Source organism: Phyllostomus discolor, chromosome 3 (genome assembly GCF_004126475.2).
Source record: "Phyllostomus discolor isolate MPI-MPIP mPhyDis1 chromosome 3, mPhyDis1.pri.v3, whole genome shotgun sequence".
Lineage (NCBI taxonomy): Eukaryota > Metazoa > Chordata > Mammalia > Chiroptera > Phyllostomidae > Phyllostomus > Phyllostomus discolor.
The window spans coordinates 58547308-58619396 of NC_040905.2; the positions used below are offsets into that span (position 1 = coordinate 58547308).

A 72089-nucleotide genomic window follows, 5' to 3' on the forward strand; every position below is an offset into this window, starting at 1 on the left:
GAGAACAAAATTCTATTTGTTTCAAGCTTTCCCTTCAATTATAGCAATTTCCACATGTTTTTAAACTATTCTCAGAAAAAGAAAAATCAACATTTTCATTTTTGATACATAGGCTAATCTGGTTGACATAAGTTTAAAGGCATCATGGCTCTGATAAGAAATTTGGAAGATTTTTCTGTATTTGCTTTTGGCTACTACCCATGCTGTATATGAACTCAGAAGCAGGACAAACTGAACATCTTCTTTTATCCTCACCTAAGGGCATGCTTATTGATTTTAGAGATAGGGCGAGGGAGAGAAGGAATGAGAGAGGGAGGGAAACATCGATGTGAGAGAGAAGTATAGATCCATTGCCTTTCATATATGCTCCAACCAGGACCAAACCCGCAACCTAGGCATGTGCCCTGACCAGGAATTGAACCCATGACCTTTTGGCCTGTGGAACAATATACCAACCAAGTGAGCCACACTGGCCAAGGTTGAACATATTTTTTTTGAGTGCAGTTAAATGGTGCACATAAAGTGGACCTTGAAATGCACTATTAAACAGCTTGATGTCTTCTCAAGAATAAAATAGCATCCATTTTGCTGAAGTTTTCCCTGCATATTTTTTTATATTTCATAGACTTTGGTTAGGAACAGTAAGGAAACATCCACTGCAATCAACCAGCTGTGGCCTGCCAATTCCAGTTCCTGACAGGTAGCAAGCTGGATTCTTGGCTGTAAAGAATCTTAGTTTTGATATACTCGAGGGAGGGCAACTGTTTAGCCTAAGCAATTCAAAGAAGCATAATTGCACTTCACACTACACAGAAAGTCACCACATCTGTTTCATATTTTTGGCTTTTAGAACTGAAGTAGAACAGAGAAATAAACATACAGCTTTGAATATGGAGTAAAAACAAGTTCATGGTGCACAGATGAGCATATTGTATGTAACTCAGTGAAAATTTCCTTAATGAGGGTTTCTTTTGGTAAAGTGAGTAATATTTCTGGTGTTAATCAAGGTTTTTAAAAAAAGATTTAATAGAAAATATTATCTATTTAAATGTCAAGACAGCCTATCATTCCCCCTTAAATCTATTATAGTCAATTGTTGAGATGCTGCAGCAGTGTTCACGTGACCTATTGCAAATATTTGGGGAGTCATCTGCACTGCATTAGCCTTTCTAGTGGTAGTTATTTAAAAAATAATTTGGATGTAGTAGGCTAAAAACATTCAAGGCAATGAATTAGAACTTCATTAACCACTTTCATCTTTTATTTTGGTTCAAATGTAAATGCAGTCATTTGTTATCTAAGTGTATATAATATGTGATGACTGTCTTTTAAAAATGTAATCTAGCAGAAAATACATCTTAATTTGAATGTAACACTGTCTTAAATATAATTTTAATATTCTTCAGCATCTGGCGTCTCAAAGAATGAGGTCATTTGAGGTTGAGAAACTTTCCCTGAAAAAATATTATTAATAATCTTCAAACAGTTAAAAAGGCTTATCTAAATGATCAGATACCATGGCAAAAAGGGAAGAAAGAAACTAATGTACAGCAAAGTATTTTTACTAGGGGCTTTACATTATGACACTTATATCTTTCCTGCAATAACCATTATATAGATAACATTTTTGAGATCTTTTAGATGAAGGCCCTAGCATGAAATAATTAGCTCAAATATCAAGAGATTTGCCTTAATCATACTGAGATCCAATCTTATTTCCTTTATTTCCATTTGTGATTATGTTTTGTGGTTAATTTTTAATGTTGTCTTCCCAGAAGTCTGTAAACTCAATGAGATCAAGAACAATGTCTGTGCTCTACTGTTTATATACATATAGCAACCAATTAACATGTATTGATAGTGACAGATGCCTAGCTTTATTCTAAGCTGAATAAATATATTAACCCATTTATTTTTCTAAACAAAACTCTGAATGGATTACTACTATCCCTACTTTGTAGGCGAGTAAAGAGAAGCACAGAGGAGTTAAATAACTTGTCAAAGTCACAGACTTCCTAGGTGGATGAAGCAGGATTTCAGCCTCCATACTCTGACTCTATCTGGGTCATGCTTACAACTGTTAAATAAACTCTTGGCAAAATAAGAGATAGTCTGAAGTTAATCAAGATTGAAAAAGACCTCACAGACAAAGTTACCTAGATGTTACAGCAGCCTATCCTTACCCCTTGTCTTAGTATTTATTCATTTAACAAAAAGCATTGAGTGTTTCCTATATGACCTTGTGCTAAGCTCCTTCTTAGATTACCTTACTCAGACCTTACAGGAACCCTGTGTGTGAGAGAGAGAGGGGGTTGGGGGTTGGGGGTTGGGGAAGGGAGGAAGGGAGAGAGAGAAAGAGAGAATCTTATTCTCTCCAATTTATAGATCACAGAACTGAGGCTCCAAAAGACTAAGTCATTTGGCCTGGGAAACATGTTCCATAAATAGCACATGTTTGGAAGCAGGGCTTGTCCAACTCCAAACTCAGTGCTGTGTCATTATGCAGTGCTCAAATCTCTTTTCTTTCTGTGATTATTAATGCAGTAGAGGTAGTCTTATTAGCCAAAGTGTGATGATACCTTAGAAAAGATATTAATCTCATTGATCTCTGCCTTCCTTTTTTTCTTATTTAATGATTGGGGCTTTGTGAGTAACATGGGTCTGTTTTTTCCTGCCTTGAAGGAAAAGCAAGGTGGGGCAGATGCTTGCCTTTGTAACTGAGTTAGGCTGATGGGAGGTTAGTGTAGCCCTTAAGTTATGGACCAAGAGCCTTCATGATTCTGTGCTGTGAGCCAGAAAGAATACATTATTTTGTTCTCCTTCTTCTGTCATTTTAAATCTGTAAAGGAACTGAGTGCTATAAAAACTTGAAACCTGCTTCTCTATTGTTAACATCTGATTTTTTTTATAGGCTTTCAGAGATTAGAAGGGGAAACTGCACAGTTTAAATGATATTTTCTATCAGATAGCCATCACACATGCTATATCAGAAAGCCAATGAGTATTTGTTAATCACAGCAATCATATAATCTTTCAAATGCAAATAGACTGACTCAGATTTCAGTATGTTTGGTACCAAGTGATGATGAAAGAACAGTATGGCCGGATCGTTGTTTTACTCCCATCTGTGTGCACCAGGCAGTCACCACTTACAGATGGTTGTGATTCAGAGACAGGTTGCCACATGAGAGAAAAGTATGTTTCAGTTATTTTAATAAGATTTATTGCAGTATTCACAGTTAAATGCTTGAACCTTAATGATAATTGCTGCTAATCTTTCAAGAAAACGATTTGAGTTTAATAAACCTAAAGAAGGATATTTTGCTATAAACTTCAGCAAAATTATAAAGGTAAATTTTATGTTTACTACCTTATCTTATAAAGTAGAATGCTGTGTGTACCTTTTTCCATTTTCTGAAACTGTATTTTATATAGGCAGAAACACACATATTTTTATCATATGTATTGGGGACAAATTAAGACCCCTGGTTGCTATGAAAAACATATGTGGGAGTTGGGGGAAGGGGAAGGGGAGACCAATGGGGAAAAAGGCAGGACAATTGTAAATGAACAACAGTAAAAAAAAAGATTCCTGTTAACCATTTTTAGTATACCATTCGGTGATGTTAAGTATACTCACAATGTTGTGCACCCACTCTCCCTATCCATTTCAAGAACCCTTTTATCTGTCTAATCATAAACCTTGTACACATTAAATAATAACTCTCCATTCACTATTAGCCCAGCCCCTCAAACCTGTATTCTGGTTTTAGTCTCTATGATGAAGACATCTAGGACATCATGTAAGGGGAACCATACAATTTTGTCCTTTTGTGTCTGACTTATTTCATTTAGCATAATGTTTTCAGAGTTTATCCATATATCAGAATTTCATTCCCTTTTATGGCTAAATAATATTTCACTGCCTGTATATACCACATTTTGTTTGTTCACCTGTTGATAGGTACTGGACAGCACATTGGAGACCTTTTGGCTCTGGGGAAAAATGCTGCTATGAACATTGTTATACAGGTATCTATTTGATTCCCTGCTTTTCCTGTTTTTCCTAGTGGCTATGCTATTTTATATTCCACCAGCAGTGCATGGTGAGGATTCCAATTTCTCCACATCCTTGCAAATAACATGGTATTTCCCATTTTTTAATGATAACCACCCTAATGAATCCTATCCTTGAAATTTTTAAGTTAAATTAGAATTTTTAATTTACTATTTTATGCAAATTGCCACAAAGTTGCTAATTTAGAATGATCTTAATTTGAATCACTTCATTTTTTTTTTTGTAGGTTAACCTTTTTTACTCTGAATAGGGAAGTTCCTTTACTTAAAAGTGATGTCAAAAAAGTACATATAAATGCTGTTTAACTCTTTGTGAAAGCCTAAATAGAAAAATACTTTTATCTCAGTGTATAAAATAAACAGTGATAAATTCACAACTACACGAAAGAGATAAGACAATATAGCTTATAGTGCAATACATTTCTGTTGTTCAGATAGGAAGCAGTATGTTTGCTAAGTTAGTTGAAGTAGGATACATGCGCGTGCACACACACACACACACACGAATCTCTAATCGGGAGGCTATTGCAGAGAAGATGTGCGTAGATTAAATGGGACCCTGCTGGGTACCAAAACCTGGGATACCCTAGTTGACCTGGGTTTCAAGACTTGTCTTTACTGAGGATGCACTGGCATTCTGGGATGGGCTAACAGAAAGGTTTAATCCCTTCAGCATATTTTAATTATGGCTATTTCCTATTCATGCCAGTAAATAAATTTGCCTCTTGATTTCAATGGAATTCATGCCTTTAAAAGTCTTGTGCTGTGGTAAATGTATCCTTCTGGCTGGGGAAAATATGGAGACTGGGTGTTGGAGGAAGAGTTCTACATTAGAGAGGGCACTCAGAGGGGAACTGGGGCTCCTGCTTGGGGAAAAAAATCAATGAGTATTGAGTTGTGATTGAAGATGGCCACAAACCATCCGTCAGACACATTTTAAGGTTTAGTATTTCATTTCTTGTGCTAAGCACCAACATTTTATCACCATATAATTCTAGGTTTATATGGCTTTGGAGCTTCAACTTTGGGTTCATGTGTGAAATAAAAGGACTTAAGTTATTTATTTGTAGTTTTAAGATGAAATAACTTGTTTTTTTTCCAGAATCAAGTCAACATGTTTTATAGAACTATTATGTAGAAACTCATTTAAGAAAGTAGGTACAAAAAGGGAAAAGGACTTGTGGACATGGACAACAGTGTGGTGACTCCTGGGAGGAGGGGCATATCAGGGGACTAAGATGGTAATGGGAAAAATACAATAAAGATTAAATTTAAAAAATTAAAAAAAGGAATGGGGAACAAATAAAAGAATTCAGCTAGGTATTAATCAGTGACAATACTGTCTTTATACAGACTTTTAAATCAGTTGTTTTGAATAAAATATTCCCAAACTTATCCCTGGCTGGCATAGCTCAATGGATTGAGCATGGGCTGCGAACCAAAGTGTCACAGGTTTGATTCCCAGTCAGGGTACATGCCTGGGTTGCAGGCCATGACCCCCAGCAACCGCACATTGATGTTTCTCTCTCTCTTTCTCTCTCCCTTCCCTTTCTGAAAATAAATAAATAAAATCTTAAAAAAATTCCCAAACTTAAAAAAAAATACTCATGAATTTATATATAAAAAGAAAGTAGGTACAAATGAAATAATTCTTTGAGATGTACAATGTTGATAGCACTTTAATTAAAAAGGAAATGTGATATAACATTTATTTATAAGTAAACTATACCAACATTTAATATGGTATTAGTGCTTAAGCAGATGTTTGCAGTTCTGGTCAGGGGACTGTAAAATGTAAATCAAATAAATTGTCATTTTTTCAGACAAATTATACATCAAATTGCACAGGAATATGCTGCAAGTTAGGATATTGTATTCACATTTAAAATACAGCCATAAATGAGAAACCACATTGTCAGGAATAGCCAGTATTCTTGTTGTACTGGAAATGCATGTTAGCTTGAGCAGTTGTGGAAAGAAATGAATCATAGCCCCTTTTCCAATGAATGAGTCATGGCTGGCTGAATGGAGGTGGGATTTTCAAGCACTCTCTGAGTGATGGAAAGAATTTTTCATCATTTTATATATTATTCAATATCTCTGTCACTATTGCTGTTGATAAATGATATGAAAAATGATCATTTATCATTTAAAATCAATTGAGATATTTACAATGAATACTTTCCTTTCATAGATCTGAAAGTGCTTTCCAAAAATCAATTAATTTGCACACTATATGACTGCAAGGTAAGTCTTATCACCATATTATGGACAAATTCAAAGCAAGAAAGGTTAATTAACCCATCACAGAGTCCAAGGACTGGAGTGGTAAAGCAAAATGGACTGATCACCAACTTGAAGGCCAGGAACTCTGCTTTTAGCATGGATTTTAATTGATCTAGATCAGTTTCTCTAGCCTAAAAAGACATGCAATAATTCTGAATTATCTTACAGCAATGTATTGTGGATTAAATAATTAATATTCTAAAGTCCTTTATAAATGTGAATTATTTTTTCATTCTGGCCTTAGACCTCTAAGTCAGCTGAGCTTCCATCCAGCACTGGTGACTGAAGTGTAAATTAAATGGCTAAGTGAGAAATTCACCTCACACATTTCCTGCTGAGATATAAGAGAGACTCCTCTGTTCTGATTGGAAATCTATATATACAGTGCTGTATTTTATTCTGCTTCCCTTAATGTATGTGTTTCCATCCAATTCCCTAATAAACCAGGAATTTATCTTATACACAGAGATCCATGTTCAAAATATCAGTATAAAATGTTCATGCATCTATTAGAAAGGCATATCTTTTCTTGTCTAGAAATGTACTTTTAGGACTATCATCACATGGCTACACAGACAGTAGTTTGCTTTACTACTCTTTCACTCATGTTTGAAAAAGACTACTGAAAAAATGATATTTTCTCCAAGACATGCTACCCTGGGTTATAAGCTTTGTGCTTATGTTTGGTGTTTTTGCAATAAATATACTTAGAAAAGATTATCATATTAGAATCCAGAAATTGCTTTATTGATAGTTTTGTCAGCAAATAGCAAGTGTTGCATTTGATCAGCAACATTTTTGTTAGAGAGGCAAAACTCCAAACACCATATTTAAAGGAAGGGAATGCTGGGGTTTGAAAGATCTGACAACTAAAATTAAATACTAGTTTTAAGCCTTTTCAGAGAAGAATATTAAGAATTCTATAAGGGAGGAATATTATCTATAGATTTCTTAATATATTAATGGATAGGTGATAAAAATAGTTTTCAAGATTGTGTTAAGACAGCTTTTCATTTATTCATTCAACAAACATCTTTTGCACATCTATCATATGCCAGGCACAGTTGTAGATGCTGATAATAAGCATGAGGACTTTGCCCTCTATCACTGACAATAAGCAAAAGAATAAAAATATGTATGTATGTATTCTGAATCTGTTAGATCAGGGCTAGGAAGATAAAATGAAACTGATAAGGGACAGAATATAATAGGAATGCTATTTTTAATGTGATGGTCAAGAAAGGAGATTGACAGTTGAACAGGAAGTTTGAATGAAGTGAGGACACAGCCTTACAAATATTTTGGGGAAGTACATTCCAGATAGAGGCAATTGTTCATTTAAGAGCCCTGAGAGGTAGAATGTGGCAGGAACAGATGTATTGTTTTTGACAGTAATCACAGGGCATAGATATTTAAAAGTAAACTTAATTCTCAGAAAACAGCTGAGAGGCCATTAGAGAAGGGAATTGTGTGTGTGTATATGCAGGGAGATAAACTAGAAACACTTGAACACCGGCATAAACTATCAAGAGCTAGCAGACACCTAGTTTATAAAGAACCAGCAAAAGCTTCACTTATCAATTTCAAGGACATTTAAGGAATAATTTTTGAATTTTCAAAATGTATTCAAATAACTGATTTATTTTTATTTTTAAATTTTATTATTCAAAATACAGTTATACAAAGTTACATTAGTTGCAGTTTTGTGTATTCTCTGTATTGTTTTGGCTATTTTGGGTCTTTTTTGGTTCTGTAAATTTTAGGATTATTTGTTATAGTTCTGTGAAAAATGCCATTGGTATTCTGATAGTATTTGCATTGATTCTGTTTTTTGCTTTGGGGAATACGGACATTTTAACGATGTACTTTCTATCTACAAACACAATGTATCCTTCCATTTGTTATGTTCTTTAGTTTTTTTCTTCAGTCTTTTATAGTTTCTGAGTACAGGTCTTTCACCTGTATGGTTACATTTATTCCTAGGTATTTTATTTTCTTATGGAATTGTAAATAGAAGTGTTTCCTTAATTTATCTTTCTGATCATTCATTTTAGTATATAAAAATGCAACCAAGTTCTGAATATTAATTATATATTTTTATACATTACTGAATTAATTTATTAGTTCTAAAAATTTTTTGGTAGATTCTTTTGGATTCTCTCAATATAGTATTGGATCATCTACAAGTAATGACAGTTTTACTTTTTTCTTTCCAATTTTTTTCTTGTCTGATTGCTGTGGCTAGGACTTCCAATAATATGTTGAATAAAAGTGATGAATGTGAACATTCTTGTATTGTACTTGATCTGAAGCAATATACTTTTAGCTTTACACCATTCAACATAATGTTAACTGTGGGTTTTTCATATAGGGCCTTTATTATGTTGAGGCATATTTACTTTATTTCCACTTTTGAGAGTTTTTATCAATAAGTGAGGGATTTTTGTCACATGCTTCTTCTCCATCTATTAACACGATTATATGATTTTATCCTGTGTTTTGTTTATGTGGTGTATCATAATAATTGATGTATGGATATTGAACAAAACTTAAATCCCAGGAATAAATCTCACTTGATTATGATATATGACCTTTTTAATGTATTACTGAATTTAGTTTGCTTATATTTTTTTAAGGATTTTTGCATCTATATTCATCAGGGAGATTGATCTACAATTTCATTTTATGGTAATATCTTTGTCTGGTTTTGCAATCAGAGGAATACTGGCCTCATAAAATGAGTTTGGGAGCATTCCATCCTCTTTAATTTTGGGGGATAGTTTACCTGGTCCAGAACTTTGTTTTTTGGGAGTTTTTTGATGACTGATTTTATTTTATTCATAGTTATTGGTCTGTTCAGATTTCCTGTTTCTTACAGGTTGAGTCTTGGAAGATTATATGTTCAATAATTCTTCATAATATTTTTTATAATCCTTGTATTTCTGTAGTGTCAGTTGTCATTCCAATTTTTCTTTTTTGATTTTATTTATCTGGGCCCTCTTCTTTTTTTTCATGATGAGTCTGACTAAAGGTTTATCAATTTTTTTTTTGTTGTAAATAACCAGCTTGGTTTCAGTGACCTTATTTATTGTTTTTTAAGATCCTATTTTGTTTATTTTGTTCTGAACTTTATATTTCTTTCTTTTATGTTTAGTGCTTTGTTTATTCCTTTTGTAGTTTCTTTAGGTGTAAGGTTATATTATTTATTTGGGATTTTTCTTTTTCTGGTGCTACGACTGTGTTGCTATAAATTTCCCAATTAGAACTACTTTGGCTGTGTCCCATATATTTTTGGGTCATTGTATTTTCTTTTTCATTTGTCTCAAGGCATCTTCTGATTTCCTCCTTGATATCATTGTTAAACCAATTACTATTCAGTAGTATGTTTTTTAACCTTCAGTTTTCTTCTTGTAATTGATTTATAGTTTCATACCATTGTTGGTGGAGAAGATGCTTGATGGAAAATGTGTTTTTTTTTTAATTTATTAAGACTTGTTTTGTGGCATAATATTTGGTTTATCCTAGAAAATGTTCTATGTGCACTTAGAAGGAATGTATATTTTGCTGCTTTTGGGTGAAATGTCCTAAAAATATCAATAAAGTTCATCTGGTCTAATGTGCCATTTAAGTCCACTGTTTTCCTGTTGGGTTTCTGTGTGGATGACCTATCCATTGATGTCAATGGGGTGTTAAAGTTTACTTCTATTACTGTGTTACTATTGACCTCTCTATTTGCTCAATATATTTAGGTGGTCCTACGTTGTGTGCATAGAGATTTACAAAAGTTATATCCTCTTGTTAGTTGTATCCCTTTATCATTATGAAATGTTCTTTGTCTCTTAATTTAGCCCTTATTTTAAATTCTATGTTTTGTAATACAAATGTTGTTGCCTAATTTTTTTGTTTCCATATGAATGAAATTTCTTTTTCCATCCCTTTACTTTTAGTCTTTTACTTTTTGTGTGTTTTTGATCCTAAGTTGACCTCTTGTTGGCAACATATATATTGGTCTTTTTTATTTTTATTTTTTTCCCTCTCAGCCACCCTATGTCTCTTGATTGGAGCTTTTAGTCCATTTACATTTGAATTAATTATTGATAGCTATGTAGTTATTGCTATTGCAATATATTATTTTCTGATTGTTTTTGTAGTTCTCTATTCCTTCCTTATTGTTATTCTTTTGTATGTTGATGACTTTCTATAGTGTTTCATTTGGATTTCTTTCTCTTTATTTCTTGTTTTTCTCTTACAGATTTTTGGTCTGTGGTCACCATGTACTTAAAGTATACAAAGTTATGGTTATAGCAGTCTATTTAAGTTCATGGTTGCTTAAGTTTGAATACATTCTAAAATTACTAAAATGTTTACTCTCTTCATATTTATGCTTTGTCTATTTTTGTGTGTGTATCCCTTGATTTATTATTGCAATTATGCATGATTTTGTTACTTTTGTCTTTTAATATTTGTACTAACTTTATTGTTATATGATCCACTGCTTTTACTGTTTCCTTTGTTAGTGAGAATTTTTTCTTTCCTATATGTTCATATTCATATTTTTTATCTTTTCTACTTAAAGGAATCCCTTTAAAATTTCTTGTAATACTGACTTAGGGGTGAGAAACTCCTTTAGCTTTTCTGGTCTGCAAAGCTCCATATCTCTCCTTCATTTGTAAATGGTAGTCTTGCTGTTCAGAGTAATCTTGGTTGTAGGTCCTTGCTTTTCTTTCTTTTTTAAAATTTTATTGTGCAAGTACAGTTGTCTGCATTCCCCGCCTCCACTTGCCCCCAACCCTAGCCATCCCCACCTCCCTCCCCTGATTCCATTCCTCAGAGGTCCTTGCTTTTCATCACTTTGAATATTTCATGCAAATTCCTTCTGGCCTGCAATGTTTCTGTTGAGAAATCAGCCAACAGTCTTATGGCAGCTCTGTTTTATGTAACTTATTGTTTTTTTCTTGCCATTTTGAAGATTCTTTCTTTGTCTTTTACTTTTGACATTTAATTATGATGTGTCTTGATGTGGACCTCTTTGGGTTCATGTTGTTTGGGACTCCTTACACTTCTTGGACTTGCATGTCTATTTCCTTCAATAGGTTGGAGAAGTTTTTAGTAATTATTTCTTCAAATACGTTCTCAGTCCTTCTCCACCCTGACCCTCCCTTTTTGGTACCTGTATGATGTGAATGTTGGTATTCTTGATGTTATCCCAGAGGTCCCTTAAACTGTCCTCATTTTTTAAAATTCTTTTTTCTTTTTGTTGTTTTGATTGGATGTTTTCTGCTACCTTGTCTTTCCAGATCACTGATTCAGATCTTTCTTTTATTTACTTGGTTTTTGATTTCCTCTGATATAGTCTTTGAATTTTTAAAAAATGTGGTCTATGTCCTTTTTCATGTATTCTATCTATTCATCAACAGTTTCATTGTTGAAATTCTGAGTTCATCTATTCTTCCCTTAAGTTAATTAAGCATCCTTATAATCAGTGTTTGAACTCTGTATCTGGTAGATTTCTTGTTCCCATTCCATTTAGTTCTTTTTACAACGTTTTTCCTGTTCTTTCATTTGGGATGTTTTTCTGTCTCCTCATTTTGGCTGCCTCCCTGTGTTTCTTTCTATAATTAGGTAGACCTGCTACATCTCTCTGTCTTGAAAGGTTGACCTTATGTAGAAGGTATCTTGTGGGGTCCAGTGGCATAGTCTCTGTGGTCATGTGAGCTGGGTGCTCCAGGATGCCACCTGTGTGGGTTGTATGTGTCCTCCTGTTGTAGTTGAGCCTTGATTGTTGTTGGCACATTGGTGGTGGGTTGACTGGCTGTGAAGGTTGGCTGTGACTACAGAGTAAAATTCTTGTGTAGCACCTGACCCAATTGGTTGAGAGTTGCTTTAGTGGTGCTCTGATGCCAGGCAGCCTACCCTTTGGGTGTGTTTTTATGGAGCAGTTTGGATGGTGCCCTGGTGTGGTGTGAAGCTACCCTATGGATGTTTTGTGTCTGGAGCCTCCTGGGAGGAGCTCCAGTGCAGGACAAGGTCAAATGATGCTTGTGGCAGCTTGGGGCCACTTAGTAGAAGTTAGAATATGATCCATTGTTGTTTGCCACTTGTGCTAGGCTTAGAGGTGCTTGGGAGAGGCTACATTGTGAACCAAGGCTAGCTACCACTTGTGCCAGTGTTGAGACCATTTGCTGTGTACCATGATGTGAACTGAGGCCAGTTGCCACTTGCACCAGGTTTATGGTATCTTAAATGAAACTAGGAGTTCAACCTTGAATTCAAGGCTAAGCCTGGCTGCTCCTTATGCCAATCTTACAGCCATCTAAGGGGAGTTACAGAGCAAAGTAAGACAGGTTGCTGCTTATACAATGATTAGGGCCACTTAGCAAGATATAAAAGGCACACCGAAGGCTGGCTGTTGCTTGTTTGGGGTCTGTGGACCTTTGAAAGGTTTTGGGAAAGTCTGTAGCACAAGCTAAGGCAGGCTGCTGGTGTGGAGAAGCCACTGGAAGAAGCTTGGGTTTGTTGAGTGGGTTGGGTGGGATGGGATCTCAGAAAATCAGCAGAGAATGGAAAATGCCAAGTTAGTGGAAAGCACAGATTTGGTGCCTGCCTGTGTGGGGCTGGCTGAGTGAAAGGAGAACTCACCAAAGGAAAAATGGCACCTGCTAGTGCTTCCATCCTTGGAGAGAAGTGTCCTAGCCCCTTTTCTTTCAGCCCTCACCTCGATGTTAGTCAATTTAGCTCCTCCATGTATGTCCCTGTCACTTTTGGAGCTGAAGCCCTGTGCTGGAGCTTAGTGTGATTGAGTTTTGATTGAGTGAGTTTGTGCCCTGGACCTTTAATAGCATTGTGCCTTGGTCTCTCATAGCTCTTTGTCTTTCTCACGTGCAATGCTTGCTGGTTTTTCACAGAGAGATGTTATAGGAACTCCTCTTCCTAATACTATATCCTTGGCTGGTGAGCCTGATGTGGGGTTGGAACTCTTGCTCCTTAGGGTGGACCTCTTCAATTGAGCTATCCTTTTTAATTCTTAATCACCACACTGTAGGTTTGGGACCTGCCCATTTTGTCTCTGCTCCTCCTGTCACTGCCCGTATGGCTTCATCTTTGTATTATTAGTTATAGGAATTTTGTTTAACTAATCTTCAGGTGGTTTTCAATGGTGGTTGTTCTATAACTTAGTTGCAATTTTGATGTGGTAGTGGGAGGAGATGAGTGTTGACCTGCTCTGCTATTTTGATCAGAAGTCTTCTCTGGAACTTTTTGTTTTGATATTTTGATGAGATTTTGGATTCAGTGCTAAAATGGTTTAACACATTTGAGGGTTTTGAGATAGGGTGAATGTATTTTGCATGTAGGATGGACATAAATTTTGGGTAGGGGCAGAGAACTGCATTAGTTTAAATAGTATTCTTCCAAAATTTATGTTCATCCAGAACATTAGCATGTGATCTTTGTTGGAAATAAGGTTTTTGAAGATATAATTAGTTAATATGAGGTCATACTGAATTAGGATAGACCCTAAATGCAGTGATTGGTGTCCTTATAAGAAGGCCATGTTTAGACATAGATACACACACAGGGAGAAGCTCCTATGAAGATTCAGTCAGAGATCAGAGGGAGGAATCTGTAAGGCAAAGAATATCAAAGATTGCTAGCACCCATCAGAAGCTAGTAGAGGCAAAAGAATTCCTTCCTTTAATTTTAATTTCAGACTTCTAGCCTCCATCACCTTGCTAGAACACATTTCTCTTATTTTAAGCCACCCGGTTTATGGTATTTTGTCAGAGCAGCATTGGGAATTAATGCAGTTTTATGTGCAGACATATCAAAAGTGACCAGGTAAATGGAAGTTTGAGCTTCTAGTCCTTTTAGAACACAATTGTATAGGCAGACATTTATATGCCAAAAGAAGCATTAATGACCAAATTCATACTGTGGTATTGCTAGCAAGTTGCCAGGTTCATAGGTAAGGACCATGTGCTTTCATCTACTTAAGGAATTTTATTATTATAATATAGTACTTTTTAGGGACCCAGGACCCAATTCAAAAAATTTTCCCAAGGATCCCTAGCAAATGTATAGTCATCAGGTATCCTCTAAATGTACTGTCACACAACTTCTCCAAGTATGCTCAAATGTATCCACTCAGTTTGTCATTGCTAAGTTCACTAGTACTAATAATTTTTTGTTATGTTTTCATATAGCCTTTGCATAGTTTATTATCATCTGTACTTTATCCATAAAGCAAATGCACCTAACTGTAAAACCTAAGAATAGAAAAAGGAATATATACATAGTGAGACAAAAGTAGATTTACAGTTGTGAGTTTACAAAACAGTTTATTTCTAGTATTTTTTTATCAATGTATTATTTTCCATACAAACAACTGTAAAGCTACTTTTGCCCACTGCTGTATATGTGTAAAAAAGGACATGTGTCATTTAACACGCTTATGAGAACATAAGCAGAAATTATAGTGGAGAAGATGTGATTATAATTTTTTTTATAAGAAAGAATTTTATTTATTTATTTATTTTTAGGGAGGGAAGGAGGGGGAGAGAGAGAGAGAGAGAGAGAGAGAGAGAGAGAGAGAGAGAGAAACATCAATGTGCGGTTGCTGGGGGTTATGGCCTGCAACCCAGGAATGTACCCTGGCTGGGAATTGAACCTGGGACACTTTGGTTCCCAGCCCATGCTCAATCCACTGAGCTACACCAGCCAGGGCTGTGATTATAATTTTTTTAATAATACTACAAAGCTAACTGACCAACAAAAGCTAATTTTAGAGTGCTCATCCTTTCTCTTTTCTGCTCAGTGTTTTATCTTCACTGTTATCTCACTTTAAAACATGAGAGGCATCATTTCTTCCAGAAAGCTGTCTTTGAACTAAAGTTCTAGATAATTACCCGTCAGATAGTGACTGGTTCCTTAGTGCTCTTTCAGATCTCTTATTTCTGTGGAATTACTTGTTTGTGTGATCAGCTCCTCCACTTGACTGTCAGCCCCTAAGGAATTTATTGGACTAGATGAGGTGGTATGTGTGTGTGTGTTTTTTTTTTTTTTGGCCTGAAAATTATTTTTTATAACAGCTTTAACAGTACAATTAACACACAGTAAAGTACATATATATAAAGCATACAATCTTATCTCTTGACACATGTGTACGCTCATTGAACAATCACCACTGTAAGAGAGTGAATATTTCCATCACTCCCCAAAATTTCCTCATGTAGGTGGGAAGGATTTAAAGAAAGCTTTTGCAGAAAAGTTGATCTTAGAGAACTTAAAGAATTCTGGCCTAAACATTGGTTGGTTGGTAGGCAGAAGCTTATGTAACTTGTAGCAGCTAGATCAGAAGCACCAGGTAGGACATTCATCTAGCTTACTAAAATTATTTTTGAATGATTTTTAAAAGATTTTATTTATTTTTAGAGAGAGGGGAAGGAGGAAGAGAGGGAGGGAAACATCAATGTATGGTTTCCTCTCATGTATCTGCTACTGGGGACTTGGACTGCAACCCAGGCGTGTGCCCTGACTGGGAATTGAACCAGTGACACTTTGGTTTGCAGGCCCATGCTCAACCCACTGAGCTACACCAGTCAGGGCTATTTTTTAATGATGTTTTTATTGTTTATCCTATTATAGTTGTCTCAATTTTTTTTACCTTTTGCCCCCCTCCACCCAGCCCACCCCTGTAGTCCACAGTCAGTCTCCTCTCTGTTGTCCATGTGCGTGCATCATTCCTACATGTTCTTTGACTAGTCCCTTCCCCTTCATTCTACCATTCCTTCCTCCCCGCCCTCTCCTCCCAACTAGATTTTAGGACTCATTTAGGCCTGTTGACATTCTCTCCCTGAACTATATCTATTCAAGAAATACTACCTTGGATTTGATGTCAACCTTAGTGAGACTAGAGCAGCAAAATCCAGGCACGTAGTTCATTCATTCTAAGTTGTACATTTTTCGTTCACCTTTTAACTCCTTGAAATGAGAATGCATTTTATAATCAATAACATATCATAGTTTAACTAGAATTTTTTATTAGTGTGTAAACTAATAGTAAATATTAATATTAATTTATCTTGTATTCTACAAAATCTTCTTCTCTGTGCTTAAGAGATCAGAGTTAGAATGGCCATTATATATTTTTGTGAGTTTACAGTTTTCCTTTAAGCCATTCTTGACTCTGTATTCTTGGACAGTTTCTTGAGGTTCGGATTGTGGGTCTGTTGCCATTGGGTGCAATGACAGTTGCTTGGAAAGACAGAAGAAAATCACACAACTATTTAATGCTAAGATGACCTGATACACCTATGAGATGTTACTCTCTCCAAAAATAAATTAAAACCGTATTTGAAGTTCTTCATATCATTGTGTACAAAAGACTACTTTCAGGGCCCCACCAAAAGTAGGCAAATAAATGGGACCATAGTGAGGGACTAATTAAAGAGCAGCAATGGGAACATGAAAAATATCTTTTATTACAAGTTTAGTCTGGGGCCACTCCACCAAACTTGAGGTATAGATCAGAAATTTTATACTGTTATTATTGTGGAGTATGTGTTTGGGGATGCATCTCATTTGGGTATACCAGTTTGTTGCTTGGCAAGTCTCATACTCTTGTAATTTGAGTGGAAAGCCACTAGTAAAGAAGAGATACTGATCACATGACTGGCAGGCCATCCTGACAATGACACAATGGAATTTACTGTGTTTTGTTTTTCATAGTCTAGGGTCTTCAGACTTGATCTTTAGGATAAGATATGTGCTTTTGTTGGACACTAATAATAGATCCATTTCTCAGGATCAGAATTATATCAATTTCAATCAAGCACCTAGGATGAAATTATTAATCAACAATGAGAAATATGACTGTCAAGTGGACTGACCTATTCATGTTGACCTAATACAGTCTCTCATTTTAGACAGAGCTATGTGGGAGACTAAATTATAATCAGAAGACCACTTGATGAGGACAGAATCATTACAATAAATGTATAATAAATGACAGGAAGAGAGTGTATAAATTAGTGGTTCGGGATACCTTCTCTCCATGTCATGATTGTTCAAAATCCAGCCTCTGGTATTTAAGCTTCTTTAATCCATGTTTCAAAGTTGACTGCCTATGTACATTTTATCTCCACAGTCCTTTTAAGGCTCTGTATCAGTGCTAATGTTTCCAGTTGACTCAGTTCTCATATTCCTATCTTAATTAGTGGACTTATGACCTAACTCTACAGTTATATATCACAGATAATATCTTGTCTGAGTGAATATTTTGATTCACTCTTGTGTTTGAATAGCCGCTTCTACTCTGTGTATTTGTGACTGTAGAATTACAAGTTTGTATGTGTTTAAACTTTAATAGTTTATCTTCAGGTCATGATCTAACCATTGGAGAGGGAGACACTATGTCATTGTACTCATGTACCATTGTGAGGCATCCCATTTTACAGTGCTGCCATGTGTTTCAGGTCCTTGGAAATCTTTTTGGAATTTGGGTAGACTATGTAAAAAAAGGAGATTGAAGAGGGTCAAAAACATTGGTTTGGCAGTTTTATTAAAGCAAGTTTCAGTGTTTTGTTACAACCAAATAGTTGGCTTAAAAGTGAGATTTATATATCAAGTCTTCCTTAAATGTCCATGTTTCCTCCATTTTAATCCCTCTGAAAAATTTATTACTTTCTTTATCTTCCTTTTTTTGTTTCACTTCTTTCCTCCTATCAATAATGGGGAATGATTCCAAATTCATGAAAATGAATATTACTATACAGGTAAGTACAGCTGACATTCACTGAATGCTAATTTTATTATTCAGATTTAGCATGTGCATAAACTAAATTGTGTTGTTTATGTTTTTTTATATAGCTGTTATAACATGAATAGTTCCTATCTAAAGTAATTCTCTTAACAAACTTTGTTTTCATACTTCTTTACAAATATACCTATGAAGATTATTTCTCTTTCCTAATTTTTAGGAAGGAAGAATTCAAAATAGAAAACTAAGAATTGGAAGGATGTGCATTCATTTGCATGGTTATTGTTAATGAGAATATTATTATACAAGTATTCTAATGTTGAGATTGCATGCAGAACAAAATAATCATGTTACTATACTTTAAATACTCTGTTATTGGTCAGAATTGCCAACTTTTAATAATGGGAAAATGGGTAGAAGGTAGACAATTGAGAAATCTTACTGTAGAAGTAGTGGTATATTAGATAAAAATAGCTGCTTTTCAAAAATCATAATTTTCTCTTTTTCTTATCCACACAGTTAAATCACATTTTCTAGTTTCCCCTGCACTCAGGTATAGCCATATGTTGCATAAGCTCCAATTCCAGGTTTGGCTTTCGAACTCTCACAGATAATGCTGCAACCTCTTCTTCCACCAGCTTGGCATAGCTGGACCCAATGGCCTTGGAAACCACATGTTATAGATATGAAGTCACAGAAAAGAACTCTGAGTTTTTGAATTACTATTTAGATGGAAGTCCTTTACTGCTCAGAAAAATATGTTGGATTTTATATGAGCAAAAAGTAAACTTCTATTGCATTTGAGCCATTATACATTTTTGAGTTTGTTACTGTAGCTAGTATTACCTTAACTAATACAATTTGAAAGAAAGTATTTTTGATAATTATTTAAAAATATTTTTATGCTATTACTAATCTCTCAAACTGTACATAGCCTTAAAATATACCATTAAATTGATATTTTTATTTTTTTATGAAGGGCTTTATTATTGACATAAGCACTTATTATTAGGGTTCTATCATTAAAAAGCAATAAAAATCAGGAAATCTTTGAAATGTAAAGAGACTTTAAAATTGCATAGAAACAAAAGTCAGAGATCTTTATTTTCATTGTACACACTTATTTTTAAAGGGAAAAAACCTGGACACCAGTAGATACGTTTTAGTTTGTTATTGTTGGTGTTCTCTGGGATTGTATGTTTTCTTCATATTCTGAACTATGTGCAATCCTTCTTTCCTTCCTTCCTTCCTTCCTTCCTTCCTTCCATCCACCCTTCCTCCTATCCTTTTCTTTCTTCCTTCCTCCTTCCCTCCCTTCCTGCCTTTAATACCTAAATAATGCCAGGCAAGCACAGGATGTTTGGGATATAACAATTTTGAGACAAACTTTCTGCCTACAAAGACTGAGTACATCATTTAAAAAATTATCCCATAATTGATTAATTATGACATGTGCTGTATAGAAGAATGACATAGTACTAAATGAGGGATTTTACATTAAAAAAAGAGGGGATAAAGGGAATCAGAGAAGTCTCCTATAAGAAAGTCACACCGAAGACCAAGGAGGTGGTGGTTTTGGTGTCTGGTGAGGATGCTTCCTAGATCATAGATGCGCTTTCTCCCTGTATTCCTACATGCTGAAGGGGGAAAGGTCTCTCCCTGGAGTCTTTTTTATGAAGGCAGTAATCTCATTCATGAGGGTTCTATCTTCTTGAACTAATTATTGTTTAAAGGTCCCACCTTCAAACATTATCACATGGGGTATTAAGATTAACATATAAATTTTGGGATAGACAGGGCAGGGGAGAGACAAACATTTAGTGTATGGAAGGGTGGAGAGAAGTATAGAAGCTTCCTCCCTCAAGAGAAAGGAAAACCTAGCTGGCATTCTTTTCTCTCTGATCCAGGGAAAGCCATGAGGGAAAAGAGGGGCTTTTCCCTGTAATAGTGACTCTAAATTAAAGAGTTCAGGACTTGACTTTCATAACTAGAAAAATGGAATATAGCATGGTATATCTTCAGACATAAAAATTAGAAAGAAAAATAACTTTTACAAAATTAATATTATAACTGGTCACTGTAGGTTCTTTCTCCTGAAAACCTTGAAAGTAGGAAAGTCCTCACAACTGCCTGAAGGCAAGGAATGAGCCAGGGAATCACCTGAGAGTTGTTTCTGCCCAATGATGCCAAGATTGCACAATATTGTGTTGAGATTTGTAAGTGTAATGTAAATACTATAATTGCTTATTATATTTGCTATTTTAAGTAGCTTCCAGTGGAAAAGATTGTGCTTCTCTGAATGATACAGAATTTCAAATATTTTTCATTTTCTTTGAGCTTTGAACTATTTGAGTGTTTAAATTTAAAACTCTTGGATTCATTCAGTCAAGAGTCATTGGCTTTTGAGTGTAATTTAGAGTCTATTTTACCCAATATTATATTTATATTTTAAAACAACTGTATGTAGGTTCAGATATGTTAAAGAAAGGGTCTCCTCAGAAAAAAAATGAAGCAGCTTTGAAAAGAAACAGATTAGGGGCATCTTTGAAAATTTATGTCATCCAGCAAGTACTAGTTTACTTGAAGAAGACCTACAAACTTCTGAAACTCACTCCATATTGAACATCTAGTTTCTTATTTACATAAGCCATGAAAAGAGTTTTAGCAATTATCTTATTCATGTTCAGTAATCATAAATAGTTGAATCATTCTGAAAAATCCCAAGGAACAAGTATAACTATTATTATGACTAATATAATTAGCAGACAGGTAAAGACAATTAAATGAAATTGATTGTGATTTTAATATCAATCCATAGGTATACAGGCCTTGTTGATGCCTTGGGGATAGCTACCTACCCCTGGTGTCAGTGGCTTCTTATCCTAGAGGAGACTTAGCTGTCTGTAGATGGGGTAGTTGTCCATTGATGGTAAGGTGCCTGATAAGGTCCCTCCCAATGAGAGTGGATAGTGTCTTTTATTTGACACTCTTTCCAATAAACAAAATGTCCAGGTGGAAGTTAATGATCTTTAAAGTCTTTATGTCCTAAGAGCTTACTATGAAAGGAAACAGTTACCAACTTGGCATTTTCTTGAAGTGACTCTATCAAATCTTGGCAATAATGTAAGATATCTCCTTTCAATAATATCAGCTCATAAATTCCTTCATCTAAGTCCAGTTTAAATATGTTATGATGATGAGGAAATGAACCCACCCCAAAAAATGTGTGCCAGGGAGCCAGAAAGATCTAAGCAGCTGTCTTGGATTTTCCCATAGCCCTATTTGTTTAACTTACAAACATTGAAATTAAAAGAAATTTTTCATCACTTATTTTATAGTGCTTCCCATGCAATTTCATATAAAAACAAATCTTTGAGGTATTTCAGAGGCCTTCTGAAATGCCACCAAGTTATTTCTATAAATTTAAAAATTTTAAACCTCAAAACCTCAATGTCTAATTGAAAATTAAGCAATCAATTAGCATTCCTTAGCTTGGATATTTTATAATCTCTGCAAGCATTTTTCATAGACATAAAAGTCAATTATTAACATGGACCTTTGTTGTAAAACCCAGGCAAAAAAAGGTATGTCTTTTTTCCTTAAAACAAACTTAAATTAGATTTTATTTACTGGGTTTTAATATTAGATCATGTGACCTGACAAGAATTTCTGCTAGTTTTTATATTTCTGAGAATTTTAGAAAACCCAACTTCTTTACAGTGCTTCCTTTAAATTAATTTTAACAGCACCATCCACATACAGACAGACACAGAGACCTTTTAGCTATGAGAAAAACTCACCAGTTTGTAAAAAAAAAATCCATATTTTGCCCCAGAGGCGTTTATAATTTATATTTGTCTTTAAAAAAAAGATTTCATTTACTTATTTTTAGAGAAGGATAAGGGAGTGAGAAAGACAGGGAGAGAAGCATCAATGGGAGAGAGGAACATAAGTTGGTTGCCTCTCCCACATTCCTTCACAGGGGACCAAGCCAGCAAACCAGGCATGTGCCCTGACCAGAATCGAACCAATGACTTTTTGTTTTGTGGAATGAAGCCTAACCAACTGAGCCATACTGGTCAGGGCTATATATATGCTTGATAAGTCAAATTCCAAATGACCTTCAGCCTTTTAAAATAAGTACAGCTATTTTTAATACCTCAAAGAATTGGGTTGACACCTAAATGACATCACAGATTTATTTATTTGTTTAATCCTCACCAGAGGACATTTTTATTTTCATTGTTTTTTTAGAGAGAGAGAAGGGGGTAGGAGAGCGAGAGAGAGAGGGGAAGAGAGAAAAACATCTGTGGAAGAAGGAAACATTGATTGGTTATCCTCTTGGGACTGAACCTGCAACCCGGATATGTTCCCTGACCAGGAACTGATCCTGATAACCTTTGGTCTTTAGGATGATGCCCCAACCAACTGAGCCAGGGAAGGTTGATCTAGTTCTCTAAATACTGTTTTTTGCTTTTTTTTTTTTTTTTTTTTTTTTGATAAATCCTTTTACATAGTTTCACTTTAGTTTAGGGGAGAAGGCCTTTTTAAATTCTGAGACAGTTTTTACTGTTTTTCTCCCCCATTCATTCTGTCTAATTTTATAGTGAGCTTTTTCTAATTGTGCTCGAAGATTAATTCAGAAGTATCAAAAGAAGCTCATCTTGACCATGTTAGTGTTAATGGGTGGCTGTCATGGGGCTTGTTGGATTCAGAGCCATAATTTTCCACGTTAATTTTGAGATAAGTAGAGTCTGAAAAAACTTCTAGGGCAGACCATCTCTTACATATACATTTCCAAATAAGGCAAATGCAGTAAACCTTACTGTAGGATTGTTTACACCCTAGAGGAAAATTGTCCTTAGACAGCCCCCAAGAGATTCTAAGCAAGGGCCAACAAGGGCTTACCAAATGCCACCTGAACCAAGTCATTTTCCGAGGCATAGGCCCTTCTCTCTTGACACCTCTCTTTGGGTGAACTCATGCCAGGGTGCCCTGCCCTTGCTCCCAGAGCTCCAGCCAGCTTCTCTGGGATCTGCTGGCTACTGCACTGGATGACTACTGGCATCCATCTCTGCCATTCTGGATTTAGGGATCTGAACAACTACCATCACCCTATCAGTTATTCAGTTTAGGGAGGCAAGTATTCTCACTTTTTCAGAGCTAAATAGAGTTCAGCTTCTCATTTACACCAGTGAGATTATGTTCAGACTCTCGGTAAGCAATCCAATTAAAAAGTTTAAAATAAAAACAGTAACCCATTTTTACTTTCAATGGGTTATCTCAACCCTTATCTACCCTAAGGATGTTCTAAGAAGCTCAAATAAATTCATGGTCTGCTTCTTAAAGCAAGCACATGTGCAATTCTGAGAGGAGCTCATCCAAAGCCACCCAATAGGAAGTAGGGAGCCAGTGGGGCACACTGGGCTCTTGCTTGTACCAAGCACTGGGTCTAGGTTTACAGGGTGGTCCTGGTTGGGCTTCTTCAGCATCCTGTTGTACTACATCAAGTGAACATCAACATAAGAAATGTCCAAAACTGTGCAGAATTTTTATAAGAGGTTATTTGTGTCAAATTGATGGCATAAGCCAGGGAGTTAGTTCTGCAATGCTTCCTATATTATTCCTTTTCATAGGTATAAAACAAGCAGAGTTTATTCATGCCCTGTTGAAGTCAGAATAGTGATTATCTTTTAAAACATTTTTTACTTATTTATCTTTTTAATTATTGTTCAAGAACAATTGTCTCCATTTTCACCCCCTTGCCCCACCTGTCCTCTCCTCCTACCCATGAACCCACCCCCTTTGGCTTTGTCCATGTGTTCTTCATACATGTTCCTTGATGGCTGCCCCCCTTATTTTCCCTTATTATCCCTCTCCCCCTTCCTCTCTGGTTAGTGTCAGATTGTTTTTTATTTCAATGTCTATGGTTGTATTTTGCTTGCTTGCTTGTTTTGTTGATTAGGTTCCACTCATAGGTGAGATCATATGGTATTTCTTTTTCACTGCTTGGCTTGTTTCTCTTAACATAATGCTTTCCAGTTCCATCTATGCTGTTGTGAAGGGTAGGAGGTCCTTCCTTCTTTCGGCTGCATAGTATTCCATTGTGAAATGTACCACAGTTTTTTTGATCCACTCATTTACTGATGGGCACTGAGGTTGCTTCCGGCACTTGGCTATATTGAAATGGCTGCTATGAACATTGGGGTACATAGGTTCTTTTGAATTGGTGTTTCAGACTCCTTAGGGTATAGTCCTAGCAGTGGTGTTATTGACTGCCTTTTGACCCAGAATAGTGATTATCTTTGGTGGAGGATTGTGAATATAAAAGAGAATGAGGGGATCTTCAGGGTGCTGGCAATGTTTCATTTCTTGATATGTGCTAGTTGTACTGATGTTTTTATTTGTGTTTAGTGTACTATAATTATATATGTTACACTTCAGTCAGACACTAGTTAATTGCCTGAGTGTCTATAGTCTTAAAAGTGTCTCAGAACATACACTTTCTTTTGAGAGACAAGTCAGTCTTTCTGAATAGTGGGCCACCAACCATTGTAGATGATAAATTAGATTTAATAATGGAACAAACAATAAATTTTTAAGTTATGTAAATGCTGATTATAAAACTAAACTTTTCTTAAAACAATCCAGTGTTACAATATGACTGCTTTATAGCCCTAATATGACTTTTATGTAAAGTTGAATGTATTTAAAAAGCTGATTTAAAGATTCCAAAAGTATTGACAGTGATACCATTTTAAGAGTATCATTATTTTATTGTTTTTCTATGTAACATCCATAATGTTGTGGATATTTTCCTTTGCTGGGCATGCTGTTATGAATTTCTTTCAATTATTTGCTAATTTTTTTATTACAAAAGAATAGGAATTACAAAGTTTTTAATTTTGTTTTCTATTTTCCTCTGTAACTTTAACATGAGAATGGTCTTCCTCAGTAAAAATTTGCTGAGGATTCTCATCTTTCTGTCACTTATGACCTTATCCCTTTTGTTAAATTATAGACACAGCTGGCTCTATTCTTCTGCATTTCAGTGGAACATCCCGAAATCCATTCCATCAGTCTCTTTTAAACTTGCCCTGTTTACTTGTTTCCATTTCAAGTTGTGTAGTAAGTGGCATGGAGATATGGGGAGGGTCCTGTGTGTAGGGTCACATACCAGAGAAGTCCAGAAATGCAAAACTGAGGAGAAAGCTTCAACAGCTTTGCTTACAAAGGCATTTGGACTACCAGGAAGCTTGCGTGGAGGGAGCATGATAGGATTGATTAGGCACAAGGACATGGAAGCCAGAGGAGGCTGATTAGGATAGGGAGCATCTCTTAAGTGGGAAAATTATAGAAAATAAAAATGTTTACCCTGAAGAAGAGAGATTTACTATATTTTTCCATGTATAATGCACACCCATATATAGTGCACACCCATGTTTTTGGCCCAAACTATTAGAAAAAAATCTTTCATTTTAATTTTTTAATTTATTTATATTTTAAAACAAAACCTTACACTTTTAACACATAAGCATAAATAAACACTTACATAGCTACAGAATTAGTACTACCCATGTATAATGTGCATCCTTATATTTCCTCAAAAATTTGGGCAAAAAGGTATGCATTATACATGACAAAATATGGTAAAAGGTTCATAAAGCCACCTTAAAATATTTTGCAAAACTTATGTAGAAAATGCATTTTTTCTTCTTCTGAGAGAAAATGATTAGAAATATTGGAAGAAATTTTTATGTAGAGTAATTTCAATCTAATATGAGAAAAGTTTTTCTAAAAAAATCAAAGCATTGGACATGTGAAGAGTCATGTCAATGTGGTGGTAAGTGCCCCGGTGATGGAAGTAGTACGGTGTTGTTTAGATTTTGAGCAGTAAGCGATGCTGTATAATTATAAGTTAATTAGAGGTTGGACTATATGGCATGTAAGTACCTTCTATTTCTTAGATTCTGTGATTCCATGAGGAATAGCAGGGATGTAGTTATTAACAAGAAAATCACTACTACTCCATCCCCCCCTCAAAAAGAAAAAAACCCAACCTGACTAAACCATTTATAACCAGGACTCAGGTTAATCTGTAATTTAACACGACATGATTAATACTATCCATGGTAGACTGTAAAAGATAAAGGTGTAGTAAGCAATGACAAAATATATATTTCTGCGATGTCACAAATGGAGGACAATTTACTTAACTGCACTGTAAACATTAATGGTTTTAAGCATTTAATTATTATAAATATAAATCTTCCCTCATACACAGCATGTGTTTAGGATGAGCTTGAATAATTGTTATTTCAACTTACCAGAATTATTAGCAAAAATGACTTGGAAATATTAAAATTTATTTTAAAGTAGCTATATAAACTAATTTAAGATTCAGATTGCTTGACATAAAATTTTTCCACAAGAATTCATTGGAGATGGTTATTTTTACATTATTCTGATCACAAAGCATATATTCATTTTCTGTTGTGTTCAAAGTGTTGTATTTGTTAAAACCATTTATTATGCTAGTGGGGGTTTTTCTTTTGAATTTGTGTTAAACTCAGTCTTTACTGAGAGGAAGGCATAAAATAACTATAATTGTAAAGGCAGTCAGTGGTAAATTGTGGGAAAAATTTCAATTAAGGAGGATCCATGAAATATGACAGAGTAAGGGTATATAAATTTCTAAGTAATTCCTTTGATTCGATTTGACAAAATAGTATTTATGAATAACACAGAAATAAAGTAGATTTATGATTAAGATGATTTTGCCCTTATTTCTTTTCTCACATGATAATATACCAGATACCAGGGCTAATCCTGGAATATTGAGAATACAGGTCATAATTAGTTCAATTCCAACTCCTCCTCTGCACTTTTCCTAAGGTTTTAGAGAGCCCAATGTTCTAGCTACCTAATGTGTATATAAGCCAGACTTGTGCCCCATGTTTTGAATCCATTCCCCCAATTAAAGGCTTACCTGTGGTTTCACTTCCTCAGAAACCTTTTCTCTGATATTAACTGAGTTAATAAATTAGCTCATATGAAGATGCTAAGAGGCTTCAAAGTATCTTTTCTGGCCCTGTGTTAAATTCTAAAGTAGATCTTGCTTTCATTTGTTTATATCCTTTTAGATTTACAAAGGAGGTCATCTGATTTGAAATACTAATTTCATAAATGAGAAAATTGAGGGCAGGGAATAATTTAAGTCAATCTAAATGACCTTTCTGATTTCTCTTTCAAGATATTATCTTGCTAAAGCTCAAACTGATTAGTAGTCATAGACAAACTCCTTTAACTATAAGATGACACTTTATATCCACAATATAGGGAATTGTTTGAAAGTACAAGAAAGTCTACTGCTGACTACTATATGAAGATATATGTCTATATCTATCTATCTTCATCATCATCATCATCTATCTATTCATCTACCATACTGATGGAAACTTACATTGCTATAGATGTCTTGAAAGTAATCTGACATCTATTAAAAGTATAAATACACATAACTTTGATACAGTAATTCCCCAGTTGTAGCGATCTAGACCATAGAAATTAAAACTTCAGTATGTAAGAATATATTATCTATTTATTATAGCATTATTTATAGAATCAAAAAATATGTTATGGTGGAATGAGTAGCCACAGGGGAAATAAAGGAAGGGTCTTTACCATTGTAATCTAACAAAGAACTTAATACAGAAGGCTAAAGGCAAAAGGTCACACATTGACCCAGGAATCCTGAGCCTGGTCCAGTAAGGTTGCCAGACATTGTGAACAACAAGTGAAACTATGATAGTATAGGAGTAAGGAAGTCCTTGAAAGTCTGTGTGTATCATCTCCACTGGCTAGGAAAAGGAAAACCTTGAGACTGTGTATTCATCCCAAGGCCTGGTAGGGCAAAAGGGAGGGGAACTACAGTGCCCAAGGAAACAACCCATAAAACAGCTTTGGTTAACTGCCTGCCTCCTGTAACATACACTAAATGAATAAACAGAATATAGAGCAAGATAGGGATTCAGACTAACAGACCCCCATGCATACTTATGTTTGGGTAGTCACGTCTCCCTGGGGGAAAGCTGGCACCACTTTTACCCATCAATCAGTATGTAACTTCTTCACCCCCATCTCATCAACTATGTAAGTCCTCAGAACAAAGGATTCACTCTCTTAGCTTTTGGCCCTCTTGGCTCTTTTTGTCACATAAAGGGGCCCCTGGCCAGCTGGCCTCTGGCTACTCTGCTTTTGCCACCTCTGCTCTAGCCACCCTTGCTTTTGCTTTCCCATTAGAACTTAGCATTAATAAACTTTGCTTGCACACTAGTAGGCTTGCTGATCTGTAATTCTGTACTGTGTCAGTGAGAAGTAAGTTTCTGGGAGTTTCTCCTGTAACAAATCTAGTAAGATGTTAAATATTTTTCATAGGCAGATGGTTAAATTAATGAATTAATCCAACAAGTATTTATTAAGCACTTACTATGTGCCAAGAACTGCTTTATATACTTAGACTACATTAGTGGGCAAAAGAGTTGAAAGTGAATGTTAGATGACAGTATAAGTGAGGATAAAAATAAACATAAGAAATAAATCATATAGTGTTGATATAAATAAGTGTATAGTATGATCAAAGGAAATGGTGATGATACAGGTTGACATTTTAAATAGCATGTAGTGATGGCCTATAAGAAAAGGTGACATTTTAACAAGGAATTGAAAGGAATTGTCAGAAGAATATTCCAGACAGAGAAATCAAGTAGAGCAAATGCCTAAGGAAGACACATCTCTGGTATGTTTTCTGTGAGGAAGTGCTATGATCAAGGAGGAGAAGAATAGGAGATACATCATAGTAGAAAATGACAGCAACCGTGAGACTGGGTGGTGTCTCCACCAATGGAGTGAGAAGTTCTGGAGAACTAGGTTCTATGTCCTGGAATACTCAAATATTAAGAATTTTAGAAGAGTGGAAACCAGAAAAGGTGACCGAGTAGGAACAACCAGTGAAGTAGATGGGAAAACCAGTCCAAATGAGGAAGAAAGAAAACATGGGGGGAAAAAGTGAAGAAAATATATTAATTAGAAGGAGTTGATAAACAGGATTAAATACCATCGATAGGTTAAACAAGGTGAGGACTGATAGTTGATTATAGATGTAATGATGCAGATGTTATTGGTAATCAAGATTAGAGCAAATTTAGGAGTGATATGGAGGAAAATACCTGATTGGAAAAAGTCTGTCTTAGTCCACTTGGGCTGCTGTAGCAAAATGCTATAAACTGGGTGGTTGAAACCACAAAGATTTATTTCTCACCTTTCTGGAGGCTTGAGGTCTGACATCAGAGTACCAGTAGGAAAGGTCTTCTTGATGAAGGCCCTCTTTCTGGCTTACAGACAGACATCTTACATAGTGTCTTCTACAGAACAGAAAGAAAGATTGCTGTCCCTCTGGCCTTCTGTCATAAAGGCACTAATCTCATACCTGAGGGCTCTACCCTTACGACGTCGTTACTCCTCAAAGGCCCTGCCTCCAAATACCATTGCATTGGAATTAAGGCTTTGGCATAAATTTTGGGGTGACAACAATATTCAGTTTATTCAATCCTGCCCTGGCCCCCTAATTCCTGTCCTTCTCAGTGCCACAGGCATCCATTCTATCCCAATAGCTCTAAAAATTTTAATTCACTTTAGCATCATCTCATTTAAGTATCATCTAAATCAAATATGAACAAGACTTGAGTTATGATTTATTCTGAGACAAATTGCTCTCTGCCTGTGAACCTGTGAAATTAAACATAAATATAATGATGGGGCAGGCATAGGATAGACAATTCTATTTAGGAAGGGAGAAATAGAAAAGAAGAAAGGGGTGGTGGGTCCCAGAAAGCCCAAAACCTAGCAAGGCAAGCTCCATGAGATTTTAAGTTCAAAAAATAGTTTTCCTTGGCTTGATGTCTGGCTGTGCATACCTATGAGGATTGCAGTCCTGCCTTTTAGGACCCCTGGAATTTAGATCTTATCCCAGGTGGGGATCCCTAAGCCTTGGCTGGGTGGCCCTGCCCAGTGACTTTCAGTGGCTCTGTCCCACAGCTTTGGGAAGAGGTCACCTGTCCTGTTGAAAGTGAGGTGATGGTAGCCCATTTTGAAACTGAGGAGGCATCTTTATCATCTGAATTGCCTTTGAGGTAGTTCTTTTGTCTTGCAGAACAGTGCACGTGTATAGCTGAACAGCTCTATGGTCCTGTCCTGTAAGATGCAAGGAGCCTGACAACCTTCATTTATTTCTTCCCATTTTGTTTGATTATATACATTAGGTGGTCTATATTTACTGGCTTATAGATATGTTGAGGATATATGATGAGTAAAAACATGCTTGCTTGGAGTAGTATGTATTTAATGACCTTATTTCAATATAAACAATGGATCCAAAAAACTCCAAACTTCTACTGTCATACATATGCTTGTATGTGTACATATCTACTTACATATGTATGTGAACAAGGAGAAATATGTGGAGGTTACCACACTGAGGTATTGAGGTCAATCACTTGTTATGAAAAGGAGAATGAGGGAATTATTGGGGGACATGGGCATTGTTGGGATGGGATGTTATTTAGCTTTATCTTGAAAAGTTTTTGTAATTTCTCATTTTGCTTGCCTCAAAGAGCATGTATTAAAGTTAAAATTTGAAATTCATTAAAAAATAAAGTTAAGGCAGAGAATTTAGCAATTATCACAGATTTGAAAAATTATTTTATAATCCAAACCAAGGAATTGTAGTATATAGTTGAGAACTTGCAATAGAACTAGACACTAACAAAATGATTCTATATTAGAAGTTTAAATAAAAAGCATAGTCTTACATTTATAAATATAATCTGAAATGACACAGGAAAAAATGAATACATCTTAGCTTTCTGCATGAGGGACCCTTAGGGACTGCACTGCCTTTTGATAAGTCCTGACAGAGTACATCTTAAGATATCACAAACAGCAGGTCACTGACATCAGCAATTCAAGTACAGTTGTGGATGTCTTGTATATGGACTTTGGAGACTGAAGTACCACAGAATTATCCATGAAAATACCCATTTAAAAACAACTTTATTAAACCTGCATATTATTCAAGCAACCAGGAAAAAGACCTGTGTTGAGATACACAGCCAGGACTAAGAGTCCTAGAGAATGTACCATTTACCTAACCTGGATGCAGCTACCCATTCACATTGTTGTGCAATGAATGGGACTTAGAGGTTGTAGACTTCAAGTACCTCTAGAGGATGTGCAGGTAACGAAGTCACAGGAACAGGTTTAAGAAAATAGACTGGCAGGTGTCTGTCATCCTGGATTGCATGTACATTGTCATTCAAATTTATTTTATAACACCATGAAAAACAAATAAAACATTATAGACTGAGCTAAAAAATTCTATTTTTTATTTTATTGAGCCCATGTGGTCCTTTTAACAGGTTGCTATTGATGTTTTGGGTGGGCATCCTTCCTTGTAAAGGACTGTCCTTCACATTACAAGATGATTGTCATTCTGTGGCCTCCAGCCCCTTGCAACTAATTGCATATAGTGTCCTATCTCCACCCCTGGATATTACAACAGCCACTTCCCTCCACATTTTAGTACTTCTGCTAGGGGAACAGTTTCACCTTGGGTTATGGGCCCAATATTAGGGGTAGGGAATAGAGTTATTTTATAGCAATGTATGTTGTTTCACCTGTCCTAGAACAAACTCAAAATGTTGAAAAGTAATTTAAGTTTGCCTTTGCTATTGAGGTCTGTGACAGTCTGTGTCACTTTGACTCATCTTTCAATAGAGACCTTACCTCTTATATGGACAAAAGTCTTTTAAAAATGTTAAAGCTTGTTATCTTACCCAAATATTGATTAGGTTTATATATTTCTTATATGTATGAAAATAATCTAACAATTCCTTAAAGGTCGACCTGTTTTCCCATCAATTAGGCACTCAAAACGACTTATTGATTAATTTTTTAAAAAGCTAATGAATCGAAGAACTGTTGAAGGCACAGGAAGTGAACGAAGCCTATGACTTTCTGGCACAGGCTTTATCCCCATCAATAGAATTTCACATTTATGATACTATTATAAATAATAAATAACATGGGTGACAAACCCAGAGGGAGAAAATAGCAGGAAGTGAGGCATTCTATAGTTTTGCTGTGCATTATCTTCAACACATTTGTTGCTTTGTGGTTCTTTGAGGACTAGGCTTCCAGAGTGTTGCTTGCTAATGGATACTAACTAGAAGGTGAGAAATCTCCCTGTCATTTACTGTGGTCAGAGAAGGAAAATGTATTTGTTGAATGGCTAGACACATATCCAGTAGTCAGCTGATACCTGATGCAGGATTTATCGGAAGGAGTTGAAATTCCCTCACTAGACAGAACTTGGTTTTAAGCATGTGCTGGTATTATTCCTAAATCAAAAAGTAGATGGTAGGAGAAGTTATCCTGGGGATGAGGAAAGAGTATGAACTTTGGTTTCAGTGAAGACCTGGATTTTAATACCAGTTCTGTTATATATTTACCTTAGAATAGATAACATTTCCAAGTGAGGTTTTTAATAATAAAACATGGACAATAACATCTCTCCCTTAGAGGATTCTTAGGTGAATCAGTGGAGGTAATGTCTACAGAATACTCAGTTCCAGCCTTTCTCTTCTTTGTCTCCTCTCCTTCTCTTTTTGTCTTTTTCCTCCTTTTTTCTTTTCTTCTAAATGCTACATGTTAAATTCAACCTTAATGCATTGATGTATTTCTATACAATTAACATATAATGATAGTAGAAACTATTTTCCACATCAGTCTGCATATATTTTTCAGCAATATTAAAAAATAAACACATAGCAGAATGGGTCATTCTGCAGCCATACCAATATGTACTTAGTTCTTAGGAATATTTTGCTAAATCAACTTAATTTCTTAGCATCAATTTCTTTCTGTTGTTGTTCACATTGATATAATCAATTTTTCTTTTGAGGAATCTCTGTGGCAACCATAGTAGTTTGTTCAGGGTCATATGTAAAATTATTAACAAATAGTAACTTAATGAAATGAGTACAAAAAGAAGAAACTTAAAACTTTTTTGTCCACATTTTTAAAATTGTTGTTCAAGTACTGTTGTCTCTATTTGCCCTCCACCACTGTCCCCCACCCTAGCCATCCCCATTTCCCAGCCTTGATTCTACCCCATTTGGTTTTGTCCATGTGTCCTCTATACATGTTCCTGAAAACCTTTTATTTTTTGATGCTGCTATCCAAATGTTCTTTGGGGAAAAACTATTACTTCTACTTTGCTAAAAGGTTTGGCAGTGATCCTAGAACTCTTGGTAAAAGTATATTATTCTTGTCGGTATCCACTTGTGCCCTCTAGGGTACAAGACTAATTTTGGTTACTAGAGGAAGAGTATCTAACAGTCAATGAAATTATGGCAATTTCAAACCTTTCTTTCTACAGAGTAAATGTTGAAAAATATATGTGTGTGTGCATATTTTATGTATATTTTTACAGTATGTAATGAGTCAACTTCTCAATAATAATCATAACTTTGTAAAGACTTACAAAGAGCAAGTGAGTGGTATTTAACAATTTAAGTGTTGAAGAGAAAGTGAATAGTAAAGGGGGATAGGTCCTAGCCAATTACTCTTTTATGAACATAAGGCACTGCACTGTCCTTTCTCCTACTTGCACTTTCTAAATAATTCTTTTCTTCAGTTACCTCATTTCAGTGTGTCATCTGTTTCCTTTTTGGACTGTGCCTAGTGTAGTTGATACTCAAAATATTCAATAACTTATAAGGCATGGGCAACAACGAATTAGGACAGATGCATCTGTAAACAATCAGTAAGGTAACACCAAGTGTGGAATGTGGGAGAATTTTCTAAGTATAGTATAGGTAATGTGTTAAAGTTTACAATTTTTTAAATAATAAAGTGAATTTAAGATCTGTAATAACATCTTTTCCCTACTCTCCTGCACTCTAGTGTGCTACCTAAGAGTAGAGAGAGAGGATGGCAGAGCAATTAGCCTAGGGAGGGAACCCCTTCCCCAACCAAAGTGTGGCGATTGCACACTCTAGGCTTAGTTGCACATTCTTTCCACTGGGTAGGACACCAGATGTATTGTTGGCCTATAGCATTCTTATGAGGCCAAGAAAGTAAACATTCTAACCTTTTCCTTCAAATCTAGAGTCCTAATTTTACTAAGGCATCTTGTTCTTAAATTCGCTAATATATTCCATTGCTGCTTATGGAGAAACCATTTTCAAGCATATAGATCACATAAGTATAACTTCACTTAGCCTTCAACTTAATATATGTGCTGTATTTATTAACAAAACCAGAGTATCTTCCTTTCCCAATACAATAGTTTTTCCATTTGATTAATACTTCCTATCAGGTAGCATTGCATCCTCTCTGTTGGTTAAATGTGCACAATGCCCAGCACAGCTGTTGCCATGTCTGAGAACCTTTACTGGAAACCGCCAGGCAAAATTGATCACTGTTCTCTGTGCTTGAAAGCACTTCTCACTCTGTATTGTGATTAATAGTGTATGTTTCTGTCACCATTGCTAGATTTTGATCTCCTTGAAAGCAGAGATCAAATCTTTTTCATCTTTATAACCTTAGGGCTTACAACACTGTACATGATAGACCTCGATAAATGCCTGTTGAACTGAATTCAGTGAATTGGGTTTCTGCAGGTTTGATGGTGAGCCCATGACAGAGAAGGAATTCAAACTCAGGTCTATTCCTCCTCCTGGGTCCAAACTCTTAGCCATTACAGTGTGCTGTGTTTCCTTACTGTTTCACAGCAGTCATTGCTCTGATACATGACAGTCTGCTTTTGTCACTGTTACATTTGCCTTATAATTTAGGAAATTGGTTATTTCTTATGTGGATTCTCAGTCTAATTTACATGTGCATTGATTAGTTTTGTGTTCTTTGTACAGTAAATCTAAATAAGGAGAGTTTCAAAACATTATTGAAAAAATGGTTTTCGAAAGCTTTATTCCTATTTCTTTTCCTTTCTGGAGGAGAGCAAGAACAAAGTGAGAGGCAGAGGTATATCAACCACAGAGAGCCTGATGCATAGTAATGGTCCAGGGTTGTAAACGTCTCTCTTGGCACTCTTACCACTGTCAGATTATTACTGTGTTCTCAGATTCAGCTGAATGTGTTCAAGGATCTTCTTTGGTCTGAAAGGTCAGCTGCTTTTAGTTGTGCACTGGTAGAATACTAATATGTCCTTATTCAAATTACCTGCTCCAGCACTTATTAAATTGATGGCCTTGTGCTCTAATTTAATACTGGTGTCGTTCAGAGGCAGGCTGCAGAGGCACTCCGTGCTGAACTGGGTGATGCCGAGGCAAAGTTCAAGTTGAAACCGTGGTTTGGGGCTGCATTTTCCCACTGAATTAGCAGTCAGATGCAGTGTATAATTAATTAGCACAAACCAGGGAAAGCTTGTCATTTAATAAACCTTTTTTATTTCCACATTACACAAACAGTGGGAATTGATCCATTAAGTGCTTGGCCATTAATGCTGTTTAGTGTATGTCTGGTTGTTAAATTGAGATGTCTAGGTACACACGTCCAGAGTTTTAAGAGCTCAGTATTTGTTCAGTATTTGCTTAGGTTTGAAGTCATGTTCCATAGAATCAATAATGGCTTCATTACTGAATTTGAACTTGATTCAAACATATATGTGGTTTTAAACCAGTAGTTTCAGCATAGCTTCAGAAATGTTTTTATGTATATCTTTTTACGTTTTAAAGTTTAGCTAGTCTCCTTCCTCAATATTAAATATTGTATTGTGTTTGCAGCATTCTCTTTACTTTTAAAAATATATACTATATAATTCTTGCTTGGATTTGCCATAGGCAAAGAATAGCTTCATTTTTGCAGTATTCAGAATAATTTCATGAAACTGTAGAGTTGGAAGGAGCCTTAATGAAATTTACAGAATGAAATTTCAGCTACCCTGCCAAGTTCTACCTGTGGTCTAAGAATCACCCAAAGAGACTTTTGAAACACCCCTAACCTAATGTTGTTTCTAAAACATAGTTAAGGATGATTCACACTGCTTGTTGAACTTGTTGTAGGTAGTTATGACATGATTAACAAATGTGTTCTTTAGAATAAGTACCATTATGTTTTATACACACAAATGAAAACATTAAATGCTTTTTTCCTCGTTAATGCAGATAGAAAAACTAAAAATCTGAATATGAAATTATTTCAAAAGTGGGATAATTTGTTTGAACAGTTGATGAGGGCCATTTGCCACATGGAGAAATCACTGTATTTGCCAGTGTCAATAATTTAAATTAGTGAAATTAGTCCCTGTATAAATTGTTAAATATCAAAGAAGTTAATTATGTTTGTGTGTATATATATTAAATAAATTAATTATATGTAGGTACACACATGTATATAAAAAAGTACTGTGAAGAGTCTTAAAAGGACCAATAAACCTAATCACAAAGCTATGTCAGCATGTCTGGTTATTTTTACTTACTTTTTTACTTACAAACTGAGAACCCTTCCAGCAGCTTTACATAGGGAATGTTAAGGATGCATTTCTGTTAAAGGACATGACTTGAGATTATTTTCCTTTTATAATTAGAGTAAATATTTGAGCTGCAGAAATTAACTGAGCTGTAAAAGTTTTGTTTTGAAGAATGATGAAATAAAATGCTGGTGGCACAAAATACCCACGTTTTGGGGCCAGTTCAGATCGGTTTCGTTGCATCTATCTCATTCTGCTCCATATCACAATCAGATGTTTCCGTGCCATCTCCCATCCTAACTGAAAAGCCCTCTAATGCTGGCACATAAATATGGCATAGCACTTTTAAGTTTTTAGATTTTTTTTGCAGAATTAAGAACAGTATAACACATTTGGGCAAAAAAGGGGTAAACTTGTTAAATTGAATGAATGATCAATTTAAAAGGAAAGCAAATTAAAATATTTTATTTACCCATGCTTGATGCACATGAAGCCAAAAATAATATATTGTGCTATTATACATAAAATTTTAGATTTTCATTAAGTTTTCTGCCTTGCCTACTTTTGATACGATAACAGAATTGTCTTCATGGTGTCTTGTCCTTTTCTCAGTGAGAAAAGTTTATGATTATTTACTCACTAAGAGACTCACTGCTTCATTCACTCATTCATTAATTATCCAACTTTAAGAAGGGTCTATTTTATGTCAGTAGTGCACAAATATATTGGGAGGGTTTTTTTTACCATTTAAAAATTTTAATATTCGCTTGTTTCTCATTGACATTATTTATCCAATGAAATGTATTTTCATTGCTTACTGAGCTTGTTAAGTTTTTGTGGTAAAATGTGAGCCAGTCTCCCAATATTTCTAGTTCTTCACTGCCTCCCCATAGTTAGTTTTATAAAGGATAGCTTTGGTGCAGGGTTGAGTAAAATGTATAATTTGTCATATTACCTTCCCTCTGACAATGTGATCATGGAAAACTGTACTGAGATGATCTTCACCTGGATCCCTGAGTCTACACAATAAATAAACCTCTTATCCACCTGTTGACCAGGTAGAAGTAAAAGTTTGTTATGTGAAGCTACTAATATTTGGATTTTGTTTGTTTCTGCTATACAATCTTGCCTATCCTAATCTATACAGTAATTATAAATTCATTTTCTTTTAGAATGTAGTATTTGAAAAGTAAGATAAGATAAAGGAAAATCTTTGAAATATATATGAAAAATATTTTAGCTCCATATAATAAAGTTTGGTGTCATGTTCCAATTTTTCATGATATTTAGGTTATGTATAAATATAGGTTTTTTTATATATATACATATATATACTAGCTTGTATACTAAAATTTAAATTATGCTGTGATAATTTTTATTTTTATTTAACCTAAAAGTGCTACCTCAAAAGCCTATGACTCTTTCTAAATCCCAACAAAATTGGGATTTACCTAATTCTGTGAATGTCATGTCTAACTTGTAATACCAGTCAAAAGAAAGAATGATAATTTTTTCTTTTTGTAGGCCTATTTAGTAGTCTTCCTCAGTATTTAGGTAATTTGGATAATTATTGATCTAAAAACAAGAACATAAATCTCATGGACAACATTATGTTTGCATATAAATAAAATTTACTTCACAGTGAATTCTGCCAACTTTAACTTTTGAATACTTTTGGTTTATAGTATTTATTAGCATCATAACAATTTTAAATTAAGTTTTTCACACCAATTTTCAAAAATCTAATAAAATTATTTTTAAACTTGTTATCTGTAAAAATGTTGGAAGAGATAATTAAAATTAACTACTAATGGGTTAATGTAAGAATATTTAAGTTTTAATTTTTTAAAATGTCTGTGGAATAACACATGACCTCTGCATATATAAAATAAATAATACAAATATTTAAAGTGAATCTTTATTGAATGTTGATGAACAAAGAGATATGTTAGGTACTTAAACACTTTTATTTAATTCCATACTGGACAACACTTTGGAAAGGAAATTATCCCCTCAAATAACCCCCCAAAATACCAAACTTCTTTAATTGGGATTTGTTTTATGTTGGGATTTGGAAATAGTGTAGTTATGCCGAATTCCCTAAGCTGACTTTAATACATGAAAATAATATTTGTGGTTTGGTGTTTATTTATTTTATTATTATACATTGCACTACTGAATAATACATGATCTCAGTAATAATCAAACTTCTTTAAAATGGCTAAAAGCTTAAGAATATAGGGCATTACAGGACAGTATATATTTGTTACATTGTATTCAATCTCTAAAAGCCAACAAAACTCTTATAAATTACATTCTGTGATTGAAGAAGTTTATCTCCAGTATTGCCCACTTAACTTTTGCACAAAACAGTGAGTGGAAATGTATTAACTATTGAATATTAGAAAAAGTATTAGAGCCCCAGCTGGTATGGCTAGAGTTGTCCCCTAAACTGAAAGGTTGTGGGTTTGATTGCTGATCAGGACAACCGAGGTGGCGGTTCAGTTCCCCAGTCTGGGCATATATGAGGCAATGGAAAGATGTTTCTCTCTCATATTTGTGTTTCTTGTCCTCCCATCCTCTCTCTCTGCATGTTTGATGATTAAAAAAATTAAAATAAAAAAGTATTAGAATATGCAAAGCTACTATGAGAGTGTTTTACTGTATCTGGGAAATTATGTGGTTAAAATGCTCAAAAATATTTCTATTCTTTATTTGTCTTATAAACAATAAAATTTTCATATTTTAAGACATTATTATTCTATCCTGTTAAGTTTTATGACCTTCTGTATCCTTTAAGCCTTTGATTCTTTTTCTAGGATGTTTTTCTAAATAAATTTTGTTAAAAATGTGTCTATCACACCCCCTCATACATATTAGTAATAAAAGGGCAACAATTTTCGTGCTGAAGAAGAGGAAGAATAGCTAACCAAACTACTGTGACAGATCAATAGAGTGAAATTTGATAACATTCTTTATATGTTATAGACTACATAAGGATATGCAGAGGTATTCATAGTATATTTCTAAGAAAAGATTGTTAAAAATTACATACTAGATTTTTTTTGCATCTACATGCCTGTAGTATGTATCTGTTTATATTTGTTGACATACATATAAAAGACTAGATACATAGATAAATAGGAGATAAGATTAGAAGTCTTGTTAATTTTATTTTTGCTTATTTGAATTTTCTTTTTCAGAATATTAAACTACTTTAATGGCTTCACTGAGATATAACAGTTACATGACACTGTGGAAGTTTAAGGTGTGCAGCGTGATGATCTGATGCGCGCACGGTGCTCGGCGATCACCACATTCCCGTCAACACCTCTGTCACCTCACTTAATTACCATTTCTGTTTTTGTGGTGAGAGCGTTTAATATCCATTCTCTTAGCAACTTTCAGTATATAATATGGTATGGTATTTTTTACTATAGTCACCATGCTATACTAAATTATCTTAATTTTGTAAAAAGGATGCATTGTTTTGGTTTTGGTAAAAAGCAAAATGCTTTATTATTGTTTTGTGACTTGTCAGTGAACATTATTATAGAAAATTTATTTCATCAGAATATCTGGTAACTTCATTACAATAATCATTTGAACCTTTGAGTAAAGTTTTCACAGACTTTGACTAATGGTTTTAAAAATGTAAAGGAAATGAAGCTTCTCCCTCCCCACTTTTTCCTGTTTAGGTATTTCAAAATCAATACGTTGAAGGCAGTTAGCTACAGGCATGGTCCACAACAATTATCAGAAGATCACCCCATGTGCTGTCCTAACCACGTGATGTTTTTATTGAGAGAAGTGTAGTACTCAGGATAATTTCCATATAGGTTGCTGAAATCAGCATTAAAGGTGTTGAGTTGTAGCTGGTGAGTGTGAAAGGCTGAAACAATACATTAATTTTAAAGTACTAAAAGTATTCAAATTTCTAAGATAAGAGCTGCATTAACAAAGATTCATTCATTTCTTCTTTTAAACACATATGAGCACATAAAAGGATATTAGAAAAGACAATGATTACATGTATTACTTTTTTAATACTTTAGCAGAATTTGAAGAAATAATTACTATGGAAATTTAAAAACTGAACTTTTGAAAGTGTTTTTTTCTCAGTCATACTGAACCATGAACAACTGTTTATAGAATGTACTTTTTATGAGTATTGGCAAAATAGCAATGTAGCATATTTTTATTATGACCATTATCTATATATGTTAAATACAATTGCAAAGGCAAAATATAAACATATTTTATTAGTCATTCAAAATGATTGTGTTATTTGTAATTTATTTAGTAGTATTTGAAGTCCAAAATTAGGCATGTGTATACTTTCTTTTTTGGCTATTTGTTTTTATCCACATCTGAATTAACCAAACTGTATTTCCAGTAAATATCTTAAGCCTGAAAGACAGAACATGGGAAAGTGATTGTGGAAAAAAAAAAACACTTGAAAGATTCACAAAACATCCAATCTTGTCGACTCACAGTCTTTTCTTTAAGGTGTTTGGGTCACTAATGCGATCTTTGCCAAGAATAAACCAATGCATTTAGTTTGTTTAGTTGTTCTTTTGTCTTATTTTCAAAAGTTTTGTTGTTAATTATTTTTCCACTTTTCTCTACTGTAGGACATGAAATTTTTGGCCTATAAACTCATTCCTGCTGGGAAAGAATTGCAGAATAGCCATTATCCTCTGAAGATAATTTTGATTTAAAGGTAAAATCAGGCCTCTGGGCATCATACAGGTTATTGTTGCATGATGAAATTGTTCAAATTAAAATTACTGAATGTTACCCACTTTATTTGTTTTTAAGGCAAATGATTTCATTAGGATTAAAAAATAACTTTTCTGGAGTTATACAAATATAAAAATGTTTATTTTTAACTCATATATAACATTTTACTTATACTTTAAAATAGTTGTTTAAAATAGTTTAAAGTAGAATTTCTGAATTATTGTCTTAAATATTTTGGGTTTTATTTTTTAACTTAATATTTATTATATATTTTTATATTACCTTTTAGCCCCTTTATACCTCCCTCCCCACAGCAATCACCACACTGTTTTCCATGTCCATGAGTCCTTTTTCCTTTTTGCTCAATCCCTCCACCTCTTCCCCTGCCCCCTGACTAGCTGTCATCTATTCTTCATCTATGAGTCTGTCCCCATTTTCCTTGTTAGTTCAGTTTGTGCATTTGCATTCACAAGTGAGTGAAATCATATGGTATTTGTCTTTTTCTGACTGGCTTATTTCACTTAGCATGATGTTCTCCAGGTCCATCCATACTAATGAAAAGGGTAAAATTTTCTTTTTTGTATGGCTGAGTAGTAGTCCATTGTGTAAACATCTGATAGTTGTTTTATCCACTTATCTAAGGCCATAGTAATCAAAACAGAGTGATACTGCCATAAAAACAAACACATAGATCAATGGAACAGAACAGAGAGCCTAGAAATAAACCCACAACTTTATGCTCAGTTACTATTCTACAGAAGAAGCAAGCACATACAATGGGCTAAAGATAGTTTATTCAATAAATGGTGTTGGGAAAATTGGATGGATAACATGCAGAAAAATAAAACTAGACCACCTTCTTACACCACAAACAAGAATAAATTCAAAATGGATCAAAGACTTAAATGTTAGACCTGAAACCATAAAAACCCTAGGAGAAAACAGGCAGCAAAACCTTGGGCATTGCTTGTAGCAATATTTTATTGGTGATATCTCCCCAGACAAGGGAAACAAAAGAAAAAGTAAACAAACGGGACTACATCAAACTAAACAGTTTTTACACAGGAAAGGAAAACATCAACAAAATAAAAAGACAACCCACAGAATGGGAGAACATCTTTGCCATACTCTTAATAAGGGATTAATATCCAAAATTTATCATGACCTGACAAAACTCAACACCAAAAAGACAAACAATCCAATTAAAAAATGGGGAAAAAATTGAGACTTCCGGCAAGATGGAGGAATAGGTGGACGCACTGTACCTCCTCGTACAACCAAGATTAGAAAAACAATAATTTACAACAATAATTTACTATCAGAATAACACCCAGATCCGGCAGAGGATTTATCTGAATGGAAGTCGGGCAGCCAAGAAGTTGAAGTAGACGCGTTCATCCGGACTGGTAGGAGAAGACCAGCCGGGCAGGCGCGGGGCTGGCTCGGGTCGGCGGCGCGCGGAGGTCGGGGGAAGGTTTGGCACTAAATCGGTGCAAAAGCCATCCGGCGCGCAAGAAGGCAGCGGCGATCACTGAGTACGCAAGCTGCAGCTGGCAGACCCAGAGGGGTAGGGATTGTGGACCAGGACAGAACTCGCGACCCAGAAGCCCAGACAAGGGTCTGAGTCCAGGAGAACGGAACTACCGCCATTGTTTTCTCCCGCCCCGCTCCCGCTCACACCCCGCCCCCACATATAACGTCACAATCTAGCGACTGGGGTGCCCAGCCCCGGGGAGCACCTAAGGCTCTGCCCCCCACCGTAACAAGAGCCACCAGACCGGAAAAAAAAAAAAGGAGAGACAGGGGGAAAAAAAATGTTTTCAACAGAGCAGATCAGTCCCCCAGGACTCATCCTTTTGAGCGACCAAGAATTAGCCAATCTGTCAGATGCGCAGTTCAAAACACTGGTGATCAGAAAGCTCACGGAACTGGTTGATTTTGGATGAAATTTAGATGAAAGAATGCAGATTACCATAAAACAGATGCAGGAAGACACGCGGAGGAGAGCCAATAGTGAAAGGAAGGAATATGAGTCTCAAAACAATACAGTGGACCAGAAGGAAGATAGAATCAACCAAGCAGGAAAGCATGATGAAATAAGAATTCAAAAAATTGAGGAAAAGATTAAGAGCATCCAAGACACCTTTAAACGTTCCAATATCCGAATTATAGGGGTACCAGAATCGGAAGGGGAAAAGCAACAGATTGAGCACATATTTGAACAAATAATAAAGGAGAACTTCCCCAATCTGGCAAAGGGAACAGTCTTCCAAGAAATCCAAGAAGCTCAGAGAGCCCCAAAGAAGTTGGACCCAAGAAGAAACACACCAAGGCACATCATAATTACATTAGCCAAGGTAAAAACGAAGGAGAGCATCCTAGAAGCAGCAAGACGTAAGGGGACGGTAACCTACAAAGGAGTTCCCATCAGACTGTCAGCTGATTTCTCACAAGAGACCTTACAGGCAAGAAGGGGCTGGAAAGAAATATTCCAAGTCATGAAAGACAAGGGCCTACATCCCAGATTGCTCTATCCAGCAAAGCTCTCATTTAGAATGGAAGGGCAGATAAAGTGCTTCTCAGATAAGGTCAAGTTAAAGGAGTTCATCATCACCAAGCCCTTATTTTATGAAATGCTAAAGGGACTTATCTAAGAAAAGAAGATAAAGAAAAGACATGTATAGTAAAAGGACAGCAAACTCACAAATATTAACAACCACACCTAAAGCAAAACCAAAAGAAACTAAGTAAACAATTAGAACAGGAACAGAACCACAGAAATGGAGGGTACATGGAGGGTTAGCAGCAGGGGGGTGGGAGGAGGAGAGAGGGGGGAAAAGGTATAGAGAATAAGTAGCATAGAATGTAGGTTGAAAATAGATAGGGGGAGGGCAAGAATAGTATGGGAAATGTAGAAACTAAAGAACTCATAAGTATGACACATGGACATGAACTAAAGGGGGAAATGTGGGTGGGAGGGGGGTACAGGGTGGAGGGGAGAGAAGGGGGGAAATGGGACAACTGTAATAGCATAATCAATAAAATATATATTTAAAAAGAAAAAAAAAATGGGCAAAGACCTGAATAGACATTTCTCCAAAGAGGACATAGAGATGACCAATAGACATTTGAAAAGATGCTCAAAACACTCATTATTAGAGAAATGCAAATTAAAAAACCATGAGACACCATCTCACACCTGTCAGAATGGCTGTCATCAATAAATCAACAAACAATACGAGCTAGCAAAGATGTGGAGAACAGGGAACTCTTTTGCACTGTTGGTGGGCATGCAGATTGGTGCAGGTGCTATGAAAAGCAGTATGGAGATATCTCAAAAAATTAAAAATGGATCTTCCTTTTGACCCAGTAATCTCTCTTCTGGGCATATATCCAAAGGAATGCAAAACATTAATTTGAAAACATAAGCACCCTTATGTTCATTGCAATATTATTTACAATCACCAAGATATGGAAGTGGCCCAAGTGTCTTAAATATTTTGGATTAAGAATTCTGAATACTGTGTCTCCTGTGAAAAGAGGGAATTGAAGGCAGAAAATTCATATTAGAGTGCCTTATATACTATTCATCCAGAATGGAATATAAGTTGTTTCAAATATCCTTCCACTAGTAAAAATAGGATGTCTTTAGAAAAAGTTACAGAATTTATTTTATTTTACTAATTGATGACTATATTCATCATCCACAGATATATTAGTGAAAGCTGGATTTGAAATGACTTTCCTATGACAAGCTTTCCAATTAATTCTTCTCACACTGTTTTCCTGGTGACATTTGAACTTCTTTCATTATATAAAACACATATGGAATGAGGCATTGCAGAATAATAATCATGGATACTAACATGTTAAAGATTGGACTCCTGACATAATCAAATGTGTTCTGGTTTAAAGCAATGACCTCAGCTAATGCTGCTTTAAGTGAATCACATTCAGAAAGAATCTACAGGCATGTCTGTTCAGTCCGTCTGTCTTGTGCTAGAACTGGTAAAAAAAAAACAACCAAATTGCAAACAGCATCTTCCTTGTCAAAAGTTGACTAAACTAAGTCATATTTTTCCTTCTATCTGCAAACATTTTTCTGCTTGTCTGATATGAAAAATATTGTGATCAGTAAATATTAAAAATTATTATCTAAAACACGTGTTAAGCCATCCTTTACTTAAAATTTACATTTGTGTCAGGAGTTACTGAATTTCTTCTGTGGTGTATTTCTTAAGAGAAGATGCTGATAAGATCTCGTTTAAATGGCTTGCTAACACAAGAAGCAGATCATTTAAAATGAACCTTACATCTTTATAGGATATTAGAAATGAAGACATTACCTCAAAATGTAGGTAATTATTGCCTCCTCTTTTATCAGTGCTATTTTCTGAGGTATTATCATAAGAGAGCACTTTAGTATTAAGCAGGGCTTTCGAGTGGCAATAAATCAGTCCAACTGAGTCATCATTGTCTGTGGCATCTGAACTACTGCAATGTTGTGGATCCTACCGAGAGTGTGAAATCACTTGACCCTTGGCATTAACCTTTGCTGAATGAATAGACACTGCTTTCCACATCAAGGAACAAAGCAGAAGACTATTGATTAAACACCACATTCACTTGATATTAAATACTGGCTGAACTCACTTCTTGCTTCTAGTTCCAGAGGGAGAAACCCAGAGAGTTGCTGATTCTCAGGAGAATGGATGTTTGTCATTCAGAGCAATGTTTTTTTTTTCTTCCACAAAGTGCTTTTTTTCTTCTTTGATCAATAACTAGCAGTCATGATCAGCCATGAGTATGTATTGTCGATTCTGACCTGTGTATTTTATCACTTAAGGTGAGAGGTCACCATGCTGTGACTAATACTTTAGTTCTAAGCCTGAATTGTTACCCAACTTTAATATCTATTTGAAAAATCAATTTACTTTATTTTATATCTTGTTTAGGAATGATTGTTTTGGAAATTAAGTTTTCTGCATTAGTAAAATACATAAATTTTGTAAACGTTTAGGTTTAATCACTGATTTTGAAGATGCTGAATTTTCCAGGACTCAACATTATTAGAAGAAATTATAATATAAGGACATTTTAGGACTTATGACATATTTTAGGGGAAAGAAAAACATACTAGTTAAATAAATTTCTCAAGTTAGAAAAAAGCAAAAGCTTCAGAAGAAACTGTAGCAATACGTAGAAGCATAAAGAGAATAAGAAGATATTTTACAAGACGTCTGATCCATTGCATGTACGTACACTATGGACAACAGTTTGAAAGCTATTTTTTGTAGAACTACTTTATCCAGAAGGAGAACATGTATTATTGGCAGATAAATCAATTCTTGGAACTGGAGTTAAATTTAAAGACTTCAGCCATAAATGAAATAATTATTTTTGTTTTAAATTTAAGTAGTTTCTATGTACTTATATAACTGGAATTACTTTATTTTAGGAAACAACATAAATAACTACAAGGTCTTCCTTCTCTCTCCAAGGTTTCATATTATTTTGGATACACCAGTAAAAATCTTTATAAATGATTGTTTCCGTCACTAGAGGTTTTGACTGGCTTGTGTTCAAAACCAAGAATTCCTTGATCACCCAGGTGTGAATCTGTCATGGCTGAGCAAAGATTGTTCCTTGTCTGAATAATAGAAAATATTTTCTCTAAGGACATAAAGGTGTAATTTAATACATGCAGAGTTTCACAGTTTGCACAACTTTTGAAAAGGAGTATTAGAAAACTGAGGGAAGTTGATAAAGTGAATCATGCTGCTGAACTTAATGGTCAATCCTTTTGATTAGATGCTTTTACAGGACATGTGGCCAGTGAAATCCTTCTTTGAAAGCTACTGAAGCTTGGAATACTATGAAAAACATTCTGTTTAAACACTGTTTTGGTTATATATAATATAATCCTTTTTCTTTATTACTAAGGACATTTGTACAGGAGTCATTTTTATTTCACTATTAATTTGAACACAAGTGTATTGTATGTATAACAAGAACCTTGGAATTCACTTTGGTACTTGGGAGTACCTATGGACAATTTATTTGGCTAATACAATACAGCACCAACTTATTTTGTGTGTGTAAAATAGGATATAGCTAATTGCCTGCAATTACTAATATTTTTAAGGTTACATTTAATGAAAACATTTAACTAGAAATTATTGCTTTTGAAGTATTAAATAAATGTGTTTTACTCTGGGGGAAATGCTAGCAAATGAGATATTTCTTGTGATGTTTTAGACACCATCATAGCTTGTAGAGAAGTGGCTGTGTGGAGGGCGCATGTGCTGTGATTACAACCAGGTAGCACATGCCACAGACCCTTTTATAATCTTTTGGTGACTGTATGTATCTTCCTAATGAAAATTATTTTAAAATGAGGTTTCTGATTTCAGACCTACATGGGAAACTTGCTTACTTACAATACCCTCCAAGTTTCCATTAAAAATTAGATGTTTATAAAATAAAAGGAAAAATGAGGTTTGTGAGGTATAATAAATTAAAATGATTGCTTTTTATAACAGGAATGTTGGAACCCCACATTCTGAATTGGAAGAAGGAAGAAGAGAAAGAGGAAGCCAAAGAGGAAGAGTAATAAGGAAAAGGGAGAAAGCACTCTTGCTTTCCCTATAATTTCAAAAAAAAAGTAAGAACCTCACTTGAGATATATGCAAATACAGTGTTTATGCTAACAGAGATGAAGAGTTTGATAATTTTTTTAGTAAGAATTTTTTAAATATTTATTTATTTATTTTTAGAGAGGGAAGGGAGGGAGGGAGGGAGAGAGAGAGAGAGAGAGAGAGAGAAACATCAATGTGGGGTTGCTGGGGGTTATGGCCTGCAACCCAGGCATGTACCCTGGCTGGGAATCGAACCTGGGACACTTTGGTTCCCAGCTTGCGCTCAATCCACCGAGCTATGTCAGCCAGGTGATAACTTTTTTATGCTTGAAAAAGTAAATAGGTTTTCATTGAAATTTATGTTCAGTTAAATCCACTTTGGAGACTACCCAGATATAGTAGAGAACACACACATAGGGAAAGTGAAGAGTGAATGGTTCCACTGTTTACAGGATAGGTCTGGGATGATTACTCATGAAACTATATTGTTTTTATATTAAAAATAACAGTCCATGGGGGAAGGGGGCTTGGAAAATTGGGATAGTATAAGCCCTGAAAGTATTCTGCTACAGGTAGATTATTCAAAATTGATCTTTTCTGAGGAATGCTTTGATGTGTTTCCCATTTATCTGATTAATCACAAAAAATTCTTTTAAAAAGTTCTGTATAACAGTTCATATCTAAAAAGGAGAGTTCTCAAGGTTTCCATAGTCTGAACATAATGGTCTCTATCCTGGTGTAGGAAACTTTCTAGTGAGAGTCGTTTGTTTCCTTGAATTGGCAGAAAACTTTGAAATTGACTACACGTTGTTAAATCTTTGTTTGGGACCTAGTATATAGTTTATCTGACACAGTAGAGTTTATATTTTTACATTTGTCATTCCTCATAAAAGATATTGACCAGAATTTTTGTGACTTTGACCAGCAGAAAAACTCAGCTGACATACTACTCAAGGCTGAAATGCAGTCAGCGGAAATGGAAACACTTTTTGACCTTGTGGCAAGAATGGCTTCCTTTTAGACAAGATTGGTCAGATTCTTTATGGACCCAAAGGGAGGCACTGCATTTTTGTTTTTCCTGACCTACTTGCTCCGTAGAGCTACATCCTAAGACTGCTGTTTGTGTAAAACCTTTTAGAACTTTGCACCATTGATCTCGCCATAATCACATGGATCTGTTGGCTTTTCACTAAACTTTACTTAAGTGAAATCTAACCCTCTGCTTCCTGTTTGGGTTTATGATTGACTGTATGTCTTTTGAATGGTGTGAAGATGCTGTCTGTGAAACAGGAACACTGCTTTTAAATGTCTTGAAAAGAAGGAAAGATAAATGTGTCCCCTCAACCACTTTAGAACAAGATAAAAGAAAATAATGACTGCACACTGCGTTGTCAATATTGACCTCTGGGGAATCTTTTTAGAACCTCTGAACAGCTGGAAACCAGTTTTCTCCCAAATTTATTAATTCCAAATTTTTAAAGACAAGAATTTTACAAGGATAAATTTTAACTCATTAATACAATTTTCAATTATTCTGTACACATACTTATTGAGAATCCCTTAAATATTTTAATTTCCTGGATAACAAACACATGACACTTTCTGTCTGAGATAAAGAACCAGGATAGGGAAAGAAAAGAAATAGTAAAGAAGGATCCATGAGGACATGAAAAACTAATCAGAAAAAGAACGACAGCAGGAAGGCATGGACGTGAGATCGACCATAGAGGGTTAGCAGTCCTGCTCTCTACCCGGACCCGTTCCCACAGCACTTGGAATCTGTGGACTTGGTATGAAGTTAAGCTTCATACACAATATATATGTAACAAGGTGTAAAAATGCATAATTAAAATGATGTGAATTGTCTTTTATGTGGGTAGCCATGATTTCAGAGGCTCAGCTTTCATCATATTTACTTATAATTTCATGACAGTAGGGGAGTCTAAGTACTAGTAATATTGATGGCCCTCAGTCATTTCTCCTAGTGCACACCACACATGTATGTTTTTTTTAAAAATATATAATTGGTATTATATTTTTCCAATACTATTTAATCCCCTTATACCTCTCAACCCCCAACAACCACCACCTTGTTGTCTATGTCCATGAATTCTTTTTCTTTTTTGCTCAACCCCACTACCCCCTAATCTCCCCCCTCCTCCCACTGGCTGTCATCTGTTCTCCATCTGTGAGTCTGTCTACAACTAATAGCTTATTCTTTTATAAACATTGTAACAGGAATGGGTAATTATCATCTAGTTGCTTAGGACTGTACTTTTGTGTATGCAAGGGCAGACCTCTTGCTCCACCTCTGAAAATAGCATTCCTAAACACTACCATGTACCCAGAGCTGCTGAACGGGGGCGTGTGTGCTGACCCAGATTGTTAATGTGTCCATCTAACCAGCAACAGTATGAAATACTTGCCATTTCTCATATTACAGAACTTTTTTGTGAAAACACACATATACCATGGCAGCTTTAATCAACAATAGCTCTGTTTAAGAATTGACATTTCCTTTCACATTATTCTAGTTTGAAAATTAGTAATAATAAAATAGGGTGGTCAAATAAGTAAATATTTTTAAAAATCTTGTTTTTTTCACAGTTCTCTCTCTTTTACAATTTCTTATAAAGGCTGTTATAAAAATACTGTCTGGGTATAAAAATAATTTAGTTGAGTGTAAATATAGGCTGATGAGTTTCTTCACTATTATCCCCAGGTAAGCTCAATAAATAGATTAGAGATTATGCAGGAATCAAAACTGTGTCTTTAATACATTGACCCAAAGGAATTTTTACACAACAGGTTAGTCTATTATGGAATGATTAACTGTAGCTCTTGTTAAGGGAAAAAGTTATGTCTCATAATGCAAGGAATGATATCTTGTACCTGGAGAGGAATAAAAAGAGAACTTTAAGAACACATCATTTTGACATCTTCTCTGAAAAAAAAACCTGGTGACTGATTATATCAAAGAACTGCCCTTCTCCTTCTCTAGTGTTCAAGCTACTACATTTTATGTTGTTTGATTTCATTTATTTTATGGTTTTATAAAAAGTTCCTTTTATTATTTTCTGAATGGTCATGATTCTTAAATCAGGTTACCAAATGTTATTAAATTGGACAATAAAATTATCTATTTGAGTTAAGTGAGGCAATGTCCTTCCTAATTTATGATCTCTATTGTGGAAGCTCCTTTTTGGATGTTATTTTCATGAATGTAAGTAACAAAGAATATGAAACAGTTCCTGGCAAAGAAGTTACAAGATATTCAATATAGAGAAATATCTTGGGGTAGGGGGGAGTAGTTGGGGGAAAAGGCAGACAACTGTAATTGAACAATAATAAAATAATTATTAAAAAGAAATATCTGATGCTTATCAACATGTTATAAATGACTTTAAGTAGAACAAAAGTCTCAGAATTTTGTGTGAGAGATAGCCTTTGAGATGTGTTTGGGGAGTCTATATGTTGAAATGAAATCAACCTCCTGAAGAGGACTCTATATAGCAGGTATGCAATCCACATGTTAGCCTGTGTCACATTGGATTATAATTGCTTTCCATCTCTCCCACTATGCTGTGATTCCATGGGAGGAAAGAAGAGTAGTTCAGTCAGTATATTTAAATACCATTCTCAAAATTGAATGTTCATATGTACCCCCAGCAACTTTGAAGGGGCCTGAAATGTCAGACAAACCAGGCAAAGGGATTCCCAGAACATTAGACCTATTTTAAATGTGCAGGCATGGCATTGAGACTTTCTTTTCTTTTTAAACATCTTCATCATTCTCAACTAGTTTTATCAAGAATTCCAGTATCATTATTAAAAGTCTCAGTTAAGTAAAATCTTTTTGGTAAGATAGTCGTTGAAGGAATAGTAGCTTATAAACAAAAAAAAATATAAGTTATAAATGTATGTGGCTCTAATGGAGTTTATGATCATAAATGGCATATATAATTTTTAAACAAGTTAAGTAGTGTTTCTTAAGGCATCAACCATATTAGTCCAAGGTGAGCTGTGTGTTTGTCAGTATTAAGGGAATCTTTGTTCATCATTGTTGATGTTAAACTGATTTTGATGGTGATCATAGCGTGGTCCTGAGGTTTGGTCTGCTTGCTTGCAAATTAACCATCTATTCTTTGGTGCATGGGATAAGAAATGTGGCATTGATTTTGGAATTTTGATCAATAGCCTTTGATCTTACAATCCTATGTCTTTCTTTTTGTGATAACTGGCAGAAGGAACACTTTCTATCTCTAAGAAGAAATACAAAGAAAAGATTTGGAGCTAGAGAGAAGTATGTCTCTAATAGGCCAATTTTGTTATGTCAGCAAAGGCTAGAAAAAAAGCAGAAGTATCTCTGTTCATAAAGGTTTAATACTTGGAGAATAGTGTACACAGGGCCTTGTATTTTAAAGCATAAAAAACAAAACAAAATAAAATAAAACTTCCCTTTAATAAGCACAGTCTTACATTACCAAATGGTATGTCATAATTGCTCCCTGAGTTTTGACCTACAAAAATAGATTACTTAGTTGGAAATTAAATCTTCTAGGTGTCTATAATATTAGACACCTTTCAAAAAGCAGAGTGAAATAAATATGAGTGAGAAATTTGATGCAAGGAGAACTCTAGATTGTGTGTGAAGAGTTAGATAACTTACAGGATATCTACCTCCAAGAAGAATGAACTTGTACTAGTACTCCATCTGAATTTTTGTACTTTGAGTCATTTGAAGGATCTCTATATATTTTACTGGCATTTTATTTTTTCTATGTAATTTATAATCTATTGCATTATAAATCTATGTTTTCATTTATATATTATCTTTAGAACAATTTTTTTCCTTTTTTTTGTTGTTCAAGTACAGTTGTCTACATCCCCCCCTACCCTAGCCATCCCCACCTTCCACCCTCGATCCTACCCCCCTTTGGTTTCGTCCATGTGTCCTTTACACCTGTTCTTTGATGATCTTTCCCCATTTCCCCCGTTATTCTCTTCCCTCCTCCCACCCCAGTCACTGTCAGTTTGTTCTTTATTTCAATGTCTCAGGTTATATTTTGCTTGCTTGTTTGTTTTGTTGATTAGGTTCCACTTATAGGTGAGACCATTAGGAATATATCATTGGCTATTAACAAAGCATCCTGATTCATTATACGTATCTTAAAAGAAGTTCTCATGAACAATCTCATTCATGCAATGAAGTTTACTAATATGGAGGTCTTTTGATGAAAACTCTAGTACTTCATAATTAACTTATCTTTAATATAGCAAAGAATATACTTTAACATGGAAAATAGTGATTTAGCTGCCGTCTCAATTTCTCTAAAGGACACAGTCCTTAAATCTCATCTTATTGCATCTAACTCAAAGTGTAAAGTTTCTAGGTTATGAACAGTTCTCTCCATTGGTCAATATGTGGTTTCCCTCGACTAAGCTACTTAAAATAAAAATTTACCCATCTATATACCCAATATACAATGGTAGAGAGAAATCAGATTTGCAGCTTGGTTGAAAATATTTTAAAATATGGTGCTGTATATGTGTATGTCTTTTTACATGTATCCTGTTCCAGGATCTCACCTAGAATACCACATTATACTACTTAGTCCTCATATCACCTTAGGCTCCTCTTGACTATGACAGTTTCTCAGACTCCTGGTTTTTGATGACTTTGACAGCTTTTAGGAGTGCTGGTTAGGTATTTTGTAGGATGTCCCAAATTGAGAACTGTCTGATGCTTTCCTCAAGATTAGACTGGTGTTATACATTTTGGGAGGCAGATCAAAGATGTAAAGTATCATTTTCATCACATCACATAGGAGTACATACTATCAACATGAGTTGTTATTGTTGAAATTTACCTGTCATTTGGCTAAGGTGGTATTAGATTTCTACACAGTAAAGTGACTATTTTTCCCGTTATTGTACTTTTTAGAAAGAATTTACTGTGCACAGATCACACTTAAAGGGTAGAGAGTTATGTTCCACCTTTTTGAGGGTGAAGCATCTACATAAATTGTTTAGATTTCTTCTGCATTGCATTTTCATCTATTCTCCCCTATTTATTTATTGAATTATTTATTTATATCAGTGTATTTACTTTATACTTCATGTTATAACCCAATATTCCTCTATTTATTATGGTTCCTAAATTGTTCCAGCTTGGTCATTGGAAAACTGGGGTTTATTTTGTGCATTTCTTGTCCTGGTCCTAGAAATAGCCATTTTTCCCAAGGAGTCCTGGTTCCTTTTACTGAAAGGTTAATATTAGAAACTAAGATCTGGGTACCAGATGTTCCTTATTGATCAGGCCTTTTTGCTTCTAAGTCTTTGTACTTGGTAAATCAAAGAAATACATGTATATGTATTGACCTTATATACACATATCTATTAATAGTTCTATGTGTGGCTGTTTGTATCTGTATTTAGCTAAATATGAGTTCATACTTATGCCTGCAACTCTATGGTTTATTTGACTCTTTTCCTTATCTGTTATCTCCCACTACTATGGTGAGAAGCCTAGCATCTCCCATCTACTTTCCATTTATTTAATTGTTCAATTACAGTATACATGTTTTGAGATATCAGAATTGTAAACACATAGCACCTTGGGAGAGAAAGTTGCTTACTAGAATCCAGTGCTGATGTGTAGTTTCTTTTACCTTTAGCCTTATAGATGCTACTCATTTCCACAGTGAGGTTGTATACATTTAATACAGCTAGGTCTTCTTGTTAATTCTTAATTCCATCCCCAATCTCTCTCTTTTTTTAAGATTTTATTTATTTATTTTTAGAGAGGGAAGGGACAGAGAGAGAGAGGGGGGGAGAGAGAGAGAGAGAGAGAGAGAGAGAGAGAGAGGCGGGGAGAGAAACATCAATGTGCGGTTGCTGGGGGCCATGGCCTGCAACCCAGGCATATGCCCTGACTGGGAATCGAACTTGCAACGCTTTGGTTCGAAGTTCCCACTCAATCCACTGAGCTATGGCAGCCAGGGCCTGATCTCTTAAATGATTTAAAAAAACTGCAAACATTAGGATTTGTTTTATATGTTATACATTCTATGAGTTTTGATAAACATACAAGGGTGGACAAAGTAGGCTTACAGTTATGAGTATGTAAAACACAGTTTTTTGTATTATTTGTGTATTATTTTCCATACTACAACTGTAAACCTACGTTTGTCTCACTCATACAGTGTCACATATCCACCGTTACAGTATCATATAAGAGTGACTGTTCTAAACAAATCCCCTGTGCTTCACCTGTTTATCCCTCCCCTCCTCAAACCATGAAGTCACTCATCTTTTTACCAACTCTAGTTTTGCTATTCCAGAATTTCATGTAATTAGAGTCAGATTGTCTTTTCATTTAGCAAGATGTGTTTAACATCCACCTAAGGTGCATCTTTTTATGGGTTGATAGCTCATTTGTTTTTATCACTGAATAATATTACATTGTGTTTATGAACCACAATTTGTTTTTTACCCACTAAAGGTTATCTTTGTTTCTTCTGCTTTTGGCAATTATGAATAAAGCTGTTATCAACGTTTGTGTGCAGCTTTTTGTGTGGGCATAAATTTTCAGATTAGTTGGGTAAATACTTAAGATCATGATTGCTAGATTGTATGGTAAGACTATTTTTAGCTTTGTGAGAAAGTACTAAATTTGTCTTCAAAAGTGGCTTTACCACTATGCATTCTCACCAGCAATTGGAGTGCCTGTGTCTCATCGACAGTGACTGGTATTGTCAGATTTTTTATTAGTTATTCTAATAAGTGTGTAATGGTATCTCTTTATTTTAGTTGCAATGCTCTAATGACAAATGATGCTGAGCATCTTTTAATATGTTTATTTTCATTGGTATTTCTCCTTTGGTGAAATGTGTACCTGTTACAAAGTTCTGCCTATTTTTAAGTAGGGTTGTTTCCTTGTTGTTTTAAAACATCTTTTTATATTTTGATTTCAAATACTTTATTAGATATATATTTTAAAAATATTCTCCCCTATAAGGTTGCAGGTTTGATTCCTCATCAGGATACATACAAGAATCAACCAATAAATGCATAAATAGGCAGAACCACAAATCAATCTTTCTCCCTCTTTGCCTCTCTCCCCTTCTTTTTCCTCTGCCTAAAAATTAATAAATAAAAAATATTCTCTCCTAGTGTTTTCTCTTGTCTTTTCATTCTCTTTATCTTTTACAGAGCACAAGTTTTTAATTGTAATAAAATAAAACATCAATGTCTTTTTCAAATCAATGTTAATAGATTGTTTTTGCTGTTATATCTAAAAATCTCACTATAAAATGATGTTGCATATATTTTCTCCTATGTCATACACATCTTATAAGTTGCACTTTAAATTTAGATCTATGGCTATTTTGAATTAATTTTTGTTAAAGGTAGAAGATCTGTGTCTCTGTTTGTGGCTTGTTTATTTAATTTCATTTATATGAACATTCAATTTTTCAGCACCATTTGTTGGAAAGATTATTCTTTTTCCACTGAATTGCATTTGTTTCTTTGTCAAAGATTAGTTGACTGTATTCACATCAGTCTCTTTCTGGATTCTCTATTCTGTTTCATTGATTTACGTATCTATTTTTTTTGTCAATACCACATGTTTGGATTATTGTAGCTTTCATAAGTCCAGAAATCAGTAGTGAGTCTTTCATCTCTGTAACTCTTAAGTGTTATATTGGTTAAGATGGTTCCTTTATTTTCCATATAAACTTTAGAATCAGTTTGTAGATATCCACACGGTAACTTTTTGGGATTTTGCCTGAGATTGTATTGAGCCTTGTCTTTCTATCCATGAACATAGACTATCTCTTCGTTTATTAAGATTTTCTTTGGTTTCTCTCACTAGCATTTTGTAGTTTTATCTATAGGTTTTTGTCATATATTGTCAGATTTATACCTAAGTGTTTTATTTACTTATTTATTTATCAATGCTAATGTAGTGGTATTGTGCTTTTAATATCATGTCCCAGATGTTCATTGCTGGTATATAAGAAAGCATTTAAAGATATCCATATATGCATGTGTGTGTGCTCACACACACATATACTATATACTTATAGCATAATTAATGATTAATTGCCTGAAATCCAAATCAAATCTTTCTTTTCAATTACCAAGCAAGTATTTTTTGAGCACTCTGATGTTGTAGGCCTAGGATTATTACATCAATGAACAAAGTCAACAAAAGTCTCTGATTTCCTATTTATGTAATTTCCCCATCATACTATTTCTACTCTATTATACTCTCCAGAGAAGGCAAGGGGGTGGGGCATGAAAATCCTATTAAAAATAATACTGTATTCAGATGTATAAATGTGGACAGATAATATCAGGTGAGGAACAGAGACATCATTCAATTACTTTTTTTCTTTATTTCTGCTTCACCTCTTAAAGAAAACATTTTAGTTGGAGATTAGAAAATAATGGACCACATAAAGATGGAGAGTTTGGGTGTAAAGGGGAAGGGAAGGATGTAACCAAATTTGGCAAAGACTGGATGTCATACATAAGAAAAAGGGGGGTCTCTGGTAAGTCAAAGTTTTGGGTCTTTTACTAGAAAAGACAAAAAGTTGTTTTCTGGACATATCTTATTTTAGGAGTTCTGTAGAGCACCCAAATTGTTTCGCCTAGGAAGAAGCAGGAAATTGAGACTTGAGCTTTGAAGACAGCTTGGTGTTGTAGCTACAGGTTTGTGAGTCAGAGGTTACAGGTGAGAATCAAGGCTGTGAAATAGCCTAAAAGATAGAATGATGTGGAGAATGGTGTGTGTGTGTGTGATAGATAGAGAGAGAGAATGAGACAGAGAATGAATGAATGAACGTGGGTGAGTATTGAGCATTAAGAGCAACCTCCAATTAGACAATTTAATATTAAGATTAAATGACAATTAATTGAAAATTTTTAATTGATGAAAATTTAAAACCAATAGTTGTTTGGATATGTTATAGCTGCAATTTCCATCAAGCATATTATCTTTTTTGTTCCAAAATAGGCAAATATAGGTTTGTAGGATGAAAAATTTATGATGTCATATAAATGAGATATTTCACAATGCAAAAGTCAGGAAATCAAAGGAATTTACCATGGAATTCATTGTCTATATAATGTAAAAATTGGTTAACTACTTAGTTAAACCAAGAACTCCAAAAATTAGCAATACAGTTTCTATTTATTAAAGTAATTTTAAAATTCAAAGACTTTTCAATAACTTGTATGCTTGTGTTTTAGAAAATATATGTTTTTCAACCTAACAGTTCAAGGACAAATACTGCTTTAAAAAGTATTTATTCATCTAAATGAAACACATCCTTAACCATTTTTCACTGTTGTTCTAAAAAAACCGCATATGGGCTGAGAATTTTTATTTCACTTTGTACCAGTGCGACATGAATTAATAAAATGGGTAAATAATCAACTCTTGAAACTCAAGTGTTACTGGACTGATGAAGACGTATAACACTCTTGTTCTAAGTGGTCCCAGTATCATTTTTCATGCTGACCTGTGGACAAAAGTAAGTTGGCTCTTTATTTATGAATAGCTTTTAATTTGTAGTATCCTTTCTTCTTCATATTTTTCCTCCCATACCTCTCATCTGAAGAGCCTATGGATTTATCTTATGTCTGTCATTTTTCTTTACATGATTTAAAAATAATTAATTGCAGCACTCAGTGATGATTTATGATTTCTACTGACATAATTAATGATACACATCAATTTTCCTTCTTAATTGAAGGAGTCACTACAAACTTTTCATTAAATATGTTGAAAGGGCATGCTGTTGTACTTCAGTAACCTTTGAAAATCTTAAGTGGAACTTTATATCATAACTTTCAAAAAAATGAATGCTTCAAAGGAAACAAAGTTATAAACAACATGTTAAAATTGCCAGGGAATATTTTATAGAGATTTGGACAATTGTCTTAGGTAATTTAGGAATTAAGCTACAATTAGCCAGAAACTAAGGATGAACTGTTTACAATGTCTGAAATTAAAATTTTCTCTTCTTAGAAAATGTTAATTATTTTAGTATAGTAAATAAAACTAAAGAATATAGTCAGATTAATTGAAAAGAATGTATACACTGTGGTTATCCTGACTTATATAAATCTGAAAATTTTAATAAAATTCAAAGTTGACATTGGTTGACTTTGAATTTTAAAAAAGTGAGCACATTTCTGATAATAACTTCAAAGACACAGGTCTTCATTTTAATGTCCAGAATTGTTGAACAGCCAGATGACATAGAGATATATTTGAATAAAATGAAAGAACAAAGATATAAAAGAACCAAGAAATTTACCCTATTTATTAAACTGTGGAGAAAGAATGAGAAATATTTGGACATCTATAAAATATATTTTATTCAAATTTGTTTCTTATGCCTTTTGTTGGAATTTAGTACTTAATTTAGCATTTAACAAAGCAAAGCAATAGTTAACTACTTATCTGTATCCTGACTAGGTAAAGGAATAAATAGGACTCTTAATAATATGAAAAGGTTTAAATTATAATATTTTTTTAAAAAGCAACAGTGTGTGCTTCAAGTGTTGCAAACTTGATTTGAGCATTTTATGGTACTCCAGTCAGCTGCCTATTAAAAGTGTGATCAGGTAGTTTAGACTGTGACTAGCTGTGTCAACAGAAGGAAAGTGGAGGATTAGTCTCTATGGCAACAACAAAGTATCCCTGTTTGTAGACAGACAAATTCTGCTACATCTGAAACTGATTGACAGGTCTATTCCTTTGCAACTGACCCATAGAAATTAGCAAGTAAAAGTTATTATACTGGGTTGTATTGAAGGATTCTCGATATCTTAAAGTGCTCTTGTAAGTTTTTCTGCAGCATTTGCATGAGAAACCTTGCAGGAATTGTTCTGAGGTTTATATCTATGGTTTGATAGATTCTTTGTGGGGGAGTATTGCTGGTGAGAATAACTTAATTTTCAGTTCTCTGTATGACAGAATTGTTGGAGCACGGATTGAGTGGAAAATACACATCAAAGACCCAAAGCTGAATAATACACCACATTTCAAAATCACAAGACTTTATAAAAATATCATAAGTGGATATATTTTTGAAACTGCTTTCAAGAAGAAAAAATGCCAAAATAAAATAGAGATAATTGTTGTAGGAATAATGACATGATTTGTAGTTAAGATTATTATAAGAAAGACTAAGATCAGTTTTTTAATAATTCTTAAATTTACTGTTTAAAACAGCAACAATGATATTATTGCAAAGGATTTTTTCCCTTTAGCTTCTAACACTTCTAATAAAGTAAGCCACTTGTCATAAAACAAAAAAGCATTTGCCTCTAAGATAATTGTAGAACTATAGTTCAGTTCACATGTGCTTTACTTTGAGGAGGAAAAATTAATTTCCTTGCTGCAGCTGGGGTATCTTAAATTTTGGCCATTCTAAATGAATAATGATGTTTTAAATATGTCCCTAAAACCCTTAAAATGGGTAATCGTATATCTGCTCCATGTCATTTTACATATTTGTAACTTTATATATTAATTGTAGCCACATAGATTCAAAAAGAAATATAATCAGCAGAGATAGGGTCAAGTAAATACTCAATATTTAAAATTTTGATTTGAACCCCCCTTTCTTTGAGCTGAAAGCACTAAGCAACTTTGACTAATTTATATTCCTGATTTCTTGAGAATTATTCCCTGGAGGACTTTTCTTTGTTTCATATCTGATTCATTTGATTACTTTTATGAAATAAAACCAAAATGAATACAAAAGAAAACAAAAATATATTGGGGAGAGTGAAATCAGGGCAAAAAGGAGAAGTGAATTGTAGTTACTTTTGGCTGCTGAAATTTGAAGTGAAGTTCATTAAATCTGAGCACATTTATTCTGATACCTCTTTCTGTTGAATATGAATCAAAAGGGAAGCTAGGAAGAACAGTTCTTATTTTTAAGGAATTACTCTAGATAATTTGTTACTTCTTTTAAAGAGGGAGCATAAATAAGCCCTTAGCTGCAGTGTTCTGAGTTCCAGCTCACCATGCAGGAGAAAGATATAATTGACAGATGAACTGGCTTTCCTCTATTCAGAATGTCTCAACACACTTAGATTTATTAATGTCATTGCAATAGTTGACCTTTTTCATTTGTTGCTCTAATGGTCCTATAGTAAATTCCATTTCTCTAGGAATTCGTCCTGTATTTCAAGTACAAATGAACATACTTCAGGGCTGCTTTAGTTTAAGCAAGATAATTATCCAATAGATCTGCTTTTGTGGAAAATTAAACATTTCACTACAATATTTTTCTACAACCTAGCAGTATTTATTTTTGAGTGCTGATTATAGAGCTTTAGAAAATTCCCAATTTTTCAAATTTTTTAATATATTGACACAGTTCCTGGAAAGTAACGTGGCTTGGTGCTATGTTAGTGCTCCATCTGTGTTAGTGCTAGTCCTGGGTTCCTAAAGAGGACTTTGCACATCACATTAAGATGATGAAACCAGAGACTTTGGTTTCAGGGCTGTTGACAGCTGAGGCAGAATTGCCATTCAACAGCTAATTATTATTTCTTTGTTAGGAGGAAAATTCATGTCTCTTTTCTTAACATCTTTTTAATAAACACAGAGAAGTTCCATTTTCAAATCCATCCTTGCTCCACTAAGGCTAATTTAAAAGTAAAGCAAATAATACATATAGAATGTTCAAACAGTAAAATTCTTAAGGGCACCCGAGTCATAAAAATGTCAGCTTCAAAACATTTTAATGTAATTGTGATTATTTTAATACCTATTTAAAACATTGAAATTTTAATTAGAAAAAAATTGTGTCATAACTGTTTATATTCCCTATGAAAATATGGATTTACTTTAGTTACCCATATAAATCACATTGCTGTCAATTTCTTTGTATGTTTTTGCTATCTGAAATTAAGTATCTTATTTCCAAAGTTCTTAAGGTCTGCATACTACACAATAATTCTGATAAAATAATGTACACTTTTAAATGAGAGCTCCTAATTCGTAGCCATGTCATATGTTTTCTAGTTTGCATATCAATTAGATATGGAATATATAGTAGTATACATTTGAGAAATTTGAGATATCTGGCTTATTGTTATTTTTAATCCATAGTTTGCCATTTCTGTAATACCTTAACCAAAAATAGGTGATTTTTAAACAAATGGAAGTCATTTCTGTAAAGATTTGAGGTATAAGAAGAAAGAGTTTACGTCATTTATTTTTTAAAGTTAATTGAAAACTTGCTTTTCTCTGAAAATATGCTTTCAGCATTATGGAGTTACTCACTTATACATGAATCTGATTTACAAATCACAGAATTATCAAATTAAAGGCTTGATGTGCATTTAACTTAGTGGTGCCATTAAAATATACTGTCAGTTATTTTTATTTAATTCAAACAAAAGTAATTTTAAATTTATATTATTATTCTTGCTTTTGTCATGAAGATTACTGACAACCCATTCTTAAAGTTTTGCTGCAGCATCTACATTATAATTTTGACAAAGAATGGTGTAACAAAAGGCTCCTATCTGATGAGACAAGGTGGACTTGTATATTCAAAGGGTTCAACAGTAGAGCAAATTGGCTGACCGATTATTTTGCCTAGATACTGCAGACCTGTGCTCACTAGGGCCTTACTGTCAGACTGCCTGTAGATGTCTGCCTTTTTAAGTTTTCCTGAAAGCAGAACTATGAGCTTATGATATTCATTCTGTGCCATCAGAATAGATGGAGTGGTGGTATTCCCAATCCATAAATGCTACTTGAGACACCAGGGAAAACACTTTTTTCCTTTTAATTTTATAGTGATTAAAGTGCATTCAAAGAAAGAAGACCTAAAATTTGAAAGCAGGCATGTAAGACAGCTTTAAATTATGTAATTCACACTTATGCCAGATGCTGCTAGAGGAATTCCTTGGTTTCTCATTAACATGGAGCAGTCCCTTTAGACTTCACACATAGTGGTCACTCACAAGCACATACACATTCATGCAAATGCTAGGAACCATCAACTACAAGCATTCATCTGTACAAGTTGCAACAGAGAAAATTCAAGAAAATTCATTTCAAGAAGATGAGCTGCCATTGAAAAGTTGTCATTCTTTTCCAAGCCTTGATGTGCTTGGAATGAATGTTCTTAATGAACTTAGCTAATTGTTTTGTGATGTCATTTTTGAGTTTATTCAAAATCCATTTAGAAAGGCCCTGCTTACATGTGGATAAAATTAAGAACTTTCATTTTAGGTAGAACTGATGATGATAAAATGTTAATTTATGTTGATAACTGCTTTTGTATACAGAATGCTTGAATTTATAGGACCATAACTTAAATGGTCATATACAGACTTACACTAATACACATTTTTAAGTAACATTTTGTTTTATTTTTTAATTTCTGATTGTGCCCTATTCTACGGATTGATCTTCAGCTTATTTTTTATTTATTTTTTTACATGGTCATTTATTGAGTTCTGTGAATGGACCACTTTGATAGGTCTTGACTCTCCAATTATAGTGCAAGATTAGAAAAGATTTGGTTGGTTGATTGGTGTCAAACCCCTAATGTTTTTGTCCAAAGACTGTAGACGTCCCTTTTTCTCTCTTTTGCATACCAAAACAATAAAAACATGAAGCAAACTGGTCACTGAATTAAGTGTATCATAAATGTGACTATTACTATACTAAAATTATTCTTCCATTTAAACAAAATGAGTAACATAACACAGCTCAAATCTTTATATTTGCTTGCATTTCTATCATGTATCTATTTACCTGTCTACCTATTACTCAATCTATGTATTTATAACTCATTTTCTTTTTTCTCCTTGGCTGTATTGAGGAAACATTTTATTAGATAATAGATAAAATAATTTTTACCATTGTCCCAGTAAATACAGACTGAAGGCATAGTTTTAATTTAAAGAGACTATAAGAATTTTATAACTCAAGACCATATTAAGGTTGTTTTTGCTTTCAAAGAGATTGTAATTACTGTGAGGGTAAGTATATCCTGTAATTTCTTTCTTTACAGTCCTCATACACTTATGATTCTTCTTATAATGAGTATTGAAACATTGACAAAATTACAAAATATATTTAAGCTTGTAATATGTAAAATTTATAAAAATTAAACAAGGTAATAGGTAGTTATCAGATTATTCTTTCCAAAGAAATGAAAAATGAAAAAGAAATTTAATAATTCCAAAATGTGAAATTAGACACTATTAAAATTCAGTCCAATTAACAAAATGACATTTTTTCAGGAATATTTTTGAAAACAATATCATCATTGTCATCATCATCATCATGGTTATGATACATTAAGTGCCTAAACATATACATTATTGTGCAGGGGATGAATGTTCCTCTGGAAGCTATTTTCTTTTCTGATAAAGGAAATGGCATTCAAATGGAGAGAATTACAAAAGAATATCCTGATAGAAAAAATGAAAGATACTGCACAGAAAGTATGGATCACATATATATTTACATTAATGTCAATTGGATTGCTTCCTTTTTGGTAGTATAGTAGATATTAACTGCTAAGATGTTAGACTTGAGGATAATTTGGATTAATGTCTCTTGAATGGTCAAGATTCTTGGAGAAGTAGTGTTTTAGCCATTTTCTGAAGGAAGAAAAGATTTCTGGATCTTAGGGATTTGGTGAATAGGACATAATGAAACTTTGTTGAAATAAATTCTTAGAAATTAAATTATGAGAAACATGAGATGCAGAAAATTTAATATACCAAAAAAACCCTGCAATATACAAGGTCTGGCACAAATAACACCCCCTTTTTATTGCAAAATCTTTTATTACAAAGTCATAAACATGTAATTCTTTAACATAACAATGTCACACTCAAGCACACCATATGACATTTTAGGTGAAATGTTCAAATTAAAACCATAAATTATAACACCCATATTATTAACCTACCAACCACACTCAAGCAGGCGTTACTTCTGCCAGACACTGTATATAATTTTCTTAGAATTATGAGAGAAAGGATAATTAATCTATCAACAGTTTTTAAAAAGTATACATTTTCAAGGAGATTCCATGAGTAGAGTAAAATCTTTGGGAAATCCCCATTTTTCCCTCATGTCAATGAATGGATTGAAAATTGAATTGTTGAATGAAAATGCAGCTCTATACTTAGAAAAAAATCTAATGGAGAAAATATTATCTCAGTTTAATTTAAAAAATCATCTTATACTAAGCAAATAATTCCTCTTGCTATCTTCCTAACATCATTCAAATGTACTTTTGTAATTTATACTCTTCCTGGAACTATTAAAATAATCTACTGATTCTAGTTACAGCTGTCACTTAATCTATTCCTGATAAATTGTCACACTTGTAACTTTGTTCTTTTTCTCAGTTTAAAATTGCACAGTGTTAGTGAAATGTTTAGACAAGTAGCCTTATAAAGGAAGATGTGTAGGTTAAAATAAATGTAACATTATATAATTTTGTGTTGTCTCTGCAAATAGTTTAAAAACAAAAGAGAATAAAATTACTCATTTGACATTTCAAAGCATTTAAATAAGTCTTGATCACACCTATAGTTATTATGAATTCCCACAATCTACCATGGAAAGAATCTTTACGTATAGTTGGAATTCATCAATAACAGGTATATCAGTTTTATTTGCTAATTTTTGAAGTACCCTTTTCTTCCTTAAATTTTTTGTTTGAACATCATTTTATGATTTTCATAATTAGTACACAAATATACCAAAGTAGATATAGTTTGGAGACTAGATCATAGAACTAAAGAGAACTATGATGCATGCAGTGCTATAAATATTCACATAAAGGGGAAAGACTAGTTATTTTAAACCTTTGGATAACTAGTACATATGGATTAAAAATTATAGTTAAGGGCTGAATTTTTCAGTTTTTATACAGATGACTGCTCCATTGGCATGAATCAAATCTACTTCCTGTTAGTCCTTTTTATTATAAAAGCAATATTTTAATTGTACATATTGCTCTTTTATTTATTTAAGTATTAGGGATTTTTCTTAATTGCAAGAAGCAACTCAGAGATTTCTGAATATAATGTACAATATACCTTACAGCCTTAATGCTCACCTCTTTTTTGAGGTAGATATTTATTAATGCAATTCAGCGTAGCAACAACTGAATGTCTATAGTGGCTGCACACCAGCAGCACTCTGCAGCTTAACTGTGTATAGTTAGCATTCAGAGAGAATTGGCCTCCGAGTGTCAGAGAGAATGTATTCAAAGGTGCCCCACATATGGCTGTTGGTATTGATAATAAAATGAGGAGCTGTAATTAAATGCAGTCAAAGAGTTAAAGCTAGAAATAAAATACGTTTTAGTTTTTCTATGATATTATACAATCATCATTGTTTCCTAAAAATAGGATTATAATTTAAATTGCTTCCTTGTGATTACTCAATATAGAGCAATTTCTTTGTATATTTTTGAGAATTTGAAGAGAAAAAGTGAAATGGAAACATCTAGAAGACACTACAGATTTTTAGTAGCGATAAGTGATTCTGTCAGAGATTCCCAGGAAAGGACAGTAACTAGCGAAGTCAGCAATCCTAACCTTACTGTTACTCTTGGTCAAAAGGATGAGCTGTAAGAGTCACTAATTTGATAGGTAAACACATATCCATTCAGGAACTATCCCCCCTGCTGCCACTTCCTGGGTCTTCCCTACTTTTATAGAGTAGGACTTTTCAATTTGAGCTATAGCATCAAGACTCATGACATTAAATTCAGTTATTCCTGATATATTCAGTTCTTCTGTGACATCAAATTGAACTGGTTGTCATTTTCAGTGTGTGAAAGTTAAACTCTATCAGTGGAAAAAACACAACCCTGAAGTGGGCAGCAGGAAAGATTGAGAAAAATACAGTCATTATATTTTTCAGGAAGCAAAATTACTATGAAATTAGATATGGATAATAATTACATGGAATAAAGGTACTTTCAGAGTAAAATATGAATTGAATAAAAGAATAGGAACATTTAGCAAGCTTATTTGAGAATTCAGCATGAGATTGTTGAAGCTGAATTTTTTTCTGAAGTTGATTTTATTCAGATTTTCATAAAATATTTTCTAAATATCAAATATTCTTATTTTGACATATATAAATGTTACTATAAGTAACTGTTGATTTGTGGTCAATTTCACTAATGCAGGTTTTCATAAGTTTACTGTATGATGCCCAAACTAGAAAAACTACTATAAGAATACAGTACCATTTATTTTAATATTTGACTTCTGAAATTAATTATTTTATTATAATTTTATAAAATTCTTTTGGGAAAAAGATATTATTAAAGTTTGAGTTTCATGGAGAAGAATTTTTAAATTAAATGTTTCTAGTTTACTGTATATGGTCATATTATGATTTGTATGATATCTCCAAGTCTCACCTTCTCAAAATAATTGCACACACACCACACAAAACAAACAGAGATTTCAAATTTTCCACTATGTTCACTCTTAGTATGATGTGTATGCCACCCTGATATTAGAATGTCTGACCAAAATTCTCATTTACTATGTCTATGCAATAAATCCATTCTTCTTAAAAGTGTATTCTGAATGTAAAAATGAAAATAGACATTAAATAGGCAGTCTGAGCTAGAAAAAGGTACTGTTACTATAATTAGTACTGTACCATAATATCTTTTTAATCTGTCATGCTGCCTTTTTGCCCTTTATGCTATGTCAGAAAGTAACATAATGAATGAGTGTGTCTGTATCACTTGAATGTGGTGAAAAGAGGCAACATGACAGTTAGTATGATTGAGGCAAGTATAGATTCAAGCTGATTAGTTTTCATGCCATCAGATGTAAAACCAGTGATGATAGAGCTTCACATAGCTTTAAAAGGGTGATTTTTTCCTTCCTGAACTTATTTTAAAGCTTAATTTGAATAATGCAGTAGATTATATATTTAAGAATTAACAGGATTCCCTGACTCTCTAATGTTTACTAGCAAGGTAACTCACAACAGTTAAACATCAGAACACTCAACATTTTAGGAGAAAAATGAGGGATATATTATTAAATTAGAAATGAATTGTTATAAATCTAACTTGAAACAGTTGTCTTTAGAGGATTAGTGCAGTGTCTTTTTAAGTCCTGAGACCTGTTCCTCACTCTTCCTATCAGGAGAGGGCACTAGTGGTCCACTCTTAATAACAACAAAGCTTTTCTTTTGTTGTATGATATTTGATTATAAATAAACATCATTTTCTATTTCATGTTGAGGAAATTGTGTGAACAATTACGATCATAAATATATATTGTTAGGTTAAAAAGTTAAATAATTGACATTTTGTTTGTAAAAATAGTCTTACACCTTTTTCTTTTTATCTAAGTATATGGCATACAATTAAGAAGTTTTGTTGTATCTAGATTTGAGTACCTATCCTTATTTAATGCCCACTCGAATGACTGGGGTAATGGAATATATTAATTTTATACACACACACACACACACACACACACAATTTCACTTAACTACATGTTTAATCTCTCACCATTCACTAAATTGGAGCTATTGCCCACAATAAAAGCACTTTGCTATTTAGATACCTTGCATATCAGTATTTATTTCCAATATCAATGTAACTAAAATTAACATAATACATTATCCCACTATTTCTAGTTTGATTACACAAATGGCCCATGTGCATACTTAATGGGATGATTGAGCTTTACATTTCTCCAGATCTCCATTGAAAGGTAAGTTGCAAATACATTGGGTAAGCTCATTGACTGACATTTCTCTGTGACCAGATCAGGTGACCTGTTTAGAATAAGTGTGGCTAGACAATATGGTATTCTAAATCCACAAATTGAGTAATTGATGAATTTCGGATATGCACCATAAGGTGGGAAACAGTCCTCATTGTGGGTTTAGAAGGCCGGCATGCAGGCACGTAGAGAATGAGAACAGAGGAAAGCTGGCAGCCTCTTCGTTTTCAGACAGTACTTGTTCCTGAATTTAGCAAGACTTTTTCCCTCTCCCGCAGAGCCTTCCATGTAAGTGCTAAGATGTTGAGACATGCATTATGTTTTACCTTTTTGGTTATGGTTTGCAGAAAATCATATGGCTAAGTAGTCCTTGTATTATAATGGAAAAAGGTGTGAGGAACAACCCTCCAAAAATAAAATCCACCTGTCATTTTGAATTTGACATGTTTTATTACATAGTAAAAAGTGTCAGCTAAAATTTTAGAGATTTACACCTAAGTTGTGACTGAAAACAGGTAATTGTCCTTTCAAAACAGGTATTTTGAGTATATAAATGTAAATTTTGGTAGCTGTGTACTTGTGAGTTATCTATTTTGCTTGCAAAATGAATTTTGAAGTTTTAAGAAATGTTTCTGGTATTTAAATATTCTGAGAATAACTTAAAAGAGTGAGAACTTAAGCAACTTGCTTTTTAAACAACAGTTTACAGGTACATCTTTGAATTGTGTCTAGTCAACTCTCAATGCCACTAGTATATATTAAAGAGCATACCTCTCCAAGATTTTATAATGTAATTATAAGTACTTATTTAATGATGAAATATTCAAGAATCCTTTATACTTGATTAACATTAATAAATAAAACTTCCCCAATAATTAAAATAGTTTATATATATTCAAATTCTTAATACAAAAAATTTGGTTTTTATTAGGAGATTGATTATTGTTCCTTAGAGGTGAAGATATGGTGTTTTCTGAAGCTCAACCTGAGATTATTTCTCTAGGAAAAAAAATTCACTAGGAGGAGAATTTTCTTCATACATCAGGACCCCAAAATTTCTCTTGGGTCTCTGATTTTGAAAGATCATCATTACTTTGCTCTCTCTTCTTGCATCCTGAATATGAGAGGGACAAGAAGAGGGGAGAGGGAGGGAAAGAGAGATAAGACTAGAAGGAAGGAAGGAGAGAAAGGAAAGCATAAGAGAAGGCAAGAGAGTAAAAATTTGGAATGTTGGAAGTAGAGAAGAAAAAAGAGAACAAGAGAGAATGTTTTGGAGAGGTATACACATTTTGATCAAGTGACCCTGGTAGTTTTTTGGTACTACCTGAGGAACAGTATGATCTTGGCAGCAGCTTTAAGATAGTACATCTTAACTTTCAGAACAACATGATTTAAAGAAACTGTGAGTCAGAGGATAGTTTTGGCATTGAGTTTGTGAGAAAAGGAAGTTTTGCCTTTGTATTGCTCCTCAAATATAAGAGAAAATCCTGTTTCTGCCAAGAGAGATAAAAAAGCTATCCAATTATTACAATGCCAGCTTTCTCTTTACAAATATCAAGTGTAATTAAAGGAAGAAGCTAAATATTATAGAGAAAATAAGATGGAAAATGTTGGCTGTTGGAAATTGGCTTAGTGTGGGCTTTGTGGATGGATGGCATTTACTAAATTGTACCAACTCTGCTTTACGTTTTTCGACAGCATTAAAGGCTGAATTATTGATTTGCCTGTTCTTTAGCACTAAAAGCAGCCATGAAAGAATGTATCATCTGCTCAAATATTTTTCCCTGATAATTTTTCATCAGTTTCTTCTACAATCAGGCATATTTTGGCTGTGAATATACTAGAAGCTTCCCATGTTACATTATACTTCTGTGCACTTTTCATTTTTAACCATTATTTCTGATTGGCCTATTCTATATTCTTCTGACCTTTGCCTAAAGGGCTGGGGCTAATTTGTATGGTCCTTTCACTGGTGTTTGCTATTATTCAGGTTTCTCTGCTTTCCTTTAATGTCTACTTAAATATTTTCTCATCTTACCCTTAAGCAAAATGTCGAATTCTTGGCAGACAAAACATTGTGCTTCCTTGAATAAAAGGAAAGCAATATCCATTTCAGCATTTCATCTATCTATTTAGTAGCGATGAGCCTCCTTTGGGCCTTCTGTAAATACTGAGCATCCACCTGAAATACTACATTGTTAGTTGATGGCAGTAGAGCAAAAAAAAAAAAAAGATATAGTAACCTTTGTGTTGTATGTATATATATTAAAATTATATATAACATTTTTTCTTTTCCTATGTACTCCAAATGTCTCTCAAGAGGCTGCGAGAAAAAGAAAGTGGAATAATACAACCACTAAAAAATGTGGTAAAACTACATATAGGTACTGAAGTTAAAAACTACCTGAGATATATCGATATATTTAAAAGAAGTCAGAGAACAGTATGAACAGTATGTATAATATGATGATTCCATAGGTTTAAAATATTTATAGAAAACTTCAAGAAGGATATAAAGGAAAGTATTAAGAATGGTTGTCCCAGATCAAGGGGATTGGGGAAAATCAGAACAATTGAAAATGTATCCCTTATTGAACAATGTAATGGCAGTGGTGTTGTCCTCTAGAAGTGGAAAAGTTTACATTTCATTTTTATGATATGATGGCAAAGAAACTTAAATAAGCTTTTAAAAATGTTTTATGAAAGTATCTTCTAGAATCAAAAGAACATAGAACTACTTAGAGGACAAGAAGGCAATTATTGAATTGCTTTATCATTAGCAAGTAGTTTATATTACCTAATGAACTAAAACACAATGTCCTTTTCTTTCTTTTTTTTTTCCCCATTACCTGGGATTCTGTTCTCTAAACAGGCAATTGGTTTTTCCAGTGATGTTTGGAATTTTTAGTCAGCCCAGGTTGCTGATATTTGTGAAGATGAGGGAGGGCTGAGAGGGAGGTCAGTGGGTGTATTTGGTATCAGGGTGCTCAATTACAAAATCCATGGACAAGTTCAGAAGAGTGGTCACTGTCAGCCTGAGAGGGGAGGGGATTTCAGGGGAAAAGGGGAAGGGTTTACAGGAACAAGTATAAAGGACACATGGACAAAAACTGGGGGTGGGGGTGGGGTGGAAATGGTAAGAAGGTGGGGAGGACTGGGGGGTGGGCTAGGATGGGAGTAAAAGACAGAATACTGTACTTGAATAACAATTAAAATAAAAAAATGTGAAAAAGAATAGTGGGTCCTTTGG

General features: G+C 34.2%; 1 long non-coding RNA gene across 1 annotated transcript; it reads right to left on the minus strand.

Moving 5' to 3' along the window:
• Positions 1-9843: 9843 nt before the first annotated feature.
• Positions 9844-32753, minus strand: LOC118499316. The gene is made up of 3 exons (XR_004901838.1): positions 32743-32753; positions 20190-20195; positions 9844-10079 (listed from the first exon to the last, which is right to left on the minus strand). It is a non-coding gene; the product is annotated as an uncharacterized LOC118499316 (long non-coding RNA).
• Between the last annotated feature and the right edge of the window lie 39336 nt (positions 32754-72089).